Here is a 72,089-nt window from a genome sequence, read left to right as displayed (position 1 = left end):
CAGTGACCCTTATATGGAACATGGCAGATTCAAAGACTTATCCCCATAATAATTTCTTAACTTTTCCTTAAAAGCTTTTTTTGAAAGTAAATGTTATATACAAAGTGAGATTACAGAGACGAATAATGAATATTAATAGCATTAGAGGAGAAACATGAACGTGGGCCAACTGTTACTGCCAAACACTGTCAGTGACCCCTGTTATATGGGAACATTGGAGATTTCAGAGTTTCAGACTTTCTATTATTTCTTAACTTGCACTTATTTTAAATATACAAGCAATTGGAATCCACAAAAATGTTATTTTATATTTTCTGGTATTTAGCCTGACAGGTGTGTAGTCTCCGCAATCCCTGTCCTTCCCCCAACCCCAACTCTCCTATAATCTATTAAAATGACAAAACCAAGGCTATACCAGGTCCACCTAAGTGACCAATTTAGTATGATTTTCTTCATCTTATACCATTATTTTCCATAAATTTGTCCCCCCAGTGGGTGTGTGCATTCCACTCATCCTCTGACCCAGAAATGAAAAGTGAGAAATCCGTTATTAAACTGTCAGTTAGCTGTGCGGCCAAATGCCCAGATGTACTTCTGTGTATTTATCCTGAGTCGTCCTGTAGTCAGCCTGTTTCCCATTCCTCCCATAATGATATTTTCTATAGAAAACACAAAAACCAAGGCTATTCGCCAGGCACTAGCCAGAAGTCAAAACTCAAATAAGTGATTTCCTTCATTTCTGCCAATATTTCCCGCTTAAATGGCCCCTGTGTATCAATGCTCCAGCCACCTCTGAATCCCAGAAATAAAAGAAAGTAAGTTTACAGCCAATCATATTTTAATATGTTATTATGCCCTGATAAGTGTTGGCTGCCAAGTTCAGGCACCAGTTTTACATGCTGCTTAGATAGTGGACCCTCAGTAAGGAGTGTGGGGGTTCAGCTCATAATCTTTGAATAAGGAATATTAAATTCTATGCCAATGTAAGAAGTTCTCAATGAGTGAGCCCTACTCGTCACCCTTTTTGTAGCGTCACGTGCCGTCTGTGACTGTCTGCCCAGGTCTGTCATATACAAGAAGATATTCAGTATACTCCAATCAGGGGAAAAAAGTTGTATGTTTATTAGTGCCTCAAGCTAAAGCGATGTTCGAGCTTATCCAGCGCCTTTCGGAAGTGCTGCTGAAATATCTTTTGTATAAGCCATTGCCAAGGGGAATTTTTCAATTTATTGACAGAGAGGAATGGGAAGGGACAAACATTTTACCCAGCAAAAAGTTGCGTCAACAGAAGATTCCCAGCAGCCGCGCCCCCTGAACAATGAAAGCCTTAACAGAAACAGATGTGTTATTCCCCGGAGAGTACAGGAACACAAATCTAGAACTAGTGTTACAGGGAGCTGATATACAGCGCCAAATTAATTCCCCAACCTCATACAGGCTCAGGAGTTTTCCCCAAATTTTACTGGGATCAGGTACAGACAAAATGGTCTTTAGTCCACAAGTACATGCAGAGTGCCCGGGAAACGCTGCACAAATCATATAGGCAAGTGACCGCTCACGCGTCCCAAACTGTATGGGATCCCTCAGAGGATTGAAGAGTAAAAGAATTCAGAAGGAACATAACCAGGCCGTAAAATCTTCCTCTGATGCCCTTTCATTAATCTGGGATCCACCTGTATAGCTAGGTGCATTAAGGGGAAGGAAAGTCTAAAATAAATAATCTTGTGCCACGAAGCAGACGGGACTGCACATTGGATGGCACCAGAGGCCATAAGAGAGAAGGGCCAGCGCCTGGCGTACGACACCAAAGTATGTTGTACTTATAATACTTGTAACAACACGGAGCATCTACTTATCAGTGTTAATGGAACATAGAAGCTGTTATTTTCTCATGGAGAGAAAAGAGTTTTTCCTGAAATGTTGGGTTTCTTAACTTTTTGCACAATGTGTCTGCTTTAATATATTTGCTCATTTGCATTGTGACCCTGGTGTTATGTACAGTAACTGCTATTGTTTGTAATGGAGATGTATTGCTGTATACACGTTTATATATAATAAAGCATTTTTTTCCTTTTACATATATCATGGTGTGTTCATTTACTAAGGGGTGCATTGGGCTATTTTAGAAGTTGTATTCTGTTCTGTTTTGGCCGTAATTGAACTAAGGAGAATGGCGTGTACTTTTGCACCCATGATAATATATGTTTCTAAAAGAGAATTGTATAAGTGTAGCCTTTTTTACTTAGGTTTTATTAAACTAACCCAATTCTCTCCTTCTAATGCTCTTTGGTGTGTCTTTTTGCCAGTGTGACATCTGGTCGCTGGGATAACCGCCATCGAAATGGCCGAGGGAAAACCACGTAAGTGAATCACAACAATTGTGGCTACTTTATTTTATACATTGAGCAGTAGAGGTTCCATATCAGAATGGGAGGAATTTGGGGTGATTTGCCATTTCCAGCAAAAAAGAACTATAGATACTATAGAGTCTATAGATTAAAATAAATCAACTTCTAGCAGGCCTGGACTGGGAGTCAACATAGGACCTGCCATTCCAAGTACACAGAGGCCCAAACAGCCCCTACCAGCCCACTATATGGTAACTTTCTATGGAACCATACAGCAGCCCCTCTGGCATTTGCCAGAACCCACAGATTGCCAGTTCGGGCCTGACTTCTAGACATGTTTGATGGGCCTGATATATATGTTTTTCACTTTTAGCATACTCAGATCAATACCCAGTGGAGCACCTGATAAGAGAAGCCCAACCACCGAAGCTTCAATCAAGAAGATGGTGAGTCGGTCCCAGCTCATGTCACTGTACATTGTACCTGTACTTGCAGACATGGAACTCCCCACATTTTCTTATTAACACTTGGGATATTTGGCAACTCCTATATCCACTTAGCTGCTTCCACAGTCTGCCCTCACCATGCCCCTTATCTGTACAAATTTGGGATAATGGGGAGATTTCAGTCTCATCTCAGGGGGGATGTGTAGTATTTTGTTTAAATACCTCCTAAATATAAATAGAGGTTTTTCTACTGCAGACTTTAAATGTGGCCCATGAGATGCAGGCAGGGATATGTGTGTTTTCAGGGAAATATAGGTGGATGCAGATATGATATATTTTATGTATATAATCACAGGAGCATAACAGTATAACTATGGGCCCCACTTCTGTGAGATTACAGGCCATGTGCACTATGGTGCAGTCAGGAGAGGGTATGGGAAAATCACAGGACCTTACCTTGTCCCTCATAGCCTTATAGACATCTAGATTTGCCACTGATATCCTTTGTTATACCCTTGTTGACCAGTTCTGGGATAGTGGTGGGGAATCTTGGGTTGGGGAACACTTGTATGTATGTATGTATGTATAACTTTATTTGTAAAGCGCTAAGGAGCCGCAGTGCTGTACAGTGCGTAAAAAAAAATAAACAATAGATAGATATATAGATAGATAGACAGACAGAGTAATAGAGGACCATATAGATAGACAATAGATAGATAGAGTGATAGATAGATAGATAGATAGATAGATAGATAGATAAATAGACTGACAGATACATAGATGATAGATAGATAGAGGGATCAATAGATAAATAGATAGATAGACAATAGATAGATAGATAGATAGATAGATAGATAGATAGATGATAGATAGATAGATAGATAGATAGATAGATAGATAGATAGATAGATAGATGGGATATACAGATAGATAAATAGAGGGACAGATAGATAGATGATAGATAGAGGGAGAGTGAGAGGGGGGATAGATAATAGATAGATGATAGATATAAGAGATAGACAATAGATATATAGAGGGGCCGATAGATAGATAGATAGATAGATAGATAGATAGATAGATAGATAGATAGATAGATAGATAGATAGATAGATAGATAGAGAGTGTGAGAGAAAGATAGATAGATAGATAGATAGATAGATAGATAGATAGATAGATGATAGATAGATAGAGGGATAGATAATAGATAGATGATAGATAGATATACTGCAAAATATATGTATACTCTGGGGTATAGCTAATGGTTACTGGGTAAAAGCTTCTGGAATCTGGAAATAATGATCTGGGGATTTTTTTTGCTAGCTAAAATCTCTTTTTTTCCAGGTCCCAACGTTTTGTGTCCTTCTTGGAGTACTGCCTGAAGAAGGATCCTTCAGAGAGAGGGAGTGCTGAAGAACTCCTGCAGCACCCATTCATCATCCAACTGCCACCTAAGAAGATCGTCAGGGCTGAGATTGAAGAACATCTCCTGACTCTGCAGAACCTGCCGGCCAAGAAAAGTGAGGGAATCCATTATATTTGATACGACTGCACCATCACACAGTGTAACTCAACAGCTGCAAGAGTTGGTTTTATTATAATGGCACTGGGAATAATAAACATATTTTAAGGGGTACTTTAGGCTTAATATTATATTTTAGTTATAATGGTGACAATGGCGTTCCAAGACAATTTGGTCTTCCGGTCTTATTTTTTTGTTTATAAATCATATACAAGCTCTAATTAGTATTCATGACTCACAAATATGATTTTTCCCTATCCAGCTCTCTGGACCCTGAAACAGCTGCAGCGTGCTTGTGACTTCTGCACACAGACATCGGCAGAACAAGAAGCAGCTCTGCAAATGGCCCTGGAGGGCTTCTCCTGTTATTAATCTTGTGGCCCATAACATCAACAGCCCAGAATGAGTTTCCTGAATCACAGCCGAGGAAAAAGAAACATCCGCAGGGTAAGGTCCCCATTCAGTATCCCCGTACAATGGTTCTCAGCTGGTAGACAAAGAGCAATTTGATCCCCTGCTGCCTGGTGTGTGTCTACATTGGTAGGACCCAAATCCTCACTGTGCACAAGAGGTGGGTTTCGGCTACAAGATGCTCAAGTTTAGATTTCTTGGTCACAATCCTCCCCATGTGTGAAGCAAATAAACACACGGGGCAGTAGGGGCTGAATCAAGGTTTTCTGTGCTGATGGACATTAGCCCTCACTGCAGCAGCCACACAATAACACAACAGGGTAGAATGCGATTGAGAAGGCTCAGGCATTATTTCCTATTCCCATAGCCAGTGCATTTATTTCTAAAAGGCAGCATCAGCCTGGGAGAAAAACTCCCTAACATGTTGGAACCCCTAATGAATAAGGAGTGTGCATAAATGCCTCTGAATCAGAATTAATTATGATCTATTACTGACTGATATTTTTTTCTCATACAGATCCAGTGGTGCCTGCAGCTCCACCAGCAACATCTCCTTTCAAGCTGATGCAGTTCAGCAAGTGGTAACTTCAAGATTCCTGCAACTACACCAGCAGTGACTTTATCTCCTTCTGTAGGTCCATGATCATATTCTTTCAAGACTACCACATCTCCACCAGTGGTGTCTTTGCTTTAGTTTACAACACTCCACCCACACACATCACCACCTCATTAGTTCCATCCATCTTCCTTTTTTTGCAGATTACTACAACTCCAACATCTTGCCTTAAGCATCTACATTTCACATAACCATATCTCCAACATTCATATTGACCTCTACAGCTCCACTAGCAGCATTCACATTTTCAAACACCATAGCTCCACTATTAGGACCTTAGTTTTCTTTAGTATTCAATTACCACATCTCCACCCAAGGACTTTTCATTATATTTTAGCTCCACCACCAGCCCTTATCCCATATTTTACCTCTACCCGCAACCTCTGTCCTTGTGCTAACACACCTCCACCAATATCTTCTTTTATTTACATATCATCAAGAGTTTCTCCTCTTTAAAATATATTCTAATCCTTGCCCTTCTTCCTGCACCCCATTGGTTCTTCCATTCCACCAATACCAAGACATTTAGTCACCACCACACAGCACACACTAAAATTATGCCCCCTACACAGAGGCTTCTCTTCCCCACTTTTTCTTTTGCCTCCCCCTCTGCAATCTCCTAACACCAATTCCTCAGTGGTTTCTCCTGTTCAAATTCTTTCCTTTCTAAATTGTTTTCTTTCAAGCCTTCTACTCAACAACCACTCACATCTCCTACTCTACACCCTGACATAAACTCTTAGTACTGATACTGACATAAACTCTTAGTACAAGTTGATCCAGGGACTTTTCCGATTGCCCTTTGGGAGTCAGGAAGGAATTTTTCCCCCTCTGAGGCAAATTGGCTCTGGCTTCAGATGGGGTTTTTGCCTTCCTCTGGATCAACTACTAAATAGGAAGATCCCTTTTACACTAAAACTTGAACCTACTGGATGTGATTCCTTCCCAACTTAAATCAGTATGAATTAATCTAAAATGCATAAATATAACATCCAATTTATAAATAAATATGTTAATACACATTTCATTGGTGTTCTTGCATTTTTTATAGTTCTATAGTATTGCCAGGGAACATTACAGAGGAGGGAGACCTCTAGTGCAAGGGAAAAGGGTTACTGAAAAATGAAGCAGGAATCAAGAGGCAAGGGTGGGAGAAATTGGTGAAAGGAGATGCTAAGGATGAAGAAATATAAGAAGGGGATAAGCCGTGTCTGGACCCAGTCCTACTGAGCAGCACTGATGTCAGAGGTTTGGTCAATCAATCCCATACAAATGATATATAGTGTATATAAACATATCACTGGGATTAGTACATTATGAGACTGGGTTCAGAAGGTGCTGACTTATTAATATGTTATTTTGGGCCTAGCAGGGACTTGGATATACATGTCACTGCCATTAGTATATTTTGGGCCAAGGAGAAACTGACTCATTGAGTCTAGAAAGAGCTGACCCATAAACATGCCACTGTTATTAGATGACATTTGTCCCATGATAAAGTTGCCTTTGGTATTATTTGGGCAGAGGAAGGGCAGGTCTGTGTGATGTTTCATTGGGCATCAGTCCATCTGGTGATTGGTCTACTGATAACAGGTGGGATATTAATGGCCACTGGAAATTCAAGAAGCCCTGGGCCAAAGTAAGACGTATATAATTTACTCTATATTTTGAGTCATAGTGAATATTTTACCATAGTACCCTGATCCCCAGAGGTTCACTGCACATATCACTCCCTTTGGGAAAATGGGAAGAGGAGGGTCCATCCAAAGTCACCAGGAAGGTTTGTTCTGCTGAATTGGGGGGATGTAACTTTACCAATGACACGGCTGAGAGGCAGTACAGCCTGCCCTGATATTAATTCATGCAGTTTATGTTTAGTCCTAGATTTATTTGCCCTTTAAGAGACAGGGTGGGGGAGTAGACAGAGCAAGGGTTAAGTTTATGAAAGGGTACAGCCGTATCAAGCTTCTCAGTTCTGTTGGGCCCAGGCACAATACATGTTGATCCTGCTGCCTCCCTGCTGCATGGTGTTGCCCCCATGCTTTAGAATGAAGTAGTAGAATACCCATGCCCACTGACATACATGAGTAGGGGAAATAGGAGATGCTGCTCGTGGGAGTAGGTGCCACCAACAGGTTTTCACAGTCCATTGCACTGATTTAGGCTGAGTGCCAGCACAGTCCAGTCAGCTCGGAAGAGGCATTATACTTAGCTTGTGCTGTGCCAGGGACATTATCATACATGGGCCCTCAGAAGGTCCTGCCTGACCAATATCTAGGGTTGTCACCATTTTGGAAGAAAAAATCTGGCTGTACAGAAAGGGGAGGGACAATGAGGGGGTGGTTCGGGAGGGAATTATATATTTATGAGCAAATACATTGCTGGTTTAATTGTGTAACACTGGTCCCAGTCTTGGCTGCTATATTACTAGTTAGACTGGTGATATGCCAACCCCATTCATATCTGATTGAAACTCAGTCATATGTTTCTGGGCAGGTTTGAAATGGACCCTTGACTGAAGAAGCCACTGATCAGCTCCCTGCTCTTGTACAGTCCATTGGCCACACTAGTCCACCTCTCAAAGAATGAGCCAGGGAGCATATTTTGGGTATCAGATCTAAGCAGGAAAAAGAATCAAACAGCAAATCCAAACACAGGGTATAGATCTATATATTCAGTAGGACATGTGGCAGGGGGTTGGGATCTGATAATAAAACATCCCACAAATGGACACACATATAAACATCATACAAAATAGCTTATTTTTATTTATTTTTGTACAAAACAGAAAACTAATGACATTATTATGAATTCTACGCTGAATTATAAACACGGGGGCCTGGTTTCCATCTGTATATAACTGAGCAGATTTACGCCCGTAGCGGCTTCTGCACTAACTTTTTGTATTCATCGGTGGCTTTCTTCAGCTTCTCAAAATATTCATCCAACTTCCCCTGGAGTTTGCCCAGAATCTGCAGAAATGAAAGAGAGAGAACGGTTTAGTATCAGTCGATAAAACCCTTTTACTCACACCCGTGTGCAGAATAAATACCTAGATAAATGTTCTATTAGAGGCAATTCATTGTGTCTGGTGCAAATGGATATAAGAGGGATGACTTTACAGTGGATCAGTGATTGGAACAACTGGGGGCCCCAACAACTTGGCACTACCCAGTGACTTTACATTTTCTCCTCTTTAAAGAAAAGTTGAATATAAAAATGCTAGAGCTGTTTGAAGCCTGAACAGAAGTGATTAACAGAATTGGATTAACAGAAAATATGCAATATGCATCATAACAAATTAGACAGGTGCATACATTTGGGCACCCTAACAGAGATATTACATCAATACTTAGTTGAGCTCCTTTTGAAAATGTAACAACCTCTAGACGCCTCCTATAGCCTTTGATGAGTGTCTGGATTCTGGATGAATTTTTGACCATTTGTCCATACAAAATCTCTCCAGTTCAGTTCAATTTGATGGCTGCCCAGCATGGACAGTCTGCTTCAAAATCCATAGATTTTCCATGATATTCAAGTTGGGGAACAGTGATGACCATTCCAGAATATTGTACTTCTCGCTCTGCATAAATGTCTTTGTAGATTTCTGTGTGTTTAGGGTCATTGTCTTGTTGGAATATCCAACCCCTGCGTAACTTCAACTTTGTGACTGATGCAAATTAGCATTCGGATTCGGTTCGGCCGGGCAGACAGATTCGGCCAAATCCGAATCCTGATAAAAAAGGCCGAATGCTGGATTCGGTGCATCCCTACTTGGAATGCTGTGTTTTTCTTCCACCATGCAAAGGGCTTTCTGTTATGACCAAATAACAAATTGTTTGTCTCATCAGTCCAAAGCAAGTCTAAAATGACTTGTCTAAATGAGCTTTTGCATACAACGAGTGACTCCGTGACGTGAGAGCAGAAAGGGCTTCTTTCTCATCACCCTGCCATACAGATGTTATTTGTGCAAATTGCGCTGAATTGTATAATGATGTACAGATACACCATCTGCAGCAAGATGTTCTTGCAGGTTTTTGGAGGTGATCTTTGGGTTGTCTGTAACCATTCTCACAATCCTCTGCATATGCCACTCCTGTATTTTTCTTGGCCTGCCAGACCTGGGTTTTACAGCAACTGTGCCTGTGGCCTTTCATTTTCTGATTACATTCCTTACAGTTGAAACTGACAGTTTAAACCTCTGAGGTTTTTGTAGCCTTCCCCTAAACAATGATACTGAACAATCTTTGTTTTCAGATCTTTTGAGAGTTACTTGAGGATCCCATGCTGTCACTCTTCAGAGGAGAGTCAAATAGAAGCACAACTTGCAAATGGCCACCTTAAATACCTTTTCCCATGGACACACCTGCCTATGAAGTTCAAGGCTTAACGAGCTAATCCAACCAAGTTGGTGTTGCCAGTAGTCAGTATTGAGCAGGTACATGCATTCAAATTAGCAAAATAACAAGTATACCCAAATTTTTGCCCAGCCAGTTTTTCATATTTGATTTAATCTCATACAACTGAATACTGCTTCACTAAAAATCTTTGTTCAGAAAACACCCCAGTACTGGGAAAGGAAAGACATACCACTGTTATCTTTTTTGCTAAAAGTGGAGTAAATTATTATGCAGGCGGAGAGGGGTTCCCAAACTTTTTCATATGACTGTAAATCTGGGGCACTACAGAGATGATATATAATAGTGTGGAAATTCAACTTCAGATGGTAACAGAGTTCAAAATTAAATTGCTGAGGTTTTTCTCCAGGAGGTGGAGGTGGTAGATGCATTCTCCCTAATTTGGGCAGAGCCGGCCAAGCCGGCCGGGTTTCCTAGGGTGCCAGCCACCTCAAACCCTTCCTTGTGCGCCTGCTCCTTCACTCGCTGATGTCACGTGTGTACACACTCTTTTGCACGCTGATTTTAGAAGGGGGCACCAGAGAACACACATTGTGTACGGAAGAGGGCCTGGACTAGTGGTAAGTGGAAGGTTGAGGTATGTGACGGCACCCCCTTCACCTTTGCATCCTAGGCACATTCCTCTTCTGCCTACACCTTGGGAAATCTATTTACATATATTTTTCCTCCATTTCCCAGAATTATGAAAGTTGTACATAATACCTGTTCAACCAGGATGAAAGTCATTGCTGTTCTGCCCAGCTGTCCCAGGAGGCCTTGGTATCCACTTTTGAGATCAGCTGTGTGACCCTTAATTCTTCTGCAATGTATTGATGATCTTCTTCAGAACAAATATTTACATATGAACCCCCAGTGGCTTAGAAGCTGAAAGGAGAGTCCTAAGGAATATTTGCTACTCTGACTTTTTGACCTGAAGACCTTCTTTCTTGTGGATCTCACTTCAAGCTTTATCTATTGTGCCTCCTCATACTACGTTTCATAAAAGTAAAGTCATCCTCAGACCAGTCATAAAAACAGTGTTTATGTCTGTCTTGTGATGTAAAACGGGCGTGTTTTTTGACACTGGCAACCTAAATGATGAAATTCATGGACACACTTACTGGAGCCCTAAATGTCACATGCATAGGGGCACTTCCACTTCCCAGAAGCCCCTGCTGTACATTTAAGATGTACAGCTAGTGGCAGAACTGATTGCCACACAGCATACTAATTCTGTAGGCGCCCGGTATTCATGTCTGTTCCCCTTTTTGTAAATAGTTAAATGAGTGCGCTTATTTCCCTGTGGTTAGGGGAGGTAAGTGGAACCCTTCCCCTGGGTATACGGAAATCATCTTAGGACATCCTCCACTGGATCACTTCCCGCAGTCTGACCTATTCTGCTTTGTGCATTAACGGACAACCTTTAAAAACAGAACCTGTTTGTCAGTGCCTGATGGCTGGAGAAGAAGATTGTCAGCACTTGTACTATGATAATTACTTGTTCTCAGAAAAAGGGACTTTGTCAAAACTTCGCAAGCTTTCCCAATAACTACGAGATGAACTGTTTATAAGACTAGCAGCCCTTTTCTGGATCTTTTTAGTTCTGTGGCTAACGGCACACAGGGCAGAATCTCTGCTGGTGTGATTCATCTGGCTAATAAACACTCCACTCCTTTGTTCTGCTACCTTTTGACTCTAAAGGGGAACTATCGCGAAAATTAATATAAGCTTCATCATACTGAAGTAAGAAACTTTCTAAATACAATCAATTAAATATTCTGCATTGTTTCTGAAATAATCAAGTTTATATTCACTATCCCTCTCTCAGCATCTGTTTCTCTTCAGTCTGTCTTCATGCAGCAGTTGGGTGTCAGATATTCATTGACACTTAGATACACTATATCTTACAGGGGGGGGGCTCCCTTTCCTAGCAGATGTATTAGAGCTCACTCAAATAACTGATTCCAGCAAAACAAATTCTGCATATAGAGAGACGGGATTTATGGTGATTTTAAAGGGGCGATTCACCTTCAAACAAATAGTTGTTTTCAGATAGATCACCAGAAATAACTACTTTTTCCAATGACTTTCTTTTTTCTATGTCTGACAATTTTTCTAATATTGAAGTTTAAAGTGTCATTTTTCACCTTCTGAAGCAGCTCTGGGAGGGGGGGTCGCTGACCCTGTAAACTGTTCTAAATTGATACATTTAGTTGATACAGTTCTTATCTTTGTCCCTGCTGAGCAGAATCTCTGGGTTTCATTACAGGCAGCTGTTAGAATTGATACAATAGTTGCTAATACTCCAGAGATGCTGCTGAGAAATGGATCAACTAAATGTTGCAAAAAAACAGTTCAGAATCTGCACCTGAATTACTGAGCTGCCAGACTCAAACACCAGAGACACGAACATTCAACTTTAAACTTAGATTTTGGAAAAACAGTAAAAATAAATAATGGAAAGTAATTGAAAAAAGTCTTTATTTCTGGGGAACAATCTGAAAACAACTGAATTGAAAAAAGTGTTTGGAAGGTGGAAGAATGAGCTCTAATACATCTTCTAGGCAAAAGGACCCCCCTATATGATATATTGGATTAGAGACCTGCACGGGTCCATTTTTTTGGAGCCCATATCTGCAATCTGCAACCCGGACCCGCAACCCACATTCTTACCCACTTGGACCCGCTACCCGACCCTCAAGTTTCTTATCCGCGACCCACTGACCATCAAGAATCAGGAAGTGCTGTCATTGTAAACCGGAAGTGACATTATCGGAAGTAGGTGTGGTCAGAAAAAAAGAAGTAAAAAGCCCTATTGAGAAGACCAGCGACCCGCAAACCCGTAGAACCGGCGACCCGCGTTTATACCTGGAACTTCTACCCTCAACTTGCAGGGTACAGCAGGTTTTTGCGGGTACCCGACCCTCTGCTGGACTCTATATTGTATCATTCATCTGACACCCAACTCCTGAATGAAGAGAAACAGACGCTGAGAGAGGAATAGTTATGATAATCTTGATTATTTCAGAAACAGTACAGAATTTATAATTAAAGCTAATATTACATTTTCATTTTCACGAGCCTTCCTCTTTAATGGAAATCTCATGACACTGCTAGTACAGGCAGTTATCTGCTGAAATGTTCTAATATGAATTTGGGGTGCATGAAAGTCACAAGGAAGGGCACAGGCTTACTGGTGTGTCTCTTTTGGCAGAAGTACTGAAGAATTGGTGGAAAAAATGATCCATGTGTCATTAGTGTTTTGCTTTTATGTCCATAAAACAACGGTGGAGGAGGGTTTTTTTTTTTCCCCACTCTTACAAACAGGGGGTAAATTAAATGAATTTGTCACTGAGCTTCCCGCCTTTAAGCGTCATGAATTCCAGGTTTCTGCAGCTGAAAATGAATCTGCTACGGAAAAGTGATATGCGGGCCGACCTGAAACCCGCAGGTTGGTCAGGTTCGGGCTGAATCCTGCACAAAATCTTTGGGCAGGTCGAGCTCTTCTCCTGCTCTCTCCACCTGCAACCTAGAACTGCCGGCTTCTGGCGCCGGAATTTATAGACTTCCGGCTGCCCCTTTTGTGATGTCACTGCGGGGTGGGTCTATAAAAAGAGGCAGGACCGGGTCAGATGCGGTTCAGGAGGGGGCGGGTGCAGGTTGAGAAATTCTCGACCCGCACATCACTACTACTGAAGCCTTGGAAAAAAATGTGAGATTGGAAACCGGTTTAAGACAACACTCTGATCAAAGGGTTAAGCATATGGATGCAAGTAGGAAAACTGCCTTTTTGGAGGTGCTTCATGCATCAGTCACATAACCCTCTGACGACCAGTAATGCGGCACTGCTATTGCGAATTATCTGGAACAGAACTAAAATGTTACTTTATAAGTTTTGTAAAACACAAGCAACTCGTATCATAAACTTGATGTAGAAAGCTGCTGCTGTTATAGGAGGGTAAGGTCAACATCTCATGTACACTTGCTCCTGTAACAGTATAGGGCTTCTCTGTGCAATTATACAACTTCCCTCCATTAACCAGAATAAGCCATTTCACCTTTAATTGTGCTGCTTCTCTCCTGTATACACCAAAAAATGAAGAACGGGGTCGCACACTGTATACGAAAAAGATTTATTAACAGAAAAAACAAAAGGTTACAAAATGAAAACATTTGCCTTACGCGTTTCAACTGTTAAGGCAAAAAGATAGAAAAGGGGAAAAGGCAGCTTTTTCACTTATTTTTCTATCTTTGTGCCCCTGATGAACGCTCGAAACGCGTAGGGAAAATGTTTTATTTTGCAGCCTTTTGTTTTTTCTGTTAAACCTTTTTCATATAGAGTGTGCAATCCGCTTCTTCATTTTTTTTTTGTCTGTACTTATATTGGAGAATTGGTTGATCAGCACCTCGGGTCAAATTTCGGTGTGCGCCTTCTAACCCCTTTATATTCTCTCCTGTATACAAGCAGAATACTATGTCCACTCACAATGTATTAACCTTTACCAGCACTTAATCGGTTATGACTTATGCTACTCCTGTCGACCAATGGCATACGAGTGTTCGCAGAACGGAAGTGCCGGCACCAGTTAGATAGAAAATTGCATGACTTGATCATTTCAGAAGGGTATACAGGTATGGGACCTGTTATCCAGAATGCTCGGGACCTGGGGTTTTCCGGATAACAGGTCTTTCTTTAATTTTGGAACTTCATACCTTAAATCTACTAGAAAATCATGTAAACATTAAATAAACCCAATAGGCTGGTTTTGCTTCCAACAAGGATTAATTATATCTTAGTTGGGATCAAGTACAAGATAATGTTTTATTATTACAGAGAAAAAGGAAATCATTTTTAAAAATCTGGATAATTTGACTGTAATGAGTCTATGCGAGACGGCCTTTCCGTAATTAGGAGCTTTCTGCATAATGGGTTTCCGGATAACGGATCCCATACCTGTACAGTTTCTTGTTAATCTGTTTCTGGGTAATATTAGGGAAAATGATGTATGCTAAGATTATCATGTAATTCTCAAGCTAAAGGGAAGTTGTACACAAAGGGATGTAATTATTTTGCAGCTATCTTTGGTGGGAGGGACATTTTTTTTAAAAAAAAAAAAAAAAAATATAGAGAATATTTTTCTACACTTATGTACAATCATTCTTTCTATTAGACTCTTTAGCTTGGCATGTCTGTACGTTTATAATCATATTCCAGGAGTTTGTGGTCATTTGGAAAGTGGATAACTGATGCTTTTACAGAGATGAAACGTTCCAGTGCTACAAGAATAAAGATGAATAGCCCAACTCTCCTACCTATGAACAATCTCCAATGAATCCCAACGTGTACTCTGTGTGATCTGATAAACCGAAACGGTGATCGCGGCTTGTACATTTCACGTCAACTGTTTTGTAATCCTCTAAGGAAAACGCAGTCCTTTATATAATAAACTTCTAAATACGTACACGACATAGTGTTGCCTGGTGCCTTTCTACATCCTCTGTGTGTGTTTGTTCTCCAGAACAGAATACTTTGTGGGTATCGGCTACAACTATATCTGGTCTTTCTACAGTAGGTCCCCAATCTCCCCAGCTCATGTGAAGCAAAATTGCTGTGGAGAAATTCCCACTAGTGATGAGGGAAATTTTTCGTCTATAGACTCCAGTGGGTGAAATTGTGAATTGTCGCGCATCAAAAAAAAGTGCTGGTTTCCTCCAGTCCGGACTCCTCTCTGTCTGTGTTAGGCAGTGCTCTATCGAAGATGTTATCATCCCCCGGTCCACTAAATTGTGTGTGTGCCTTTATGTGACAACACACTCTTTGTGCCCAATCTTCAGTTGCACAACAAACACAGTTCAGCCTTCCCTAGGGCGCAAGTGCTTGTTTGATTAACACTAAGGGTCAGATTTATCAACGGTCACATTTTTTTTATGGTCAAAACTGTCAGATTTAACTGGAGAGTTATGCAAATTCGATTCATTTTTTGTTTAAATTTTAATTTGATTTTCGAATATTTATCATACTCTGGCCCTTTAAGACTATTTGCCACCTAAAAGCCCTGCTGAATTGCTGTTTAAGTCAATAGGAGAGGTCCAGGGATTAATTTGGAGATGTCTGCAGCCTTCCTTTCATAGAAAAATCTCAAATTGAGTCTGATCTAATTCAATTTGTTAAATTTGTTCAAGTTTTATTAATTAGATGTCATTAATACATTTCGACTAGTCCAATCTTTGGAAGTTTAAAAAAACTCACCTGAATTCAACATTTGACCTTTGATAAATGTATCTCTAAGGGTAGGACTTCACGAGCGATTTTGTCTCGATCCGGCGCGCTGCAACAAAACGCAGGCAGCTTGTCATATGCGACAAAAATAAGGTAAGTAATAGAATTGTCGCAGCGTTGATCCGACGCGACATAAGTGAGGGATCAACGCTGTGACACTATGCGACAATTCTATTACCTTATTTTTGTCGCATGCGATTTGTCGTAGAGTGTCTGATCGCGACAAGATCACTCGTGGAGTCCAACCCTTAATGACGCACTCTTGTACCCCCTCCTAGATTTCTAGCACAACTCCCCATAGATCTACTGTATAAATGACCCTTAATGTGTCCTGCCCTTTGTATAAAGCTACATACTGCCTTTCTGAAGAGAGAAGCAAATCTATTCCATGGGACAGTCTTACTGCTGAATGACAACCTCACTGGTGCTGGACATTGATGATATTAATCCCAAATAAACTTGTGAAATGTCTTAATTATGTATAATAAACTGGGGAGTGGATCCAAGAACCATTTTGCCCACTTTAATTCTTTTAGCAACCCAACTGATAACCTTGCACCATCTAGTGGATGAATCACATGGTTACTATAAAAGCTCACAACTGCTTTAATATCGTGAATATTGCACAAAGGTAACATTAACCATTGCTGTGTGAGTTATCAAACACATCTGCAAGGCAAATTCATGAATTGTGAATAGTACAAAGAAAAATATCATGGCCAAGTCTGGCAGAAGGATGGCTGCCTACACAAATGCAAAGATTTAACATTTTAGGATTTACAGGCACAAGCTTCAATGACTCTTTCTCACTTCTCTCACTCTCGGATAACACCACTTCCAGCCTACAATGAGGCCACTTCTGCTTTATTGCCAGTGGGTAACAGTTCCAGTTGCAGATAATCCAGTTATGGGATGGATTGGGTCACCGGACAGATTGAATGGTCCTTGTCATGTGTGGTGTACAGGTCTCAGTCATTAGATCCATACAGGTCTTTGGTGCCTGTGATGTTGATTTAATGTTCAAATAAAAAGTATTTGGCCTGGAAATTAAAGAGTTAATAAACATGTTTGATGCATCTTGTCTTACAGATATATATCTATATATTTAGTCATCTTCCTCTGTTTCCTTAGCCTAACATTTCTCAGCTCAAGTTATTAGGTGGGTATATCACATCTTTAATTCATGATTGGTAGACCAAGATCATCAATATGTGTAACTAAAGGAGTATAGATAGCCATACACCAACAGATCTGCAAGGTCTTTAAATGAGGAGACCTTTGGCCAATTTGACCACCCACAAATTGGACTGATCTGATCATTTGGCTCCTGGACCAACAACTGGATCATGCAGGGGCCTATGGTGATTTACTGGGAGAGAACAGTATCTTTCAGCTTTACATGGTGTGCCTGGAAAACAGGGCTGGACCTAGATGTAGCCAGTAGAAGAAGCTACCTAGAATGCAACCATATTAGTATACCCTTTGCATATGCAAAGGGTAGGGAAATCGCATTACTTTTTGTCACAAAACAATAAAAAAAGTTTCCCCCTTCCCATCCCCTAATTTGCATATGCTAATTAGGATTCCGATTCAGTTCAGTATACAGCTGAATCTTCCGCGAAGGATTCAGGGGTTCAGCCAAATACAAAATAGTGGATTCAGTGCATCCCTAATTAATATCATTACCATTGGATCAGGATCAAAACACAGGACCATGTGCATGTGAGAAATTACAATTCCTACCACTCCCTGACAGCTGAACTACTAGGTTATTTGGTTAACTCAGTACCTCACTTACCTGCATCATAGAAGGTGTCCAGAACAGCAGTTTCCCCAAAGTCCAGCTCCCCAAAGTTGACGATACTGAGATGCGCCCCTTCTCCCTCACAGGCTCGACGCAGGCAATGCAGCGCCCCAGACTCCGGGCTGCCCCCCATGGCTGACTTTGGGCTGTCATTCAGTACATAGACCACACGCAGCGACCTCTGCTTGCTCAACCACTGGGTGCCTTCACATATCAACCCCGCAGAGGGCTCTGAAATAGGGCAAGTGGGGACTGGGAGCTCAGCCGCTCCTACCTGCTCCCTTTCACTGGGTGCTTGCACGGTCACATAGGGGTTGGTGGCCTCCATGCTGATTGGTGTCGTTATGAGATGGGTCCCTCTTTACATACAAACAATATCCCTCTATGCAAAATGGTGACTGGGAAGTTGATATGAGGAGAGTGAGTGCATTACGTGCCTATGCCTTTAAGAGGCAAACATCACCCACACTGGGCACCACAGTTGCATGAAGCAGCCAGTTTACTGCTGTGTAAGAACAAGGGTTTAATGGAATTTGCTGGAGCTGTGAGGGGAAATGGAGAAGTAACTCTTGTGCTAGAGAGGCTGAGATCTAGTCCGGGAAGAGCAGCAGCAGCTGGGACACAAGAAGTAGAGTCAGTTGTTACACTTCAGATGTCCCATAGTCCCATAGTTCTGGGCTCCCAGCAGCAGCAACAACAGACTGTTTGTGGGATGTGTCAGTGAGGTAAATATAAAGCTTGGCGCTACTGCATAAATAATTTTAGGACATTCTCAGCCAAAGTCTATCTGAGTTATGGGATCTGACCCCTAAGCACATGGAATTGAGCTTTGCCTCCTATGTTCCTCACTACAAGTGTCATCAAACCTCCGTCCTGCCCACATTTTGGGCAGATTTATAAAAATGTGAGGTTACAACGCACCACAGAAAAATCATCCATGTTTTATTCATTCCTATGGGATTTTTAGAATCTTATTTATTAATGGGTTCACCTCTTCATACATAAATATGCTTTTAAAAATCCCATAGGAATGAATAGAAAGTGAGTGCGTTTTATTGAGTTCTAAATTCCCACTTAGAAGGGGTGAACATAAAGGGGCAGATTTATCTAATTTAATCTAATAATCCCATCTCGCACCTCCGTGCTGGCCCCTCATCACTCCACCCTCTGTCGTTGCACCTGTGATCTCCCACTAGTTCGTCCACATCCACTTTAATATATCCATGCATCTACCTTTGATAAAGAGAAAAATTGCCAGCGCAGGGTTTGCGCACTGTTTGGTCTCACTACTCAGTCACTCATTGCTGGGGGACTTGATTTTAAATGCACCACATACTACTACAAATGTATAATGAGGGGCCTTGTCGTGGCACGTGAGTTTACATATTTTGGCCAAATTGTGGTACTTACATCTCATTTTTTGTAATAGGCAAACCATGCGCTGACAACTTTTCTCTTTATCTTTGTGTATAAATATTGGATTTTATTGTTTATAGCAGCTGCTCAACTCCAGATTGTGGGTTGGACTGAGCGCTGGCACATTGCAGCTGGTCAGCGCCACAGAGTGGGTTAGACTGAGTTCTGGCGATTACTTTCTGTGTTTCATCGACCTTTGATATAATAAAAGTATAGGAAAGACGAGCACTGAGGAATAAGGGTGCAAGGCTGAAGAATGGGGGGTCAAGACTGAGGAAGGAGATTGTTAAAGTAGAAAAGCTGAGACGTGAAGGCTGAGTAACGTGATGGAGGATGTCCTAAGATGATTTCCGTATACCCAGGGGAAGGGTTCCACTTACCTCCCCTAACCACAGGGAAATAAGCGCACTCATTTAACTATTTACAAAAAGGGGAACAGACATGAATACCGGGCGCCTACAGAATTAGTATGCTGTGTGGCAATCAGTTCTGCCACTAGCTGTACATCTTAAATGTACAGCAGGGGCTTCTGGGAAGTGGAAGTGCCCCTATGCATGTGACATTTAGGGCTCCAGTAAGTGTGTCCATGAATTTCATCATTTAGGTTGCCAGTGTCAAAAAACACGCCCGTTTTACATCACAAGACAGACATAAACACTGTTTTTATGACTGGTCTGAGGATGACTTTACTTTTATGAAACGTAGTATGAGGAGGCGCAATAGATAAAGCTTGAAGTGAGATCCACAAGAAAGAAGGTCTTCAGGTCAAAAAGTCAGAGTAGCAAATATTCCTTAGGACTCTCCTTTCAGCTTCTAAGCCACTGGGGGTTCATATGTAAATATTTGTTCTGAAGAAGATCATCAATACATTGCAGAAGAATTAAGGGTCACACAGCTGATCTCAAAAGTGGATACCAAGGCCTCCTGGGACAGCTGGGCAGAACAGCAATGACTTTCATCCTGGTTGAACAGGTCTTATGTACAACTTTCATAATTCTGGGAAATGGAGGAAAAATATATGTAAATAGATTTCCCAAGGTGTAGGCAGAAGAGGAATGTGCCTAGGATGCAAAGGTGAAGGGGGTGCCGTCACATACCTCAACCTTCCACTTACCACTAGTCCAGGCCCTCTTCCGCACACAATGTGTGTTCTCTGGTGCCCCCTTCTAAAATCAGCGTGCAAAAGAGTGTGTACACACGTGACATCAGCGAGTGAAGGAGCAGGCGCACAAGGAAGGGTTTGAGGTGGCTGGCACCCTAGGAAACCCGGCCGGCTTGGCCGGCTCTGCCCAAATTAGGGAGAATGCATCTACCACCTCCACCTCCTGGAGAAAAACCTCAGCAATTTAATTTTGAACTCTGTTACCATCTGAAGTTGAATTTCCACACTATTATATATCATCTCTGTAGTGCCCCAGATTTACAGTCATATGAAAAAGTTTGGGAACCCCTCTCCGCCTGCATAATAATTTACTCCACTTTTAGCAAAAAAGATAACAGTGGTATGTCTTTCCTTTCCCAGTACTGGGGTGTTTTCTGAACAAAGATTTTTAGTGAAGCAGTATTCAGTTGTATGAGATTAAATCAAATATGAAAAACTGGCTGGGCAAAAATTTGGGTATACTTGTTATTTTGCTAATTTGAATGCATGTACCTGCTCAATACTGACTACTGGCAACACCAACTTGGTTGGATTAGCTCGTTAAGCCTTGAACTTCATAGGCAGGTGTGTCCATGGGAAAAGGTATTTAAGGTGGCCATTTGCAAGTTGTGCTTCTATTTGACTCTCCTCTGAAGAGTGACAGCATGGGATCCTCAAGTAACTCTCAAAAGATCTGAAAACAAAGATTGTTCAGTATCATTGTTTAGGGGAAGGCTACAAAAACCTCAGAGGTTTAAACTGTCAGTTTCAACTGTAAGGAATGTAATCAGAAAATGAAAGGCCACAGGCACAGTTGCTGTAAAACCCAGGTCTGGCAGGCCAAGAAAAATACAGGAGTGGCATATGCAGAGGATTGTGAGAATGGTTACAGACAACCCAAAGATCACCTCCAAAAACCTGCAAGAACATCTTGCTGCAGATGGTGTATCTGTACATCATTATACAATTCAGCGCAATTTGCACAAATAACATCTGTATGGCAGGGTGATGAGAAAGAAGCCCTTTCTGCTCTCACGTCACGGAGTCACTCGTTGTATGCAAAAGCTCATTTAGACAAGTCATTTTAGACTTGCTTTGGACTGATGAGACAAACAATTTGTTATTTGGTCATAACAGAAAGCCCTTTGCATGGTGGAAGAAAAACACAGCATTCCAAGTAGGGATGCACCGAATCCAGCATTCGGCCTTTTTTATCAGGATTCGGATTTGGCCGAATCTGTCTGCCCGGCCGAACCGAATCCGAATGCTAATTTGCATCAGTCACAAAGTTGAAGTTACGCAGGGGTTGGATATTCCAACAAGACAATGACCCTAAACACACAGAAATCTACAAAGACATTTATGCAGAGCGAGAAGTACAATATTCTGGAATGGTCATCACTGTTCCCCAACTTGAATATCATGGAAAATCTATGGATTTTGAAGCAGACTGTCCATGCTGGGCAGCCATCAAATTGAACTGAACTGGAGAGATTTTGTATGGACAAATGGTCAAAAATTCATCCAGAATCCAGACACTCATCAAAGGCTATAGGAGGCGTCTAGAGGTTGTTACATTTTCAAAAGGAGCTCAACTAAGTATTGATGTAATATCTCTGTTAGGGTGCCCAAATGTATGCACCTGTCTAATTTTGTTATGATGCATATTGCATATTTTCTGTTAATCCAATTCTGTTAATCACTTCTGTTCAGGCTTTAAACAGCTCTAGCATTTTTATATTCAACTTTTCTTTAAAGAGGAGAAAATGTAAAGTCACTGGGTAGTGCCAAGTTGTTGGGGCCCCCAGTTGTTCCAATCACTGATCCACTGTAGAGTCATCCCTCTTATATCCATTTGCACCAGACACAATGAATTGCCTCTAATAGAACATTTATCTAGGTATTTATTCTGCACACGGGTGTGAGTAAAAGGGTTTTATCGACTGATACTAAACCGTTCTCTCTCTTTCATTTCTGCAGATTCTGGGCAAACTCCAGGGGAAGTTGGATGAATATTTTGAGAAGCTGAAGAAAGCCACCGATGAATACAAAAAGTTAGTGCAGAAGCCGCTACGGGCACAGATGGAAACCAGGCCCCCGTGTTTATAATTCAGCGTAGAATTCATAATAATGTCATTAGTTTTCTGTTTTGTACAAAAATAAATAAAAATAAGCTATTTTGTATGATGTTTATATGTGTGTCCATTTGTGGGATGTTTTATTATCAGATCCCAACCCCCTGCCACATGTCCTACTGAATATATAGATCTATACCCTGTGTTTGGATTTGCTGTTTGATTCTTTTTCCTGCTTAGATCTGATACCCAAAATATGCTCCCTGGCTCATTCTTTGAGAGGTGGACTAGTGTGGCCAATGGACTGTACAAGAGCAGGGAGCTGATCAGTGGCTTCTTCAGTCAAGGGTCCATTTCAAACCTGCCCAGATACATATGACTGAGTTTCAATCAGATATGAATGGGGTTGGCATATCACCAGTCTAACTAGTAATATAGCAGCCAAGACTGGGACCAGTGTTACACAATTAAACCAGCAATGTATTTGCTCATAAATATATAATTCCCTCCCGAACCACCCCCTCATTGTCCCTCCCCTTTCTGTACAGCCAGATTTTTTCTTCCAAAATGGTGACAACCCTAGATATTGGTCAGGCAGGACCTTCTGAGGGCCCATGTATGATAATGTCCCTGGCACAGCACAAGCCCAGTATAATGTCTCTTCCGAGCTGACTGGACTGTGCTGGCACTCAGCCTAAATCAGTGCAATGGACTGTGAAAACCTGTTGGTGGCAGCTACTCCCACGAGCAGCGTCTCCTATTTCCCCTACTCATGTATGTCAGTGGGCATGGGTATTCTACTACTTCATTCTAAAGCATGGGGGCAACACCATGCAGCAGGGAGGCAGCAGGATCAACATGTATTGTGCCTGGGCCCAACAGAACTGAGAAGCTTGATACGGCTGTACCCTTTCATAAACTTAACCCTTGCTCTGTCTACTCCCCCACCCTGTCTCTTAAAGGGCAAATAAATCTAGGACTAAACATAAACTGCATGAATTAATATCAGGGCAGGCTGTACTGCCTCTCAGCCGTGTCATTGGTAAAGTTACATCCCCCCAATTCAGCAGAACAAACCTTCCTGGTGACATTGGATGGAACCTCCTCTTCCCATTTTCCCAAAGGGAGTGATATGTGCAGTGAACCTCTGGGGATCAGGGTACTATGGTAAAATATTCACTATGACTCAAAATATAGAGTAAATTACATATGTCTTACTTTGGCCCAGGGCTTCTTGAATTTCCAGTGGCCATTAATATCCCACCTGTTATCAGTAGACCAATCACCAGATGGACTGATGCCCAATGAAACATCACACAGACCTGCCCGTCCTCTGCCCAAATAATACCAAAGGCAACTTTATCATGGGACAAATGTCATCTAATGACAGTGGCATGTTTATGGGTCAGCTCTTTCTAGACTCAATGAGTCAGTTTCTCCTTGGCTAAAAATATACTAATGGCAGTGACATGTATATCCAAGTCCCTGCTAGGCCCAAAATAACATATTAATAAGTCAGCACCTTCTGAACCCAGTCTCATAATGTACTAATCCCAGTGATATGTTTATATACACTATATATCATTTGTATGGGATTGATTGACCAAACCTCTGACAACAGTGCAGCTCAGTAGGACTGGGTCCAGACACGGCTTATCCCCTTCTTATATTTCTTCATCCTTAGCATCTCCTTTCACCAATTTCTCCCACCCTTGCCTCTTGATTCCTGCTTCATTTTTCAGTGACCCTTTTCCCTTGCACTAGAGGTCTCCCTCCTCTGTAATGTTCCCTGGCAATACTATAGAACTATAAAAATGCAAGAACACCAATGAAATGTGTATTAACATATTTATTTATAAATTGGATGTTATATTTATGCATTTTAGATTAATTCATACTAATTTAAGTTGGGAAGGAATCACATTCAGTAGGTTCAAGTTTTAGTGTAAAAGGGATCTTTCTATTTAGTAGTTGATCCAGAGGAAGGCAAAAACCCCATCTGAAGCCAGAGCCAATTTTCCTCAGAGGGGGAAAAATTCCTTCCTGACTCCCAAAGGGCAATCGGAAAAGTCCCTGGATCAACTTGTACTAAGAGTTTATGTCAGTATCAGTACTAAGAGTTTATGTCAGGGTGTAGAGTAGGAAATGTGAGTGGTTGTTGAGTAGAAGGCTTGAAAGAAAACAATTTAGAAAGGAAAGAATTTGAACAGGAGAAACCACTGAGGAATTGGTGTTAGGAGATTGCAGAGGGGGAGGCAAAAGAAAAAGTGGGGAAGAGAAGCCTCTGTGTAGGGGGCATAATTTTAGTGTGTGCTGTGTGGTGGTGACTAAATGTCTTGGTATTGGTGGAATGGAAGAACCAATGGCGTGCAGGAAGAAGGGCAAGGATTAGAATATATTTTAAAGAGGAGAAACTCTTGATGATATGTAAATAAAAGAAGATATTGGTGGAGGTGTGTTAGCACAAGGACAGAGGTTGCGGGTAGAGGTAAAATATGGGATAAGGGCTGGTGGTGGAGCTAAAATATAATGAAAAGTCCTTGGGTGGAGATGTGGTAATTGAATACTAAAGAAAACTAAGGTCCTAATAGCGGAGCTATGGTGTTTGAAAATGTGAATGCTGCTAGTGGAGCTGTAGAGGTCAATATGAATGTTGGAGATATGGTTATGTGAAATGTAGATGCTTAAGGCAAGATGGATGGAACTAATGAGGTGGTGATGTGTGTGGGTGGAGTGTTGTAAACTAAAGCAAAGACACCACTGGTGGAGATGTGGTAGTCTTGAAAGAATATGATCATGGACCTACAGAAGGAGATAAAGTCACTGCTGGTGTAGTTGCAGGAATCTTGAAGTTACCACTTGCTGAACTGCATCAGCTTGAAAGGAGATGTTGCTGGTGGAGCTGCAGGCACCACTGGATCTGTATGAGAAAAAAATATCAGTCAGTAATAGATCATAATTAATTCTGATTCAGAGGCATTTATGCACACGCCTTATTCATTAGGGGTTCCAACATGTTAGGGAGTTTTTCTCCCAGGCTGATGCTCCTTTTAGAAATAAATGCACTGGCTATGGGAATAGGAAATAATGCCTGAGCCTTCTCAATCGCATTCTACCCTGTTGTGTTATTGTGTGGCTGCTGCAGTGAGGCTAATGTCCATCAGCACAGAAAACCTTGATTCAGCCCCTACTGCCCCGTGTGTTTATTTGCTTCACACATGGGGAGGATTGTGACCAAGAAATCTAAACTTGAGCATCTTGTAGCCGAAACCCACCTCTTGTGCACAGTGAGGATTTGGGTCCTACCAATGTAGACACACACCAGGCAGCAGGGGATCAAATTGCTCTTTGTCTACCAGCTGAGAACCATTGTACGGGGATACTGAATGGGGACCTTACCCTGCGGATGTTTCTTTTTCCTCGGCTGTGATTCAGGAAACTCATTCTGGGCTGTTGATGTTATGGGCCACAAGATTAATAACAGGAGAAGCCCTCCAGGGCCATTTGCAGAGCTGCTTCTTGTTCTGCCGATGTCTGTGTGCAGAAGTCACAAGCACGCTGCAGCTGTTTCAGGGTCCAGAGAGCTGGATAGGGAAAAATCATATTTGTGAGTCATGAATACTAATTAGAGCTTGTATATGATTTATAAACAAAAAAATAAAGACCGAAGACCAAATTGTCTTGGAACGCCATTGTCACCATTATACTAAAATATAATATTAAGCTAAAGTACCCCTTAAAATATGTTTATTATTCCCAGTGCCATTATAATAAAACCAACTCTTGCAGCTGTTGAGTTACACTGTGTGATGGTGCAGTCGTATCAAATATAATGGATTCCCTCACCTTTCTTGGCCGGCAGATTCTGCAGAGTCAGGAGATGTTCTTCAATCTCAGCCCTGACGATCTTCTTAGGTGGCAGTTGGATGATGAATGGGTGCTGCAGGAGTTCTTCAGCACTCCCTCTCTCTGAAGGATCTTTCTTCAGGCAGTACTCCAAGAAGGACACAAAACGTTGGGACCTGGAAAAAAAGAGATTTTAGCTAGCAAAAAAAATCCCCAGATCATTATTTCCAGATTCCAGAAGCTTTTACCCAGTAACCATTAGCTATACCCCAGAGTATACATATATTTTGCAGTATATCTATCTATCTATCATCTATCTATCTACAGTATACCTATCCCTCTATCTATCATCTATCTATCTACAGTATACCTATCCCTCTATCTAATTATATATCTATCATCTATCTATTATCTATCCCTCTATCTATCTATCTATCTATCTATTATCTATCTATCTATCTATTGTCTATCTATCTATTTATCTATTGATCTCTCTATCTATCTATCATCTATGTATCTGTCAGTCTATTTATCTATCTGTCTATCCCCTCTATCTATCTATCTATCTATCTATCTATCTATCTATCTATCTATCTATCTATCTATCTATCACTCTATCTATCTATCGTCTATCTATATGGTCCTCTATTACTCTGTCTGTCTATCTATCTATATATCTATCTATTGTTTATTTTTTTTTCGCACTGTACAGCACTGCGGCTCCTTAGCGCTTTACAAATAAAGTTATACATACATACATACATACAAGTGTTCCCCAACCCAAGATTCCCCACCACTATCCCAGAACTGGTCAACAAGGGTATAACAAAGGATATCAGTGGCAAATCTAGATGTCTATAAGGCTATGAGGGACAAGGTAAGGTCCTGTGATTTTCCCATACCCTCTCCTGACTGCACCATAGTGCACATGGCCTGTAATCTCACAGAAGTGGGGCCCATAGTTTTACTGTTATGCCCCTGTGATTATATACATAAAATATATCATATCTGCATCCACCTATATTTCCCTGAAAACACACATATCCCTGCCTGCCTGCATCTCATGGGCCACATTTAAAGTCTGCAGTAGAAAAACCTCTATTTATATTTAGGAGGTATTTAAACAAAATACTACACATCCCCCCTGAGATGAGACTGAAATCTCCCCATTATCCCAAATTTGTACAGATAAGGGGCATGGTGAGGGCAGACTGTGGAAGCAGCTAAGTGGATATAGGAGTTGCCAAATATCCCAAGTGTTAATAAGAAAATGTGGGGAGTTCCATGTCTGCAAGTACAGGTACAATGTACAGTGACATGAGCTGGGACCGACTCACCATCTACTTGATTGAAGCTTCGGTGGTTGGGCTTCTCTTATCAGGTGCTCCACCGGGTATTGATCTGAGTACGCTAAAAGTGAAAAACATATATATCAGGCCCATCAAACATGTCTAGAAGTCAGGCCCGGACTGGCAATCTGTGGTTCTGGCAAATGCCAGAGGGGCTGCTGTATGGTTCCATAGAAAGTTACCATATAGTGGGCTGGTAGGGGCTGTTTGGGCCTCTGTGTACTTGGAATGGCAGGTCCTATGTTGACTCCCAGTCCAGGCCTGCTAGAAGTTATTTATTTAATCTATAGACTCTATAGTATCTATAGTTCTTTTTTGCTGGAAATGGCAAATCACCCCAAATTCCTCCCATTCTGATATGGAACCTCTACTGCTCAATGTATAAAATAAAGTAGCCACAATTGTTGTGATTCACTTACGTGGTTTTCCCTCGGCCATTTCGATGGCGGTTATCCCAGCGACCAGATGTCACACTGCAAAAGACACACCAAAGAGCATTAGAAGGAGAGAATTGGGTTAGTGGGTGTTTAATAAAACCTAAGTAAAAAGGCTACACTTATACAATTCTCTTTTAGAAACATATATTATTATGGGTGCAAAAGTACACGCCATTCTCCTTAGTTCAATTACGGCCAAAACAGAACAGAATACAACTTCTAAAATAGCCCAATGCACCCCTTAGTAAATGAACACACCATGGTATATGTAAAAGGAAAAAAATGCTTTATTATATATAAACGTGTATACAGCAATACATCTCCATTACAAACAATAGCAGTTACTGTACATAACACCAGGGTCACAATGCAAATGAGCAAATATATTAAAGCAGACACATTGTGCAAAAAGTTAAGAAACCCAACATTTCAGGAAAAACTCTTTTCTCTCCATGAGAAAATAACAGCTTCCATGTTCCATTAACACTGATAAGTAGATGCTCCGTGTTGTTACAAGTATTATAAGTACAACATACTTTGGTGTCGTACGCCAGGCGCTGGCCCTTCTTCTTATGGCCTCTGGTGCCATCCAATGTGCAGTCCCGTCTGCTTCGTGGCACAATCCAGTCTGCGGGTCCAGGTCCCAGCTGTTTCCAAAGTCGACTGAAATGACAGATAGAATCTATTAATGGAAAATAACTTGTTTAACCACAATAAGATAGAAACCCGAATTATGAAACCCCCTGACTCCATATTCACAGAAGCTCCCCACCATCCATTACTCTTATAAGTGTAAGTTTTACTCACTGATCTTGACTTCGGCCGTCTCTGTGAGCATGATGTTCAGGCTCTTGATGTCTCTATGAACGGCCCGGTTCTTGTGGATGTGGTGCAGCCCCTGGGGAGATTGAGATGTAGGTTATAAGACCATAACAGACACAAGACTAAACATTCCCAACAAAGAGATTGGATATATAATTTATACAATTAAAGAAAAGTAAATCTGGCCTTACCTTTAAAACCTCCTTACAGACATAGCCAATCCAGGTCTCCTTCAGGGATTGGCCATTGGTCTTGCTGATGAGGTTGTTGAGAGAGCCTCCACCACAGTATTCAAGAACAATCTGCAATATATAGAAATTATTTAAGGTCATGCATTCTATCACTTCCAGTGGAGATTGAGAGGAATGAACACGATACAGTAAATCATTTCTTACTTCCAAGAGCTCCGATGAGCACTCCGTGAGTGGAGCCCTGTAGTAAGCTCCATAGTAAGAGGCGATGTTCTTGTGGCCTCCGAACTGCTGGAGAAACTTCAGCTCCCTGCAGACTGACTCTTCATCCTGGAGTGGAGAAATCCCTTTAGCTCACATAGGCAACTACACAAATAGGATTCATATATAGTGATTGGAATAATAAAGATACAGTACTCGGCTGATGTTGGCGATCTTCACCGCTACCACGCCTCTACGATGGTGTCGTCCCTGTAATACAGACAGAAAGGTTGACTTATATACAAGTAGGAAAGAGAGGGTCTAATGCAGCCCCCAAACCAGAAGCTTGATATGTCTGCCTAAATCATTGTGTGATTGTGTGTAGTGATCACAATCTTGTTCAGTTCCCCTACTCTCTAGGAATTGGTTGGTAACTTACCTTGTAGACATCTCCAGTGCCGCCCACTCCAAGAAGCACATCCTTGGTCAGCCGACCATCAGGAGGCTGGAAAATAAAATAGAAAAAGAAGGATTTCATTGATAACATAATATTCCCCAGGGTACAAAACATGTCTCACTTCCGGCAGTAGCGGCAAGTGTTTTACCCTCCTTTCTACTCACCTTATAAATCTCGGAGAGGGTACTGGATTCGGCCTGTGGCTGAAGGAGAAGAGAAAGATTCTATTACTTTCTATACTTTATCTGTATCTGTTCTCTATACAGCAAAACCCTAAATTCAGCTAAAACAGTAGCAGTTGACTTACCTTCCTCCAGGGGGCGCAGAAAGGCATTGCGTCCACGTCTTTTAGCTCTTAAAAGAGCTGTTGGGTTATGAAGAAGATTTCAGCTGACGTCAAAGGAAGATGTTTTTTTCCAAACGCCAAAAATCAGATGGAATATCGCTGAATATCTCTATAAAACAATCGCTGTGAAATCACTCGGAAAATCACTCTGCAAATCGCTTCGAAAACGCTATGAAAACGCTTCGTCGCTCGGAAATTTCACTGTGTGGGGACACAGAAAGAAAGAAGAGATTGTGAGCTCACATGCACCAGACTATACATATCAGGATTCACTACCTTATATAAGTATTCACACCCTTAACCAATTCTCCCAATTCTGTACCAAAAACAAACCCTAAACTTAAATATATTGTTTATCTGTTTATTTTTATTTTTATTCTGACCATAAATTCTGACATCTGATATCCATTGGCAAAAAACTAAATTCAGCATCAGCTTTCCTTTTGCATCAACAGCATTATAGCAAAGTTCCCTTTAAATTAAATGAAATTAAACAGGTTGCAGCATTTCCCTGTATTGGCACCGTCCCATTCTTCCCTCTATTATAACATGAGGCCCAGTCCCTGCTGTAATGCAGCCTCTCAACATCATGATATCACAGTAAAAGGACTAGTACAGGCTGCAGGTCTGACAAGGAATGCTGGGATTTGTACTATAGGCTACAGGTCTGACAAGGGATGCTGGGATTTGTACTATAGGCTGCGGGTCTGACAAGGGATGCTGGGATTTGTACTATAGGCTACAGGTCTGACAAGGGATGCTGGATTTGTATTAGGCTGCAGGTCTGACAAGGGATGCTGGGATTTGTTACAGGTCTGACAAGGGATGCTGGGATTTGTACTATAAGGTCTGGATCTGAGGATGGGATGCTGGGATTTGTACTATAGGCTACAGGTCTGACAAGGATGCTGGGATTTGAAGGATTTGTAGGCTGCAGGTCTGACAAGGGATGAGGCTACAGGTCTGACAAGGGATGCTGGGATTTGTATAGGCTACAGGTCTGACAAGGGATGCTGGATTTGTAGGACTAGGCTGCAGGTCTGACATGCACTGCAGGTCTGACAAGGGATGCTGGGATTTGTACTATAGGCTACAGGTCTGACAAGGGATGCTGGGTACTAGGCTACAGGTCTGACAAGGGATGCTGGGATTTGTAGGTCAGTAACATTTAGAAGACTACAGGCTGCAGGTCTGACAAGGGATGCTGGGATTTGTACTATAGGCTACAGGTCTGACAAGGGATGCTGGGATTTGTTCTATAGGCTACAGGTCTGACAAGGGATGCTGGGATTTGTACTATAGGCTACAGGTCTGACAAGGGATGCTGGGATTTGTAGGTCAATAAACATTTAGAAGACTACAGGCTGCAGGTCTGACAAGGGATGCTGGGATTTGTACTATAGGCTACAGGTCTGACAAGGGATGCTGGGATTTGTACTATAGGCTACAGGTCTGACAAGGGATGCTGGGATTTGTACTATAGGCTGCAGGTCTGACAAGGGATGCTGGGATTTGTATTAAAGGCTACAGGTCTGACAAGGGATGCTGGGATTTGTACTATAGGCTACAGGTCTGACAAGGGATGCTGGGATTTGTACCTATAGGCTACAGGTTCTGACAAGGGATGCTGGGATTTGTACTATAGGCTGCAGGTCTGACAAGGGATGCTGGGATTTGTACTATAGGCTACAGGTCTGACAAGGGATGCTGGGATTTGTACTATGAGGCTACAGGTCTGACAAGGGATGCTGGGATTTGTAGGGTCAGTAACCAGTTAGAAAGACTACAGGCTGCAGGTCTGACAAGGGATGCTGGGATTTGTACTATAGGCTGCAGGTCTGACAAGGGATGCAGGCTACAGGTCTGACAAGGATGCTGGGATTTGTACTATAGGCTACAGGTCTGACAAGGATGCTGGGATTTGTACTATAGGCTACAGGTCTGACAAGGGATGCTGGGATTTGTACTATAGGCTACAGGTCTGACAAGGGATGCTGGGATTTGTACTATAGGCTACAGGTCTGACAAGGGATGCTGGGATTTGTACTATAGGCTACAGGTCTGACAAGGGATGCTGGAGATTTGTACTATAGGCTACAGGTCTGACAAGGGATGCTGGGATTTGTACTATAGGCTACAGGTCTGACAAGGGATGCTGGGATTTGTACTATAGGCTACAGGTCTGACAAGGGATGCTGGGATTTGTACTATAGGCTACAGGTCTGACAAGGGATGCTGGGATTTGTTCTACATGACAAGGATGCTGGATTTGTACTATAGGCTGACAAGGGATGCTGGGATTTGTACTATAGACCAGGACAAGGATGCGGGGCATTTGTATTAAGGTAAGCTGACAAGGGGATGCTGGATTTGTACTATAGGCTACAGGTCTGGACAAGGGATGCTGGGATTTGTACTATTAGGCTACAGGTCTGACAAGGATGCTGGGATTTGTTCTATAGGCTACAGGTCTGACAAGGGATGCTGGGGATTTGTACTATAGGCTACAGGTCTGACAAGGGATGCTGGGATTTGTAGGTCAATAACATTTAGAAGACTACAGGCTGCAGGTCTGACAAGGGATGCTGGGATTTGTACTATAGGGCTACAGGTCTTGACAAGGGATGCTGGGGATTTGTACTATAGGCTGCAGGTCTGACAAGGGATGCTGGGATTTGTATTAAAGGCTACAGGTCTGACAAGTGATGCTGGGATTTGTACTATAGGCTACAGGTCTGACAAGGGATGCTGGGATTTGTACTATAGGCTACAGGTCTGACAAGGGATGCTGGGATTTGTACTATAGGCTGCAGGTCTGACAAGGGATGCTGGGATTTGTATTAAAGGCTACAGGTCTGACAAGGGATGCTGGGATTTGTACTATAGGCTACAGGTCTGACAAGGGATGCTGGGATTTGTAGGTCAGTAACAGTTAGAAGACTACAGGCTGCAGGTCTGACAAGGGATGCTGGGATTTGTACTATAGGCTGCAGGTCTGACAAGGGATGCTGGGATTTGTACTATAGGCTACAGGTCTGACAAGGGATGCTGGGATTTGTTCTATAGGCTACAGGTCTGACAAGGGATGCTGGGATTTGTACTATAGGCTACAGGTCTGACAAGGGATGCTGGGATTTGTAGGTCAATAACATTTAGAAGACTACAGGCTGCAGGTCTGACAAGGGATGCTGGGATTTGTACTATAGGCTACAGGTCTGATAAGGGATGCTGGGAGTTGTACTATAGGCTGCAGGTCTGACAAGGGATGCTGGGATTTGTATTAAAGGCTACAGGTCTGACAAGGGATGCTGGGATTTGTACTATAGGCTACAGGTCTGACAAGGGATGCTGGGATTTGTACTATAGGCTACAGGTCTGACAAGGGATGCTGGGATTTGTACTATAGGCTGCAGGTCTGACAAGGGATGCTGGGATTTGTATTAAAGGCTACAGGTCTGACAAGGGATGCTGGGATTTGTACTATAGGCTACAGGTCTGACAAGGGATGCTGGGATTTGTTCAGTAACAGTTAGAAGACTACAGGCTGCAGGTCTGACAAGGGATGCTGGGATTTGTACTATAGGCTGCAGGTCTGACAAGGGATGCTGGGATTTGTACTATAGGCTACAGGTCTGACAAGGGATGCTGGGATTTGTACTATAGGCTACAGGTCTGACAAGGATGCTGGGATTTGGTCAGTAACATTTAGAAGACTACAGGCTGCAGGTCTGACAAGGATGCTGGGCTATAGGCTACAGGTCTGACAAGGGATGCTGGGAGGCTACAGGTCTGACAAGGGATGCTGGATTTGTACTATAGGCTACAGGTCTGACAAGGGATGCTGGGATTTGTATAACAGTTAGAAGGCTGCAGGTCTGACAAGGGATGCTGGGATTTGTACTATAGGCTGCAGGTCTGACAAGGATGGGCTACAGGTCTGACAAGGGATGCTGGATTTGTACTATAGGCTACAGGTCTGACAAGGGATGCTTCTGACAAGGGATGCTGGGATTTGTACTATAGGCTACAGGTCTGACAAGGGATGCTGGGATTTGTACTATAGGCTACAGGTCTGACAAGGGATGCTACAGGCTGCAGGTCTGACAAGGATGCTGGGATTTGTACTATAGGCTACAGGTCTGACAAGGATGCTGGGATTTGTACTATAGGCTACAGGTCTGACAAGGGATGCTGGGATTTGTACTACAGGTCTGACAAGGAAGGGTCTGACAAGGGATGCTGGGATTTGTACTATAGGCTGCAGGTCTGACAAGGATGCTGGGATTTGTTCTAGGCTGCAGGTCTGACAAGGGATGCTGGGATTTGTACTATAGGCTGCAGGTCTGACAAGGGATGCTGGGATTTGAACCTATAGGCTGCAGGTCTGACAAGGGATGCTGGGATTTGTACTATAGGCTACAGGTCTGACAAGGGATGCTGGGATATAGGCTACAGGTCTGACAAGGGATGCTGGGATTTGTACAAGGTCTGACCTGTCTAGTAGGAGGTCTATGCACAGGTCTGACAAGGGATGCTGGGATTTGTACTATAGGCTACAGGTCTGACAAGGGATGCTGGATTTGTACTATAGGCTACAGGTCTGACAAGGGATGCTGGGATTTGTACTATAGGCTACAGGTCTGACAAGGGATGCTGGATTTGAGGCTACAGGTCTGACAAGGGATGCTGGGATTTGTACTATAGGCTGCAGGTCTTGACAAGGGATGCCTGGGATTGTACTTAGGCTACAGGTCTGACAAGGGATAGGTGGGATTTGTAGGTTCAGTAACAGTTAGAAGACTACAGGCTGCAGGTTCTGACAAGGGCATGTGCTGGGATATTGTACCTATAGGTTGCAGGTCTGACAAGGGATGCTGGGATTGTACTCATGCTACAGGTCTGAACAAGGGAGCTGGGATTGGGACTATGGTACAGGTCCTGACAAGGGATGCTGGATTGTACTTAGGCCAGGTCTGACAAGGGATGCTGGGATTTGTATTAAGGCTACAGGTCTGACAAGGGATGCTGGGATTTTACTATAGGCTACAGGTCTGACAAGGGATTGCTGGGATTTGTACTATAGGCTACAGGTCTGACAAGGGATGCTGGGATTTGTACTATAGGCTACAGGTTCTGACAAGGGAATGCTGGGATTTGTAGGTCAGTAACAGTTAGAAGGACTACAGCTGGCAGGTCTGACAAGGGATGCTGGGATTTGAAGTCAGTAACATTTAGAAGACTACAGGTGCAAGTCTGACAAGGGATGCCTGGGATTTGTACTATAGGCCTACAGGTCTGACAAGGGATGCTGGGATTTGTACTATAGGCTACAGGTCTGACAAGGGATGCTGGGATTTGTACTATATTCTGCAGGTCTGACAAGGGATGCTGGGATTTGTACTATAGGCTACAGGTCTGACAAGGGATGCTGGGATTTGTACTATAGGCTACAGGTCTGACAAGGGATGCTGGGATTTGTTCTATAGGCTGCAGGTCTGACAAGGGATGCTGGGATTTGTTCTATAGGCTGCAGGTCTGACAAGGGAAGTTGTGGCTCCAAAATTTTTCCTTAAAAGCTTTTTAAGAAGTCAGTTTTATATACAAAGTAAGAAGCAAAGAGAAATATGGATATTAACAGTATTGGAGGAGAAACACCAAGTGGCCAACTGTCACTCCAAACAGTTGATGATCCCTGTTATATGGGAACATTGGGGATTTCAGACTTTTGCCCTTAATATTTGCTTAACTTTTACTGACAAGTTTTTTTAATAAGTAAATTGTATATACAAAGTGAGATACAGAGAGAAATATGAATATTAATAGCATTAGAGGAGAAACCTGAACAGCAAGTGGCCAACTGTCACTCCAAACACTGTCAGTGACCCCTGTTATATGGGAACATGGCAGATTTCAGACTTATCCCCATAATAATTTCTTAACTTTCCCTTAAAAGCTTTTTTAAGAAGTAAATGTTATATACAAAGTGAGATACAGAGAGAAATATGAATATTAATAGCATTAGAGGAGAAACATGAACGTGGCCAACTGTTACTCCAAACACTGTCAGTGACCCCTGTTATATGGGAACATTGGAGATTTCAGAGTTTCAGACTTTTTATTATTTCTTAACTTGCACTTATTTTAAATATAAAGCAATTGGAATCCCAAATGTTATTTTATATTTTCTGTATTTAGCCTGACAGGTGTGTAGTCTCCCTGCATCCCTGTTCCTTCCCCCAACCCCAACTCTCCTATAATCTATTAAAATGACAAAACCAAGGCTAATATCCCAGGTGCCACCTAGTGACTCAATTTAGTAGTGATTTTCTTCATTTATATCATTATTTTCCATAAATTGTCCCCCCAGTGTGTGTGTGCATCCACTCACCTCTGATCCCAGAAATGAAAGTGAGAAATCCGTTATTTAACTGTCAGTTAGCTGTGCGGCCAAATGCCAGGATGTACTTCTGTGTATTTATCCTGAGTCGTCTGTAGTCTGCCTGTTTCCCCATTCCTCCCATAATGATATTTTCTATTAGAATATACACAAAACCAAGGCTAATTTCCCAGGCACTAGCCAGAGTCACACTCAAATAGTGATTTCCTTCATTTCTGCCAATATTTCCCTTAATGCCCCTGTGTATCAATGCTCCAGCCACCTCTGATCCCAGAAATAAAAAAGTTAGTTTACAGCCAATCATATTTTATGTTTATATCCTGATAGTGATTGGCTGCAAGTTCAGCACCAGTTTACATGCTGCTTAGATAAGTGGGACCTCAGTAAGGAGATGTGGGGGTTCAGCTCATGAATCTTTGATAAGGAATATTAATTCTAATGGCCAATGTAAGAAGTCTCAATGAGTGAGCCCTACTCTCACCGCTTTTTGTAGCGTCACGTGCCGTCTGTGACTGTCTGCCCAGGTCTGATTCATATACAAGAAGATATTTCAGTAGTACTCCAATCATGGGGAAAAAAGTGTAGTTTTATTAGTGCCTCAAGCTAAGCGATGTTTCGAGCTTATCCAGCCCTTCGGAGTGCTGCTGAAATATCTTCTTGTATAAGCCATTGCCAAGGGGATTTTCATTTATTGACAGGAGAGGAATGGAAGGGACAAACATTTTACCAGCAAAAGTTGCGTCAACAAAATTCCCAGCAGCCCCTGAATCAATGAAAGCCTTAACAGAAACAGATGTGTTATTCCAGGACAGAGTAACAGGAACACAAATCCTAGAACTAGTGTTACAGGGAGCTGATATACAGCCCAAATTAATCTCCCCAACCTCATACAGGCTCAGGAGTTTTCCCAATTTTACTGGGCAGGTACAGACAAAATGGTCTTTAGTACCACAGTACATGCAGATGCCCTGGGAACGCCTGCAAAATCATTAGGCAAGTGACAGCTCAGCGGTCCCAAACTGTATGGGATCCTCAGAGGATTGAAGAGTAAAAGATTCAGAAGGAACATAACCAGGCTGTAAAATCTTCTCCTGATGCCTTTTCATTAATCTGGGATCCACCTGTATAGCTAGGTGCATTAAAGGGGAACTAAAGTCTAAAATAGAATAATGCTAAAAAATGCTGTATTTTGTATACTAAACATAAACATGAACTTAATGCACCAGAAGCCTAATTAAACAAATGATTTATGTTTTCAAGGTTGGCAGCAGGGGGTCACTAGCTTGTAATTTTGTTATACATTTTTGCAAGACATGTCGATCGGGCAGGTTTAAAAATCCCATCGGATTGCGGCCCAATATGTTCGTAGGTGCGGTCCTGCGATCCGACTGCCCGTCTCTGCAGCACTATGATCCGATTGTTGGGCCGACGATTGGATCAGAGCAATATCGTCCACCTCAAAGTGGGCATGTCATGGAGCGATCCGCTCCTTTGGCGACATCGCCAAACAAGCAGATCTCTCTGTGTACGGCCAGCTAGGATAGGAATTAGCTGGTGCTTATATAAAATGAACGGAATCCATCTACTTCCGTAATCTATTTCCTGCATCCAATAAAGTTAATTGAAAAAAAAAGAAGCCTTCGTGTTAAAGGTGCAGTGACGTCTATGTGACGTTTCATCGTTACTTCCGGCGTCAGTGTGTTACGCACATACATCGCGCACCGGTTCCCTACGCACGCGGCTGTACAGACTGCGTTTTCTCTCTGGCTGCCGCTTTACCGACTTGAAGCACTGAGGTAGCTGACATCAGAAGAGTAACGCTTCCTACGCGACAGAATTAGCCAACTCGTACCGGCGGAGCTCGCTCTCACACTGCGCTATGCCAAAGAATAAAGGTAGGGGAGAGACCGTACCGGCGCCAATAGGCCTGGCTGATACGACAGGGCTTGGCAGTGGATAAAAGCATCCAGTGCGCTGCTGTCTATTACTAGTGATAAGCGCTAGTGCTAAGTAGACCTGGGCGGCGCAATCCATTAACACACGTTTGAAGACTGAATTCGAATTCATTTCAGCTGAGCCCAATCTGTTTCTAATGACTGGCCCTGTGGCCTTTCGCTCCCTTGAACTGTGTGTTTAGAACAACCTAAATGAGCTTGGAACTCAACGGATATCTAAACCTTGGCAAGGAATTCTGCTAGAAACCTTCCAGCTTATATTGTGGGATTCTGTGTTTGCCCAATTGGACCACAGCCCTTTAAGGTTATGGTCACACTGAGATTCGGTGAAATTTAGTCGCCAAGCAACTAATCGGCTCATTTTTGTGGCGACTGATCTTCCCGAACTCCTTCCGCCTGCTACATTGAAAAATTGCCTCCCGCTGGCACTCGCGGTGCTTCGCCTCACGAGGAAACTTCGAAAAACGAAGTATCGTGAGTGCCATGCCTTGCTCGTTTTTTTTATTGTAGCCGTCGGAAGACGGGGGAAGCAGTTTAGGGAGATTAGTCGCCCCAAAAATGAGGCGATAAGTCTCCCTGACTCTCCCTGAATGGGCGGCTAAATCTCCCCCCGAATCTCACAGTGTGACCTTACCCTAACAGGGCTCCTAGTATCTCAGTCTTGTTTTCTGCTGATTCACTGCACAGGCTGCCATTTTTTTTTGTCTGACCGACTCGCCATATACTGTGTACATATAGTGAATAAAGTACCCCCTCTTGTAAAATATAAGGATATTATAAGTTACCGAGGAGTTTCATGACCATATAAAAGCACGAGGCCGTAGGCCGAGTGTTTTTAAACAGGTCATGGAACTCCGAGGGAACTTCTAATATCCTCATTTTGCAACTGGGGTACTTTATTTATTACAATACACATGTTTCAGTGAGTCATGTGATAGAAATGACATCAGAATGCACCGTTTATAACTGATGACATCAGAACTCAGTGTTTATAAGGATATCATTTACAAGATATTCATGGCTTTTGTGTATTATAAGATAATACTTTATAATAAATCACATGACAGTGTTGAATTCGTGGTTCAGATTAAAGGGGTTGTTCACCTTTAACAATAATAACGAAGACCAATTGAAAAGTTAGTTTGAATTGGCCATTCTATAACATACTTAAAGTTAACTTAAATATGAACTACCCCTTTAATACATTCTGCTGTAAAAGTGACCCTGTTGCATCACCTGCTACTGTTTCGACTTTGAATCTGCTGTGGCTCGGGTGCTCAAAAGATGGCTTGTTAAAACGCACCTGTCCCAAAAAAAAAAAATGTTTCTCCAATGGAGGTGTGGGTTTGAGTCTGCACTGCTTTTGGGGAGGGGAAACAATAGTGGGTTTGTTTTTTAAAAAAATAAAAGCTCCGTGCTTGCACTAGAGTGTTCGCATGAGGAGGGAGCTCCCATTGTGTGGCTGCTATTCTCAATGCCACAGATTTTTATATGATTAATGTACAATGTACGTGCATTTGACCTCGCACATATGCACATGATGAGCCTGCTGAGCAAACCACTGCATGAGCGTCCTTTAAGGGATTCGGTCATTATTTTTATAGTTTTTATTTCTAAATTACACTGTTTACTCTGTAAATAATTCACTCTACCTTGTAAAATGTCATTCTTAACCCAACAAGTGTAATTTTTTAGTTGTAATATTGGTGTGTAGGCGCCATCTCTGGTCGTTGTGCCTGGTTATGTGCTTTCAGAAAGAGCCAGCACTTCAGGATTTTCAGGATGCAACTGCTTTCAGGCAGAGAATTGGATTTCAGTGCAGAAGCCTGCTTGAGTAGCACTATTAACTGAAAAATACATGGTTTCCCATGATAGTATCCCTTTAAAGAAGGTGCAATATTTTGGTTTCTTTGCTTTGAGGCAAAAACTGTATAGCCAAAGAGTTAAAGGAGTGGTTTACCTTTCCATTAACTTTGTGTGTCTTTTAGAATGGCCAATTCTAAGCAACTTTTCAATTCGACTTAATTTTTTCTTATTTATAGTTTTTGAATTATTTGACTTTTTCTTCTGACTCTTCCCAGCTTTAAAATGGGGGTCACTGACCCATCTAAAAAAAAATGCTCTCTAAAGCTATAAATCTATTGCTACTTTTTATTACTCCATTTTCTATTCAGGCATCTCCTATTCATATTCCAGTCTCTTATTCAAATCAGTGTGTGGTTGCTAGGGTAATTGGCACCTTAGCAACCAGACTGCTGAAATTGCAATCTGGAGTGCAGCTGAATAAAAAAACTAAACTCAAAACTTCAAACAGTAAAAAATGAACCAATTGCAAAGTGTCTCAGAATATCACTCTGTACATCATACTAAAATGTAACTTAAAGGTGAACCCCTTTTATTGCAAGCTGGCAATCCACTTTGATCAGATAAACTGCAAATTATAGCACTTATTTATAGTCCTTTTTCTTAATTATGTGGCTTCTCTGCACTTTTTATTTCATGCCACACTAAGATCAAATGAATAGCATTAGCCACTTCCTTGTACAGGTATGGGATCCGTTATCCGGAAACACGTTATCCAGAACGCTCCAAATTACGTAATGCCTGCCTACCATAGATCTAGTATAGGTAAATCTAAAACAACTGGACTGGCTGAGTACTCATTGAAGACGTTTCACTACTCATCTGAGCAGCTTCTTCTTCAGTGGGTTGAACTGAAGAAGCTGCTCGGACGAGTAGTGAAACGCCTTCAATGAGTACTCAGCCAGTCCAGTTGTTGTAGATTTACCTATATTAGTTATACCATGACCTGGATGAATGAAAATAGTCCTATGTCTACCATAGACTCCATTATAATGAAATAATCCAAATTTTTAAAAATTTCCCTTTTCTCTGTAATAATAAAACAATAGCTTGTACTTGATCCCAACTGAGATATAATTAATCCTTATTGGAAGCAAAACTAGTCTATTGGGTTTATTTAAAGTTTACATGATTTTCAAGTAGACTTAAGGTATGAAGATCCAAATTATGGAAAGATCCGTTACCTGGAAAACATCAGTGCCCAAGCATTCTGGATAACAGGTCCCATACCAGTATCTGCTCTGAGCCATACATTTTTCACATTTTTGGAAATTGAGATGAATGTGCCATATTTTATATTGTGAATTTATTGCACCAGCCTAAAGTTTCAGCTTGTCAATAGCAGCAATGATCCAGGACTTCAAACTTGTCACAGGGGGTCACCATCTTGGAAAGTGTCTGTGACACTCACATGCTCAGTGGGCTCTGAGCAGCTGTTGAGAAGCTAAGCTTAGGGGTCGTCGCTAATTATCAAGCTGAAAATGAAGTTTGACTATAATATAAGCTGATGCTACAGGGCTGATTATTAAATTCTGATGCTAATTGCACTGGTTTCTTTGCTGCCATGTGGTAATTATTTATATTAATTACTAATCAGCCTTATACTGTGACATTTATATTCTATGTGTACTGTATATTGTGAGTGGGTCTCTATTCTCAGTAAGTGACAGCAGCACAGAGCATGTGCAGTGAATCAGCAGAAAAGAAGACGGGGGGAGCTACTGGGGCATCTTTGGAGACATGGATCTTTACTGCCTTGGGCTTGTACAGAAGCACAAAATATCATGTACAACATTTCTACCTACTTATTTAGTTCTCATTTAAACCTCCAGGGAACATTTCCCCATTTTAGACTGCTTAATTACTTTATATTTGAAATTGGAGATATCTGCAATGCCTTCAGTCCTCTTTGCATATTCTAACTTGCTATGTTGGTTAAGGAGAGTTTAGTGTATACACACAGCGGATCCTCCACTTTGCTCCATCTGTGTTTTGAATGCAGGCAGAAGAAAGTGGATCTGTTGTAATGTATCCCTTCCTGTAGCTGTATTGATTGCCCTTTGTCTGCTGGGGGCACATTATCCTTCTGCTGACTGTACTTTTCATTTGTACTTCAGCCAGTTGAAGGAACATGCTACCTGTCCTGTGTGTCCCACTTTCACAGATGTCGGAACACTTTCCTTTTGTTATTCATAGAAGCTATACATTTACAATGGTACAATTCTAATTGTATACTGTGTAGTGCATTTAGCATTTCTGTGGCAGGCTGAGGACCATACGATGTATGGCTGCATGGAGCTTGAGCCTCCAGTTTGACAGCAGTAGCCTCTTGTCAGGTTTAGTTTGGCATCATAAAAACTATAGCACAGACATGGAACACTAAGTGCAGTGGGATTTCTGTACCACTCGCACTTTTACATACTGATTGAATGGGTTTTCTATTTATTTCAAGGTAAGGGAGGCAAAAACAGAAGGCGAGGTAAGAATGAGAATGAATCGGAAAAGCGAGAGCTGGTCTTCAAAGAAGATGGACAAGGTGAGTGGAATTTTATGTGCAGCTCCACCCCCCCCCGTGCCACCTTAATAGAAACGCCCTTTACTAGGGATGCACCGAATCCACTTCGTGAAAGATTCGTCCAAACCCCCCGAATCCTTCGTGAAAGATTCGGCATATGCAAATTAGGGGTGGGAAGGGGAAAACATTTTTAACTTTTGTGACAGTCATAGAATTTCCCTCCCCAACCCTAATTTGCATATGCAAATTCAAATTTGGCCGGGCAGAAGGATTCGGCCGAATCCTAATCCTGCTTAAAGGTCGAAACCTGAACCGAATCCTGGATTTGGTGCATCCCTACCTTTTACATTTTTAAATAGCAGTTTTCGTCTAGGGCTGAAACCCGCAGCCTGAAATCAGCCCCTGACTGCTAGCCGAATCTTCTCTGTTCACATCCGGAATCCTTGTCTGCTCTGGCGCAAACGCACGTGGCGGATTTTGGCAAAGAAATGCAAGAATAAAATATTTTATTTTCCTTCTTTCAGAATATGCTCAAGTAATCAAGATGTTGGCAAATGGCAGACTAGAAGCCATGTGTTTTGATGGAGTGAAAAGGTTATGTCACATAAGAGGAAAACTACGAAAAAATTTAAGTGGTCTTTTTATTTTTAAAGAACTAAAGCTTAACTAAAGAAGTAGGGCAGAAATATTGCCCATTATGTATTGGGGTTCTTTTCCAGCCCAAGGCAACCACAGCCCTTCAGCAGTAAAGATCTGTGTCTCCAAAGATGCCCCAGTAGCTCCCCATCTTCTTTTCTGTTGATTCACTGCACATGCTCTGCTGCTGTCACTTACTGAGTTTAGGGACTGACTCAAAATATACAGCACACATAGAATAGAAATGTCACAATATAAGGCTGATTAGTTAATCAGATTATTGGTACCTGGCAGCTCCAAAACAAGCACAATTAACATCAAAATGTAATAATCAGCCCAGTAGCACCATATTACGACAGGCATATTCCATTTACTACTTAATGATTTGCTGTAAGCTTAGCTTCTCATCAGCTGTTCAGAGCCCACTGAGCATGTGCGTGTCACAGATAATCCAAGATGAGAAGCTCCTGTGACAACTTCAAAGGCCTGGATCATTGCTATATAGAGATGCTGAACCTTTAAGCTGGTTCAGTATAAAACATATGGCATTTCTAGCCATATTCATTTTTAGGATGTAGTCCTTTAGTTTTTTTATTTGTTTCAAAAACAAAAACATGTTTGGGAAAGATGAATTAAATTTGAATGACTACATAGGGAAGTGTTAATGTAGGATTTTGTTGCAGTTTGATTCTCAACAAAACCACATCGCTTGGCAATAGACCACTATTTTCTTTGTTCTTAGTATTGTCTTGGTAATGCAATGAATAGCTGTTACAGAATGATGCGGCATTGGATCACAAAGAAAAGTGTAGAGTGCTCTGTAGTTTCCTCAATTTGAATTTTTTTAGGGAGCTTTTGTGAATAGGCTCTATGAAGACCTTCTGTGCTATTCACATGCACTGTCTTCCTTTTGGTTGGAAGCGTTGTTAAAGGGGACCCGTCACCCAAAAAAAATATTCAAAATCCTATTTTATCACATTAGTCAAGCAAAATTAACTTTAATTACACTATATAAATTATTTGAATAATTTTTTCCTTCAGTCTGGGAATTACAATGACAGCACTTCCTGATTCTTGATGGTCAGCGGGTCCGGGTTGCGGATAAGGCACTTGCGTTTAAGAATGCGCGTTGCGGATTTCGGGTACGGGTTCCAAAAAATGGACCCGCGCAATACTCTATCACAGAGAAATAGGTTTTTGGCTAACGGGATCTGTGGGCCCCCATGTGAAAGCTAGAAAGAAGCAGAAAAAGAAGGCAAATAAATAAACCATAAAACATTAATGACTAATTGAAAAGTTACTAAGAATTGGCAATTCTATAACATATTAAAGTAAACTTAAATGTGAACTATGCCTTTAAGGCATACTTGGCAGCCCGTGTCAACTTTGTCTGAAGAGCAGAAAATTTTACATTTTAAAGGACAAGCAACACTAATTATTTTTAAAAGCCATTGAAGCCCCCTTCAGTAATACCTCCATACTGCACAATGTTAATTATTTGCTTAGTCAAAAATACCTTGATAAATGTCTGTTTACGGTTGTGCCGTCAGCTACATCCTACGTGCGCACACCACCTGTCACTGGACCGAAAGTCACTTGCTGTGGTGCTAACAATGATTTTCAGCCGACCTGTTATTCCTCAGTCTGGTTTGTTTCTGTAAATTTTGCAAAAAGCACCCTGGTCAGCCATAAATCACAGAAGACCCCTATCATCTTGCACTTGTCTTCACTACTCACAGTGCTTACAGTAATAAATCACAAAGGCAATGAGATACGTCTGCCTACAAAGCCCCTCTTCCCAACTTGTATGCGAGGAGCATGAACATAGAAGAAGAACAATTATAAAACAGGCTGAAACTGGTGCAGCAAGTAACTTCCGGTCATAGAAGAAGTTGGATAAGGGATTTTGAGCAGGCACGCAGGATGTAGCTGAGGTTAGAGTCCTGTGTGGAACCAATTTGTTAAACCCGACCCGCATACTTACCAGCTCGACCCGCAAGTACCTTATCAGCAACCTGATCCGCGACCCGCTGACCATCAAGAAACAGGAAGTTCTGTCATTGTAAACCGGAAGTGACATCATTAGAAGTAGGCGTGATCAGAAAAAAAATATTTTTGTGAAGACCTGGAAACCCGGAGAACCACCGACCCATGTCTATACCCGCTTCTACCTGCAACCCGCAGGGTACCGCAGGTTTTTGCTGGTAACAAGCGGTTACCCGACCCGCTGCAGGACTCTAGCTGAGGGCATGTTGTCATATCAACCTATTTCAGAAGACACTGAACAACCAGAAGCAGTTATTTATCATGGTATATTGAATTAAGTATTTAAAAGTTACATTTCTGCAGTAAAGATTTATTATTGAAGGGATTTTTTTAATGTTGGCATTACTTGGTTTTACAATCTGCATAGTCTTCTGCCCGAGGCAGGTTTTACTGTAATCCAGTGGCAGGAAAGAGCGTGACTGAAAATATCACACACTGATTTTACTGCATTTTACACATATTTGCCTGTATTAAAATTCACAAATAAAATTCCAACTTCTCACATACAAAGAATTTGCAGTTCTTTTTCATTCACAAATCCACACTTTTTACACAGTTTTTACTGGGGACTTTTCAGGTAAAAGGAGGGTGAATATGGAATATCTATTAGGTCAGGGGTATTATATGCAGGCTTTAATTTTTATTTGTTTAATAAAAAAAATGATGTTACTGGTCCTTTTTACACAATGCTTGTTAAAATTCTAATTACTGGTCTCTCATGGAAAAAGTATAAAAACTATTGCTGCTCTCTGATTGCTACACTGTGTAATCCTACAATCCCCTTTAGTTTGTTGTTCTTCTTCCCCTGGGTTTATTTAGCTGTCTTTTAACTAGGGATGCACTGAATCCACTATTTTGGATTCGGCTGAACCCCTGAATCCTTTGCGAAAGATGCAAATTAGGATTTGGTTCAGCGATGCAGAAGGATTTGCTGAATCCTGCTGCAGAAGGCTGAATCCTGGCCGAATCCCAAACCGAATCCTGAATTCGGTGCATCCCTACTTTTAACATACCAAATCACTTCTTTATCTGAGCCCAGTCGGGTGCCTTGTGTATAATTACTATGATTTTTGCCAAATAGATTCTCCTGGTATCCCAGCAAGTGCCAATGCACACCAGCTCTTCCGTGGGTTTAGCTTTGTTGCCATTTCATCTGAGGACGAAAGCCAAGCTATGCAAGCAGTTGGGGTACATGCTATTGTTCCAGTAAGTACTTTTTATCATATGAGTGTACATACATTTGTAGCTTTCAGTAATGCAGTTACACATTCAGTTTTTTATAGGTATATAGGACCAGCACCTACCTTATATGTGATATGTATGTACATTTATTATTACTAACTATAGTGAAACACAGTTCACCAGAACCAACACAAGCATGCTTTGTTTTTGCATTTCTACGTGCAGAATGAGATAAAGGTGCCAATAAAAAAAAGCTCAGAGTAGACTGAATCGTTCTTCTTCAGCCATTCTTCATACTATTTTCTTGGTTTTTTAAATTCCAGTGAATCAAGTGAAATGTCACAAAATAAACTAATATGTAATTTGGCAACTTTTGCTTTCAAATAAATATTTAAATACACACACACACACACACCCATTATTATTATTATTATCCAAATTACTGAAAAGCCTTCTCCTAGAGACTCCATTTTAATCAAATAATCCAAATTTTCAAAGATGATTCCCTTTTTCTCTGTAATAATAAAACAGGATTAATAATATCTTAGTTTGGATCAAAGTACTAAGGCAAAACCAGCCTATTGGGTTTATTTAACGTTTCCATGATACTTAAGGCATGAAGATCCAAGAACCATTCATCTAAGGCATTAATGATCCGTTATCTAGAAAACCCCTAGGTCCCAAGCATTATGGATAACCGGTCCCATACCTGTATTTTATATATTTATGTCTCTCCCACAGACAAGAAAGTACCTTGCCGCAATTCTCTTTTGTTCTTTCCATTCATCTTTAGTCTTAATTTGCATTTAAGGTTTAAAATCTTTAACTTTCGATGAATGCTGCCTAACATGAATGTGAACTAATGTAAACTTATTTCTAGCTTCATAGGAACAGCATCCAGTTCACAGATGGCTATGAGCTAAAGGAAGATATTGGCGTGGGTTCCTATTCTATTTGAAAAAGGTGTATTCACAAGGTTTCCAACATGGAGTATGCAGTAAAGGTAGGTATTATATCACAATAGTTGCTACAATACTACCTTGCTAACACCACTTTTACAGCATATTCAGTCTTATAGAAAGGTTTTTGGTAATTAGGTATGATGTCTTCCAAAGAAGCATGTCTGTGTAGCATAGTGTCACCTCAAGTTTAATCATCTCCAGTCTGGGGGACCGGTGGCAGCATTTTGAGTTTTTGTTAAACTGTAAATCTGTTTTTAGGGTATCAAATATACAAAAACAATAAAAATAGAGCTTCAATGAGCTTATCTTTCTGAGATTTTTTGCCTCGGAAAGTGATTAACAATGTGCTGGAAGCCTCCACCAAAATGACGGTGTTCTAGGTTGAGGGGACAACCACCAAGTGAGGTAGGTCAAGTTGCCATTTCCTTTGAGAGGCTTTTTTTTGTAGTTGTGTATTGTACCAAAGAAAAAACACACTGGTGTATATGACCCTATTCATTTTATTTTCCCTTTTATTCTGCCTAAACCTCCATGCAGTTAAAAAAAAGTGGTTCACCTTTAATTTAACTTTTAGTATGTTATAAATTGGCCAGTTCTAAGCAATTTTTAAATTGGTCTCCATTATTTATTTTTTACAGTTTGTTAAATGTTTGCCTTTTCCTTCTGATGCTTTCCAGTTTTCTAAAGGGGGTCACTGACATCTAAAAATGAATGCTCTGTAAGGCTACAAATTTATTGTTACTGCTACTTTTTATTACTCATCTTTCTATTCGGACAATCTCATATTCATATTCCAGTCTCTTATTCAAATTACCCTACCAACTAGGTTACTGAAATTGCAAACTGGGGAGCGGCTGAACAAAAAGCTAAATAACTCAAAAACCACAAATGATAAAAACAAAAACCAACTGCAAATTGTCTCAGAACATTACTCTGCGTCATACTAAAAGTTAACTCAAAGGTGAATAACCCCTTTAATGCATGGCAGTTTATCTGTGCGTTGCATGATCATTACAGGTCTAGTTAGACCATCCACTTCTGAGTTACACGTGATTTCTGGACTCTTGTTTTGTCTTTTTAATCAAACCCTTGTTTACTATTTTGAACTGTAATTTCACTTTATTGCACAGACATAAACCAAATCATTGAATTATAACTGTCCCTGCTATAACTCATATTATGTCTGAATCCGAGAAGTTCAACTATATTGTTATTTTTATAAAACTATTAGAGAGGTTTTGGAAACTGTTTTAATTGTCTTCGTAAACATTTCTTTTCATTATTTAGATTATTGACAAGAGCAAGAGAGACCCCACTGAGGAAATAGAAATACTGTTGCGATATGGGCAGCATCCTAATATCATTACATTAAAAGATGTAAGTATGATTTGGCTTTTCTTCTTGGCTCAACTTTATTTCTTTCTTTTTGGGTTTGAGCTCCAGTTCAATCAAAATGAAAAATATATACAGGTATGGGATCCGTTATCCAGAAACCCATTATTCAGAAAGCTCCAAATTACGGAAAGGCTGTCTCCCATAGACTCCATTTTATCCAAATAATTCCAATTTTTTAAAATGATTTCCTTTTTCTCTGTAATAATAAAACATTATCTTGTACTTGATCCCAACTAAGATATAATTAATCCTTAATGGAAGCAAAACCAGCCTATTGGGTTTATTTAAAGTTCAAATAATTTTCTAGTAGAATGTAGATATGAAGATCCAAATTACGTAAAGATACCTTATGCGGAAAACCCCAGGTCCTGAGCATTCTGGATAACAGGTCCTATACCTGTACGTATGTGTACTTGCAAGATGTTGAGCATAACTGTAACCAGGCTAAATTCTTCCACTTCTAGAGTTAGTGAATTTAAAGGAGAACTATATCCTTAAAAAAGCATAATAATTTATGTACGGAACTCTACCATCCCAGTTGCGCAGTTGAACCTGCATATGGAAAATGTCATTTGGAGCATCATGCCTTAAAGCTAGTAAAATACATTTAAAGGGATACTGTCATAAGAAAAAAAAAATTTTTCAAAATAAATCAGTTAATAGTGCTGCTCCATCAGAATTTTGCACTGAAATCCGTTTCTCAAAAAAGAGCAAACAGATTTTTTTATATTCAATTTTGAAATCTGACATGGGGCTAGACATATTGTCAATTTCCCAGCTGCCCCAAGTCATGTGACTTGTGCTCTGATAAACTTCAATCACTCTTTACTGCTGTACTGCAAGTTGGAGTGATATCATTCTCCTCCCTTTTCCGCCCAGCAGCCAAACAAAAGAACAATGGGAAAGTAACCCGATAGCAGCTCCCTAACACAAGATAACAACTGCCTGGTAGATCTAAGAACAACACTCAATAGTAAAAACCCATGTCCCACTGAGACACATTCAGTTACATTGAGAAAGAAAAACAGCAGCCTGCCAGAAAGCATTTCTCTCCTAAAGTGCAGGCACAAGTCACATGACCAGGGGTAGCTGGGAAATTGACAAAATGTCTAGCCCCATGTCAGATTTCAAAATTGAATATAAAAATCTGTTTGCTCTTTTGAGAAATGGATTTCAGTGCAGAATTCTGCTTGAGTAGTGCTATTAACTGATGCGTTTTGAAAAAAACATGTTTTCCGATGACAGGATCCCTTTAAAAATCATAATGCATGTATTTCATTAAATAAAACACTTTTGATTTCATTAGACAACACTGTTTTGTCTGTTGTGCTCTTTTTAAATAGGGGTTTAAATTGACTATTAGCGTAATGTACTGATCGACTTATTTTTATGTTGCAGGTGTATGATGATGGAAAATATGTGTATTTAGTAACGGAACTAATGAAGGGAGGGGAACTTTTAGATAAAATACTGCGGCAAAAGTTCTTCTCTGAGCGAGAGGCAAGTGCAGTGCTACACACGATAACCAAAACCGTAGAATACCTCCACTCCCAGTGGGTACGTTTTCTCCTTCAGCTTATCATGAAATATGCATTCAAATATATTTTATGTGTTTCCACTTAAACATCAAGCCATTAGGATTAAGTACACTTTACAAAGATAGCAGCTTAAGAGTTGTTCTGATATGCATATTAAATTATAAATACATATTAAATAAGTATCAAACAGTTAGTATATAGATTAATTGGAACCCTACACTGGTATTAGCCTCCTGTACCGATATGCAGCTCATTTTGGCAAACATATCGAAATCGGCTGCATGTGCCTGCACACGGTAGCAGACAGGAGAGGATGCTAATGCCAGTGTAGGGGGGCCGATTCTCAGCCTGTGTATTCCAGCAGGTCGATTTTCAGCCGTTTGGCATTAGCCTTTACCAATAGTAACGACACTAATCTTATCTGCAGTTACACAATATCTGGGTTAGAAAAAGCTGTTTATAGTGGACAGCCCCAATTTACTTTACAATTTATCCTGCATGATGCTCAGATTGCAGACTTCTAGAGGCACATTTAATAAGGGTAAGGACACACAGGCAGATTTGGGGAGATTAGTCGCCCCATCGACAAATCGCCTCTTCTTCATGGGACAATCTCCCTGAACTGCCTTCCCGCCGGCTATAATGAAAAATCGCCAGCAGGATGGCACTTGCTGCACTTCGTTTTCCAAAGACGCCCGAAGTTTCCTCGTGAGGCAACTTTAGACGACTTCGGAAAACAAAGGGCCGCGAGTGCCATCTCGCTGGCGATTTTTCATTATAGCCAGCGGGAAGGTAGGTGAAGGCAGTTCGGGGAGCAGCATTGGGCTGTTTCTTCACTGGACTCTCTATGCTTTAAATGCAGGATCTATGTATGACTATACTGAACTATGATAGGCTTTATGTAAGATTTAGGGCACTGTACATTGTTTAATGTATTACATATTCTTCACAATTCTTTTCATGTTCATACATTTTAGGTCGTCCACCGGGATCTCAAGCCAAGCAATATTCTTTGTGTGGATGAGTCTGGGAACCCTGAGTCTATTAGAATTTGTGACTTTGGCTTTGCAAAGCAACTCAGGGCAGAAAATGGTTTGCTTATGACTCCATGCTATACTGCAAATTTTGTGGCTCCTGAGGTAAGTCATCTTGTCCTCACAGTTAGTGTAACTAGGAAGAAGTTCTCTAATCTGAGTCGATTGAATTGTTGTAATTTCCACTGCACTGCGTTCTGCGCATATGCCCATCAAGTCATAGAGAAAAAAAGGGATAGAGATGATCCATTTTCTCAGTAAAGTCTGCGTGTGTGTGTGTGTGTGTGTGTGTGTGTTTTCAACCTGATCTAACTATGTAACTACATGAGAGCCTCAATGTCCATGTCTAGCATCTTGTCTGCATGGTTACATAGAATGCTTTCAGGCATGAAAAGAGAAATGAAAAGCATCTTATCACAAAATCTGTCACTAAACAGGCCAAGTTGTATTCCATGGATTGCTTTATAAAATCTTTCATTGCTTCAAATATGTTCACAGAGAGCTCCCCCTTTTGGGGCAAGTAATGAACAGGTGCTTAGAGCCTTCATTGGCGCTGATGTTTAATCACACCTGCATGAAATGTCTACATAATTCACACCTTATCCATGAAATCTGGTTGTTTGCTGAACACAATGGGGGAAATCCACGAAAGTGGTGATATTGAGACAATAAAAGTGGAAATGAAAGTGTCTGATTCCCCACCAAATTCACAAATCTGAACTTGTCTTTTAAACAGACCGTTTTCAGATTTTGTCTTTTGCACAACATTTTAACAACATTTGTTTCTGAATTTGTCTATAGAGGGGAGAGAGGGTTTATTTTACCTAGAAAAATGATACATCGTTGTTTTCAGGATAACATGGGCTTTTTAAATCTGCCTACATGTTTGTGTGATTCCAATTCTGTAACAAGATATTAGGATCTAAATACAAAAAATGCTATTTTTCATAATATAGGGATTTGTGACAGAATTTTGTTTTATCTTAGGCCAAGTGTCTGCTGCTTAAACGAAAAAATTACTTGGGAGGCTTTACTTTTCCTTTAGATAATATGTTCACTCAGATTGCTAATATTGCCTCATTTATTGAGCTAAAACTAGTATATTAACACAAGTGTGAGTTAAAAAACTTTTTACATATCAGTAATGTCGATCAGGCAGGGTTAAAAATCGTGGCCGCATCTATTCGTTGATGCGGTCCCTCGATCAGACCGTCCATTTGGCTTTCTTTCTGATCCGATCATTGGGCCCTATGGCCCACGAACGGATCAGCCCGATATCGCCCACTTCAATGTGGGCATATCAAGGAGAGATCCGCTGTTTTGGCAACATCACCAAAAGAGAGGATCTCCCTGTGTATGGCCACCTTTAGAATTGATCTGACACATGGGGAAGAGTTATACTTAACTTCACTCCATTTTGAAAATGTCGTTTAAAATGACGTTTTTGCGCCATTTTTATGTCATTTGAAAGGCAAATTCATAAAAGTGCCTGTAAATTGTCTTTCTTTCACTAAAATATGAAAAGTGTCTATTGAGTCAGAATTTAGGCGGATTTCTGTTTGTGAATATGGAGAAAGTATTTTACACCAATTTACCACCACTTTTATTCCAAAAATGGGCTCTCTACACTTTGCGAATTCCCCCCATTGAATTGCAAATAAATACCAAGAATAATGCTGAGCTAGGCTTGATTTTATATTTGTCTCTATTTTTGTCCTTTATAGGTTTTAAAGCGTCAAGGCTACGATGCGGCATGTGATATATGGAGTCTGGGTGTGCTGCTTTATACAATGCTGACGGGGTAAGTGAACAAGACGCTAAAACCTTTTAAATCAGGGGAATATATGTAAATGGGTTATAAAACAAGTGCAATAACTTCCCAGTTCAGTTACTTGCTCTAGGGCCTGGTAAAAGCACTTTTTTGTGATTACCGCTATTGTCATGTTGTATATTTTCTTCATATTTCAGATACACTCCTTTTGCAAATGGACCAGATGACACACCAGAAGAAATCCTAGCAAGAATAGGAAGCGGAAAGTTCGCTCTAAGTGGTGGTTATTGGAATTCTGTTTCAGATATTGCCAAGGTCAGTTTGTGTACAGATCAGTTTACTCAACATTCCTTAGCTGCTGCAGTCTGTTGCAACATACACAACAATGTCCCAGACTAAAGGTGGCCATAGACGTAACAATTATGATCTTTCTTGGAAAAGATCTTTCCAAGAAACATTGTTTGTTTCAATACACACGTGTAGAGCTGAATCGTCAGATATACAGGTAGAAACAATAGAATTCTACCTGTATCTAATGATTCAGCACTAACAATGGCCAATGTTTGGGTGCCTTCAAAGTAGAGTCCTGCAGCGGGTCGGGTACATGCAGATTACCTACAAAAAAAGCGGGTACCCTGTGGAACAAGGGTAAACTTTTCAGATGCAGGTTGGGTTGCAGGTCTCTTCCTGCTGCTTTTTCTCCACTCATCTCCCCCTCCCATCTGACTTCCGGCACAGCTCTCTTACATCACAGGGCGCACTTCTGTCCCTCTCCCTCTCGACTATTGGCCATGTTTGATGATCTCACTTCCAGTTTGCAGCAACATCAGTTCCGGTTTGATGGTGGTCGGCAGATTGCGGATAAGGCAGTTGCGGGCCCGGGTCGGGTATCGGTTCAAAGTGGCTAAATATGTGGGTCGCAGTTCGGGTTGCGGACTGCGGATTTAGGTCCGGGTCTTAGAAATTGGTTCCATGCAGAACTCTACTTCAAAGGCACCCAATCAAAATTTTCCATCCAGCCCGATCGACGAGCCGACCGATATCCAATTCTTCTGCCGATACACCTTACATGCACCGTATATCATACGAAAAATTGTTTCATACGATATTATCTGTGCGTCTGTGGCCACCTTAAGTCACAGCTTTAAAGGGGAAGGAAACCTAGTCGGCGCAAACCCCCCACCCCCCCTCCCGTTTGTTGCCCACCCTCCCTCCTCCCCCCTGGCCTACCCGTCCCACTGGGCAAATGCCCCTAACATATTACTTACCCTTCTGCGCAGGTCCAGTCCAGGGAGTTCACAGACGACATCTTCTTCCACGCGATCTTCTTCCTGCTGTGAACGGCGTTTTGGCGCATGCGCAGTAGGATCATTTCGCCGGTACGGATCTACTGCGCATGCGCCAAAAGTCACCCGCATGCGCAGTAGATCGTACCGGCGAAATGATCCTACTGCGCATGCGCCGTTCAAAGCAGGAAGAAGATCGCGTGGAAGAAGATGTCGTCGGTGAACTCCCTGGACTGGACCTGCGCAGAAGGGTAAGTAACAAGTAAGGGGCATTTGCCCAGTGGGACAGGTAGGCCGGGGGGGAGGAGGGAGGGTGGGCAACAAACGGGAGGGGGGGTGGGGGGTTTGCGCCGACTAGGTTTCCTTCCCCTTTAAGAAACTGCCATTGCCACTAAGAATAATGAGGTACGCAGTGATATCTAGTGCCTTTAGGATAATCTCTTCCATGTTATAAAAGTGGTTTCATTGCAGTGCCATTCACCCGAGCAACATTAATGGGCAGATTTATCAGAGGTCGAATTTATGTGAATTTTTTGTTTACTCTAATAAATTTGAATATACTCACAACTCGAACGGGAGGTTTTTTTAGAAAAAAATTCTTAAGTATTATATTTCCTTGAAAAGTCCTGACCCGAAAATCAAATTCAAATCGAGTTTCCCCCCTGAAAAAAACTTGAATGTTAGAAAGGCAATGAACATATTGAAATGGTTTAACGGGCCTCTGCCATTTACTTGACTTGGCAGGTTTTAGGTGGCTAATATTCAAATTAGAACTGTTTCCATGGTCGGGGTGTGATAAATCTCATATTCAAATTTACATTCAAATTGGGGGATTAAAATTCTAATGTGTGAATTTTAAAACCAACAAAACAAATGTTCAAATTGTAATTTACTATTCGACCCTTAATAAATCTGCCCCTAATAGTAAATGGGGACAGATTTTTTTCTGCATCCTCATGGGATACAGCTAAATAGGGATTGTTTTATTTAAATGAATGCGAACTATAGCTGGACAGCCACAACTTGGTGTTATGTTAATGTAGGGGCACTCCGATTTTATAACATAATTTTAGTTGGCATTTAGCAATGCTGATCTTAATTTAACCCACAGCCAGCCTCACCGGACCACTAAATTGTCTATACTGTTCTGCAGATACCCCTTAAACATTCAGCATTGATTTTGTAAAGGGATACTGTGGTGGAAAAAACAGATTTTTTTTGTTTATATTTAATTTTGAAATCTGACATGGGTCTAGACATATTGTCAGTTTCCCAGCTGCTCCCAGTCATGTGACCTGTGCTCTGATAAACTTCAGTCACTCTTTACTGCTGTACTGCAAGTTAGAGTGATATCACCCCCTCCCTCCCCCCCCCAGCAGCCTAACAACAGAACAATGGGAGGGTAACCAGATAACCGCTCCCTAACACAAGATAATAGCTGCCTGGTAGATCTAAGAACAGCACTCTATAGTAAAATCCAGGTCCCACTGCGACACATTCAGTAACATTGAGTAGGAGAAACAACAGGCTGCCAGAAAGCAGTTCCATCCTAAAGAGCTGGCTCTTTCTGAAAGCACATGATCAGGCAAAATGACCTGAGATGGCGCCTACACACCAATATTACAACTAAAAAAATACACTTTCAGGAATGAAATTTTATATTGTAGAGTGAATTATTTGCAGTGTAAACAGTGTAAGTTAGAAATAAAAACTACACCATAAAAATCATGACCAAATCCCTTTAAAGGGCATGTAAAGTCTAAAATAGAATAAGGCTAGAAATGCTGTATTTTGTATACTAAATATAAACATGAACTTACTGCACCACAAACCTAATCAAACAAATAAATAATTTATGCTTTCAAAGTTGGCTACAGGGGGTCACCATCTTGTAACTTTGTTAAACATCTTTGCAAGACTAAGACTGTGCACATGCTCAGTGTGGTCTGGGCTGCTTAGGGATCGTCATAAACAAAGCTGCTTGAGTTCTGCATGGCTGGGAAGTAAGGCGGGGGCTCCCCCTGCTGTTCATAAGTATGATTGTTTCCCTGCTCAGCAGTTAGGGACCATCTGACAATTCCTATCCACAGCAGTAAATGGAGGGAGAATTTCACTGCATACAGTCAGGTTTCTTATAAAAACGGTACACATTTTTTATTAAAGTATATTGGAGATAGGTTTATTTTTCATTAATGAAAGTAAAAATGGGATTTTATTTTTTTGCCTTTACATGCCCTTTAAGCTTACAGTTAATAAAAACCCTGCTGAAGTCTAACCTAGGAATTATACTATTGGAATTCTGTTGTTAATGATCTTACAGTGTGACTGCTTTTTCTCCTTCTAAATCTATGGGTCCTCCCGGTAGAATCTATGGGTCCCCCCTCTCCCCAGGTCCGGTGCCTTGGGGTTATCCTAGATTCTGCCCTGTCATTCACTCCTCATATCCAGTCACTTATTAAATCATGTCACTTCCACCTAAGGAACATATCCAAAATACGATCATTTATCACCCAAGACGCTGCCAAAATTCTTATTCACTCTCTCATCATATCGCGTCTAGACTACTGCAACTCTCTTTTAATTGGCCTCCCCCTCCAGAGACTGTCACCTCTCCAGTCCATAATGAACACTGCTGCGAGGCTCATACACCTCAGCAACCGCTCCTCCTCTGCCTCGCCATTCTGTCAATCCCTGCACTGGCTTCCGTTACCTTTCAGAATCAATCACCACATACAACACCACATTTCTCACCCACTTACTTCGATCTTACCCACTCCCACACCTTGTGTATTACTCCCTTCCCTTTAGACTGTATGCCTGTAGTTGTATAATCACATTTACTTTACAGTGCTACGCAATATGTTGGCGCTATATAAATACATGTTAATAATAATTGTTAATAATAATAATTGTTGTGATGAAAACTCCCTTCTCTACCTCTGTGGCTGCTTCCCATTTTATTAATGACAACAGTCTAGAAATGGAGCAACCTATTTGCTTTTCAAATGAATGGCAATCAGCTGCAGGCAGAAAATAGAGTTTTAAACACTGTGCCCCCCCCCCAATGTGTGTGAAGTGGTCCTAATACCCTGGAGATTCCATGATGAAGGATAGAGGTGCTTTTGTTGTTAATTTTTGTAGATTCCTAGAAAGACGGCTGAATATATTTTTTATATCCTATCCACAGGACCTGGTTTCAAAGATGCTTCACGTGGATCCACAACAAAGATTAACTGCAGCCCAAGTACTGAAGCACCCCTGGATAGTACACTGTGACCAGCTGCCTCAGTTCCAGCTGAACAGACAAGATGCTCCACACCTAGTAAAGGTAATGTCGTGTTTTTTTCCTTATGCTAGACAAGCCTTCTGATTCACAGGCTAATTAATATTATGTTTCATGCACCGAAATGCTTGCATTTGTTTCCGGTTGCTTCCTTTAGTTCCATTTTTAATCCAACGGCAGCTGCACAAGTACATAGAATGAATTCATTAAAGAAACAATAACGCCAAAAAATGCGCGTTTTAAAAGAATGACTATCATGTAATGTTGCCTTGAACTGGTAAAACTGGTGTGTTTGCTTCAGAAAAACTATTATAGTTTATATAAACAAACTGCTGTGCAGTTATGGGGGCAACTGTTCAAGCACATGATATGCAGTGGATCACAGATAAGTTCTGAGGAATCTCATTGTATACTTCAAGGTGTATCTGTTATCTATTGAGTATCCTGTGCCTTTTTCAGCTTTGAATGGCTGCCCCCTGGCTATACAGCAGTTTGTTTATATAAATTGCAGCGAACACGCCAGTTGTATGAGTGCAGCGCAATCCATACATTATATATTTTCCTTACTTTAATACATAATTTTTTTGGTGTTACTGTTCTTTTAAGTTATACTGTTGCACTTTAGCCAGTTCAGTATCCGTATGGCAATATGAACCAAATTAAATCACAAAATAATACTGATCAGAATTTAATTCCATTTTAACAGATTTCGCCATGTTTGGTGGAAGCAGAATTGCGTATTTATAAAGTATAAAAATCTGTCTCACTGATATCAATGAAAAGTGAAACGAGTTTTCAGCCTCCTATTTAACAGGTTTTGCTAAATGTTTTCAGGTTTTTTTTTCTAAATAAATGGTCAACACAAATGTAGAAATCCATAAATATTGAAATTGTTGTGGTTTTTCCAGTTAGTGCAACAAAAACAACTTACCAGCAATGGATGTCAAGTGAGGGAGGAAGTGGGGAAGTCAGATGTGAGGTGGGCAGGCAGAAGAAAAGTTGCAGGGAGAGTGCGGCAGTGACAACTGCTCTCTCATTAAGTTATAAACGTTGTGTTCTGACATAGAAACGCGCCGTTTAAAAGGTTATAAATTACAGTGTGGCCCAATAAGGAATTAGCTGGTCTGTAGATTATATATATATATGTGTGTGTGTGTGTGTGTGTGTGTGTGTGTGTGTGTGTGTGTGTGTGTGTGTGTGTATATATATGTGTGTATGTGTGTATGTGTGTATGTATGTATGTATGTATATATGTATATATGTATATATGTATATATGTATATATGTATATATGTATATATGTATATATACACACACATACATATATACATATGTATATATATATACACACACATACATATATACATATGTATATATATATATACACACACATACATATATACATATGCATATATATATATATATACACACACATACATATATACATATGTATATATATATATATATACACACACATACATATATACATATGTATATATATATATATATACACACACATACATATATACATATGTATATATATATATATATACACACACATACATATATACATATGTATATATATATATATATATATATATATATATACACACACATACATATATACATATGTATATATATATATATATATACACACATGCACATTTTGTGTATCTTTCTAAAAATACAGCAGTACACTTTAACATGATTATATTTCTTCACCTGTCCTCACACCTTTGTGTTTTGTCTCCATTCTTGTTGTTTAATGCAGGGAGCCATGGCAGCAACTTATTCTGCTTTGAACCTTAATCCACTGTCGCCCGTACTGGAACCTGTTGGTCGTTCTACTCTGGCTCAGAGGAGAGGAATAAAGAAGATTACCTCCACGGCCCTGTGAAAGTCAAGTCATCTAGTAGGAGCGACCTGGAGCTGAAGATTCGCAGCACAACAAAAAGCCATCAGTGATAGCACATATCAAAAAGCCACTCGGGCAGCACATGCTCCCGGTCCCTGCCGGCTCTCGTAATCAATGCTGCTGCTTTTGTCTGTTCTCAGTAGTTCAGTGATGGAAAAAAAAAACACATCTTACAATGCCGGGGACTTTGATTTAGGCTTTTCACCTCTGCAACTGAAGAAGACACTGAAAATGAAACAAAAGGAAGACAAATCTCAACGCTGAACAGAAGTATTCATAGTCCTCCAACATAACGGGTTCTAGGTTCACTTTTTATTTGAGCACTTGCATACTCTCAGCTCTTTGCTCCTTAAAATGATGTATACAACATGCCACTCCGCCTTCTGCACTTTCACACAACATATTCAAGTGAAATTTCTACATCTGCCTTTTCGATCATCTTTTGCCTTGTCTTAATAGAGAATATGATCTAGTCCTGGAATGATGTGGACAAAAGAAAAAAAAACTACAACTGTGGAATTTCTCATGAATGTATCACAACCAAGATCAGCAACAAGAACGGACCCCCCCGCATGTAACTGTGGGACGACCGCCGGAATAGCTTTCAAACTGCAATAAATTCAAGCATTATGCCTCCAGCAAGCAGTAATAGGTGTATATCTGACTTTAATCTATATTTTTTTTTGGGTGGGATTATAGCTCGTTGGGTGACCTTCTAATTTGACAATTTGCTTTTATTTTTTAAGTTTTTGGATTTAAAATGATGCACACACTATATATATATATATATATATATATATATATATATATATATATATATATATATATATATATATAGTTCAGTAATCCACTTTTAAATCAGCCGTGCATTACAAGGGTTTCAGAGCACTTTAGTTCCCTTCACGGTGCAAGCTTTAATGCTGTCCTTGCATGACACTCCACTGGATCACTTCCCGCAGTCTGACCTATTCTGCTTTGTGCATTAACGGACAACCTTTAAAAACAGAACCTGTTTGTCAGTGCCTGATGGCTGGAGAAGAAGATTGTCAGCACTTGTACTATGATAATTACTTGTTCTCAGAAAAAGGGACTTTGTCAAAACTTCGCAAGCTTTCCCAATAACTACGAGATGAACTGTTTATAAGACTAGCAGCCCTTTTCTGGATCTTTTTAGTTCTGTGGCTAACGGCACACAGGGCAGAATCTCTGCTGGTGTGATTCATCTGGCTAATAAACACTCCACTCCTTTGTTCTGCTACCTTTTGACTCTAAAGGGGAACTATCGCGAAAATTAATATAAGCTTCATCATACTGAAGTAAGAAACTTTCTAAATACAATCAATTAAATATTCTGCATTGTTTCTGAAATAATCAAGTTTATATTCACTATCCCTCTCTCAGCATCTGTTTCTCTTCAGTCTGTCTTCATGCAGCAGTTGGGTGTCAGATATTCATTGACACTTAGATACACTATATCTTACAGGGGGGGGGCTCCCTTTCCTAGCAGATGTATTAGAGCTCACTCAAATAACTGATTCCAGCAAAACAAATTCTGCATATAGAGAGACGGGATTTATGGTGATTTTAAAGGGGCGATTCACCTTCAAACAAATAGTTGTTTTCAGATAGATCACCAGAAATAACTACTTTTTCCAATGACTTTCTTTTTTCTATGTCTGACAATTTTTCTAATATTGAAGTTTAAAGTGTCATTTTTCACCTTCTGAAGCAGCTCTGGGAGGGGGGGTCGCTGACCCTGTAAACTGTTCTAAATTGATACATTTAGTTGATACAGTTCTTATCTTTGTCCCTGCTGAGCAGAATCTCTGGGTTTCATTACAGGCAGCTGTTAGAATTGATACAATAGTTGCTAATACTCCAGAGATGCTGCTGAGAAATGGATCAACTAAATGTTGCAAAAAAACAGTTCAGAATCTGCACCTGAATTACTGAGCTGCCAGACTCAAACACCAGAGACACGAACATTCAACTTTAAACTTAGATTTTGGAAAAACAGTAAAAATAAATAATGGAAAGTAATTGAAAAAAGTCTTTATTTCTGGGGAACAATCTGAAAACAACTGAATTGAAAAAAGTGTTTGGAAGGTGGAAGAATGAGCTCTAATACATCTTCTAGGCAAAAGGACCCCCCTATATGATATATTGGATTAGAGACCTGCACGGGTCCATTTTTTTGGAGCCCATACCTGCAATCTGCAACCCGGACCCGCAACCCACATTCTTACCCACTTGGACCCGCTACCCGACCCTCAAGTTTCTTATCCGCGACCCACTGACCATCAAGAATCAGGAAGTGCTGTCATTGTAAACCGGAAGTGACATTATCGGAAGTAGGTGTGGTCAGAAAAAAAGAAGTAAAAAGCCCTATTGAGAAGACCAGCGACCCGCAAACCCGTAGAACCGGCGACCCGCGTTTATACCTGGAACTTCTACCCTCAACTTGCAGGGTACAGCAGGTTTTTGCGGGTACCCGACCCTCTGCTGGACTCTATATTGTATCATTCATCTGACACCCAACTCCTGAATGAAGAGAAACAGACGCTGAGAGAGGAATAGTTATGATAATCTTGATTATTTCAGAAACAGTACAGAATTTATAATTAAAGCTAATATTACATTTTCATTTTCACGAGCCTTCCTCTTTAATGGAAATCTCATGACACTGCTAGTACAGGCAGTTATCTGCTGAAATGTTCTAATATGAATTTGGGGTGCATGAAAGTCACAAGGAAGGGCACAGGCTTACTGGTGTGTCTCTTTTGGCAGAAGTACTGAAGAATTGGTGGAAAAAATGATCCATGTGTCATTAGTGTTTTGCTTTTATGTCCATAAAACAACGGTGGAGGAGGGTTTTTTTTTTTCCCCACTCTTACAAACAGGGGGTAAATTAAATGAATTTGTCACTGAGCTTCCCGCCTTTAAGCGTCATGAATTCCAGGTTTCTGCAGCTGAAAATGAATCTGCTACGGAAAAGTGATATGCGGGCCGACCTGAAACCCGCAGGTTGGTCAGGTTCGGGCTGAATCCTGCACAAAATCTTTGGGCAGGTCGAGCTCTTCTCCTGCTCTCTCCACCTGCAACCTAGAACTGCCGGCTTCTGGCGCCGGAATTTATAGACTTCCGGCTGCCCCTTTTGTGATGTCACTGCGGGGTGGGTCTATAAAAAGAGGCAGGACCGGGTCAGATGCGGTTCAGGAGGGGGCGGGTGCAGGTTGAGAAATTCTCGACCCGCACATCACTACTACTGAAGCCTTGGAAAAAAATGTGAGATTGGAAACCGGTTTAAGACAACACTCTGATCAAAGGGTTAAGCATATGGATGCAAGTAGGAAAACTGCCTTTTTGGAGGTGCTTCATGCATCAGTCACATAACCCTCTGACGACCAGTAATGCGGCACTGCTATTGCGAATTATCTGGAACAGAACTAAAATGTTACTTTATAAGTTTTGTAAAACACAAGCAACTCGTATCATAAACTTGATGTAGAAAGCTGCTGCTGTTATAGGAGGGTAAGGTCAACATCTCATGTACACTTGCTCCTGTAACAGTATAGGGCTTCTCTGTGCAATTATACAACTTCCCTCCATTAACCAGAATAAGCCATTTCACCTTTAATTGTGCTGCTTCTCTCCTGTATACACCAAAAAATGAAGAACGGGGTCGCACACTGTATACGAAAAAGATTTATTAACAGAAAAAACAAAAGGTTACAAAATGAAAACATTTGCCTTACGCGTTTCAACTGTTAAGGCAAAAAGATAGAAAAGGGGAAAAGGCAGCTTTTTCACTTATTTTTCTATCTTTGTGCCCCTGATGAACGCTCGAAACGCGTAGGGAAAATGTTTTATTTTGCAGCCTTTTGTTTTTTCTGTTAAACCTTTTTCATATAGAGTGTGCAATCCGCTTCTTCATTTTTTTTTGTCTGTACTTATATTGGAGAATTGGTTGATCAGCACCTCGGGTCAAATTTCGGTGTGCGCCTTCTAACCCCTTTATATTCTCTCCTGTATACAAGCAGAATACTATGTCCACTCACAATGTATTAACCTTTACCAGCACTTAATCGGTTATGACTTATGCTACTCCTGTCGACCAATGGCATACGAGTGTTCGCAGAACGGAAGTGCCGGCACCAGTTAGATAGAAAATTGCATGACTTGATCATTTCAGAAGGGTATACAGGTATGGGACCTGTTATCCAGAATGCTCGGGACCTGGGGTTTTCCGGATAACAGGTCTTTCTTTAATTTTGGAACTTCATACCTTAAATCTACTAGAAAATCATGTAAACATTAAATAAACCCAATAGGCTGGTTTTGCTTCCAACAAGGATTAATTATATCTTAGTTGGGATCAAGTACAAGATAATGTTTTATTATTACAGAGAAAAAGGAAATCATTTTTAAAAATCTGGATAATTTGACTGTAATGAGTCTATGCGAGACGGCCTTTCCGTAATTAGGAGCTTTCTGCATAATGGGTTTCCGGATAACGGATCCCATACCTGTACAGTTTCTTGTTAATCTGTTTCTGGGTAATATTAGGGAAAATGATGTATGCTAAGATTATCATGTAATTCTCAAGCTAAAGGGAAGTTGTACACAAAGGGATGTAATTATTTTGCAGCTATCTTTGGTGGGAGGGACATTTTTTTAAAAAAAAAAAAAAAAAAATATAGAGAATATTTTTCTACACTTATGTACAATCATTCTTTCTATTAGACTCTTTAGCTTGGCATGTCTGTACGTTTATAATCATATTCCAGGAGTTTGTGGTCATTTGGAAAGTGGATAACTGATGCTTTTACAGAGATGAAACGTTCCAGTGCTACAAGAATAAAGATGAATAGCCCAACTCTCCTACCTATGAACAATCTCCAATGAATCCCAACGTGTACTCTGTGTGATCTGATAAACCGAAACGGTGATCGCGGCTTGTACATTTCACGTCAACTGTTTTGTAATCCTCTAAGGAAAACGCAGTCCTTTATATAATAAACTTCTAAATACGTACACGACATAGTGTTGCCTGGTGCCTTTCTACATCCTCTGTGTGTGTTTGTTCTCCAGAACAGAATACTTTGTGGGTATCGGCTACAACTATATCTGGTCTTTCTACAGTAGGTCCCCAATCTCCCCAGCTCATGTGAAGCAAAATTGCTGTGGAGAAATTCCCACTAGTGATGAGGGAAATTTTTCGTCTATAGACTCCAGTGGGTGAAATTGTGAATTGTCGCGCATCAAAAAAAAGTGCTGGTTTCCTCCAGTCCGGACTCCTCTCTGTCTGTGTTAGGCAGTGCTCTATCGAAGATGTTATCATCCCCCGGTCCACTAAATTGTGTGTGTGCCTTTATGTGACAACACACTCTTTGTGCCCAATCTTCAGTTGCACAACAAACACAGTTCAGCCTTCCCTAGGGCGCAAGTGCTTGTTTGATTAACACTAAGGGTCAGATTTATCAACGGTCACATTTTTTTTATGGTCAAAACTGTCAGATTTAACTGGAGAGTTATGCAAATTCGATTCATTTTTTGTTTAAATTTTAATTTGATTTTCGAATATTTATCATACTCTGGCCCTTTAAGACTATTTGCCACCTAAAAGCCCTGCTGAATTGCTGTTTAAGTCAATAGGAGAGGTCCAGGGATTAATTTGGAGATGTCTGCAGCCTTCCTTTCATAGAAAAATCTCAAATTGAGTCTGATCTAATTCAATTTGTTAAATTTGTTCAAGTTTTATTAATTAGATGTCATTAATACATTTCGACTAGTCCAATCTTTGGAAGTTTAAAAAAACTCACCTGAATTCAACATTTGACCTTTGATAAATGTATCTCTAAGGGTAGGACTTCACGAGCGATTTTGTCTCGATCCGGCGCGCTGCAACAAAACGCAGGCAGCTTGTCATATGCGACAAAAATAAGGTAAGTAATAGAATTGTCGCAGCGTTGATCCGACGCGACATAAGTGAGGGATCAACGCTGTGACACTATGCGACAATTCTATTACCTTATTTTTGTCGCATGCGATTTGTCGTAGAGTGTCTGATCGCGACAAGATCACTCGTGGAGTCCAACCCTTAATGACGCACTCTTGTACCCCCTCCTAGATTTCTAGCACAACTCCCCATAGATCTACTGTATAAATGACCCTTAATGTGTCCTGCCCTTTGTATAAAGCTACATACTGCCTTTCTGAAGAGAGAAGCAAATCTATTCCATGGGACAGTCTTACTGCTGAATGACAACCTCACTGGTGCTGGACATTGATGATATTAATCCCAAATAAACTTGTGAAATGTCTTAATTATGTATAATAAACTGGGGAGTGGATCCAAGAACCATTTTGCCCACTTTAATTCTTTTAGCAACCCAACTGATAACCTTGCACCATCTAGTGGATGAATCACATGGTTACTATAAAAGCTCACAACTGCTTTAATATCGTGAATATTGCACAAAGGTAACATTAACCATTGCTGTGTGAGTTATCAAACACATCTGCAAGGCAAATTCATGAATTGTGAATAGTACAAAGAAAAATATCATGGCCAAGTCTGGCAGAAGGATGGCTGCCTACACAAATGCAAAGATTTAACATTTTAGGATTTACAGGCACAAGCTTCAATGACTCTTTCTCACTTCTCTCACTCTCGGATAACACCACTTCCAGCCTACAATGAGGCCACTTCTGCTTTATTGCCAGTGGGTAACAGTTCCAGTTGCAGATAATCCAGTTATGGGATGGATTGGGTCACCGGACAGATTGAATGGTCCTTGTCATGTGTGGTGTACAGGTCTCAGTCATTAGATCCATACAGGTCTTTGGTGCCTGTGATGTTGATTTAATGTTCAAATAAAAAGTATTTGGCCTGGAAATTAAAGAGTTAATAAACATGTTTGATGCATCTTGTCTTACAGATATATATCTATATATTTAGTCATCTTCCTCTGTTTCCTTAGCCTAACATTTCTCAGCTCAAGTTATTAGGTGGGTATATCACATCTTTAATTCATGATTGGTAGACCAAGATCATCAATATGTGTAACTAAAGGAGTATAGATAGCCATACACCAACAGATCTGCAAGGTCTTTAAATGAGGAGACCTTTGGCCAATTTGACCACCCACAAATTGGACTGATCTGATCATTTGGCTCCTGGACCAACAACTGGATCATGCAGGGGCCTATGGTGATTTACTGGGAGAGAACAGTATCTTTCAGCTTTACATGGTGTGCCTGGAAAACAGGGCTGGACCTAGATGTAGCCAGTAGAAGAAGCTACCTAGAATGCAACCATATTAGTATACCCTTTGCATATGCAAAGGGTAGGGAAATCGCATTACTTTTTGTCACAAAACAATAAAAAAAGTTTCCCCCTTCCCATCCCCTAATTTGCATATGCTAATTAGGATTCCGATTCAGTTCAGTATACAGCTGAATCTTCCGCGAAGGATTCAGGGGTTCAGCCAAATACAAAATAGTGGATTCAGTGCATCCCTAATTAATATCATTACCATTGGATCAGGATCAAAACACAGGACCATGTGCATGTGAGAAATTACAATTCCTACCACTCCCTGACAGCTGAACTACTAGGTTATTTGGTTAACTCAGTACCTCACTTACCTGCATCATAGAAGGTGTCCAGAACAGCAGTTTCCCCAAAGTCCAGCTCCCCAAAGTTGACGATACTGAGATGCGCCCCTTCTCCCTCACAGGCTCGACGCAGGCAATGCAGCGCCCCAGACTCCGGGCTGCCCCCCATGGCTGACTTTGGGCTGTCATTCAGTACATAGACCACACGCAGCGACCTCTGCTTGCTCAACCACTGGGTGCCTTCACATATCAACCCCGCAGAGGGCTCTGAAATAGGGCAAGTGGGGACTGGGAGCTCAGCCGCTCCTACCTGCTCCCTTTCACTGGGTGCTTGCACGGTCACATAGGGGTTGGTGGCCTCCATGCTGATTGGTGTCGTTATGAGATGGGTCCCTCTTTACATACAAACAATATCCCTCTATGCAAAATGGTGACTGGGAAGTTGATATGAGGAGAGTGAGTGCATTACGTGCCTATGCCTTTAAGAGGCAAACATCACCCACACTGGGCACCACAGTTGCATGAAGCAGCCAGTTTACTGCTGTGTAAGAACAAGGGTTTAATGGAATTTGCTGGAGCTGTGAGGGGAAATGGAGAAGTAACTCTTGTGCTAGAGAGGCTGAGATCTAGTCCGGGAAGAGCAGCAGCAGCTGGGACACAAGAAGTAGAGTCAGTTGTTACACTTCAGATGTCCCATAGTCCCATAGTTCTGGGCTCCCAGCAGCAGCAGCAACAGACTGTTTGTGGGATGTGTCAGTGAGGTAAATATAAAGCTTGGCGCTACTGCATAAATAATTTTAGGACATTCTCAGCCAAAGTCTATCTGAGTTATGGGATCTGACCCCTAAGCACATGGAATTGAGCTTTGCCTCCTATGTTCCTCACTACAAGTGTCATCAAACCTCCGTCCTGCCCACATTTTGGGCAGATTTATAAAAATGTGAGGTTACAACGCACCACAGAAAAATCATCCATGTTTTATTCATTCCTATGGGATTTTTAGAATCTTATTTATTAATGGGTTCACCTCTTCATACATAAATATGCTTTTAAAAATCCCATAGGAATGAATAGAAAGTGAGTGCGTTTTATTGAGTTCTAAATTCCCACTTAGAAGGGGTGAACATAAAGGGGCAGATTTATCTAATTTAATCTAATAATCCCATCTCGCACCTCCGTGCTGGCCCCTCATCACTCCACCCTCTGTCGTTGCACCTGTGATCTCCCACTAGTTCGTCCACATCCACTTTAATATATCCATGCATCTACCTTTGATAAAGAGAAAAATTGCCAGCGCAGGGTTTGCGCACTGTTTGGTCTCACTACTCAGTCACTCATTGCTGGGGGACTTGATTTTAAATGCACCACATACTACTACAAACGTATAATGAGGGGCCTTGTCGTGGCACGTGAGTTTACATATTTTGGCCAAATTGTGGTACTTACATCTCATTTTTTGTAATAGGCAAACCATGCGCTGACAACTTTTCTCTTTATCTTTGTGTATAAATATTGGATTTTATTGTTTATAGCAGCTGCTCAACTCCAGATTGTGGGTTGGACTGAGCGCTGGCACATTGCAGCTGGTCAGCGCCACAGAGTGGGTTAGACTGAGTTCTGGCGATTACTTTCTGTGTTTCATCGACCTTTGATATAATAAAAGTATAGGAAAGACGAGCACTGAGGAATAAGGGTGCAAGGCTGAAGAATGGGGGGTCAAGACTGAGGAAGGAGATTGTTAAAGTAGAAAAGCTGAGACGTGAAGGCTGAGTAACGTGATGGAGGATGTCCTAAGATGATTTCCGTATACCCAGGGGAAGGGTTCCACTTACCTCCCCTAACCACAGGGAAATAAGCGCACTCATTTAACTATTTACAAAAAGGGGAACAGACATGAATACCGGGCGCCTACAGAATTAGTATGCTGTGTGGCAATCAGTTCTGCCACTAGCTGTACATCTTAAATGTACAGCAGGGGCTTCTGGGAAGTGGAAGTGCCCCTATGCATGTGACATTTAGGGCTCCAGTAAGTGTGTCCATGAATTTCATCATTTAGGTTGCCAGTGTCAAAAAACACGCCCGTTTTACATCACAAGACAGACATAAACACTGTTTTTATGACTGGTCTGAGGATGACTTTACTTTTATGAAACGTAGTATGAGGAGGCACAATAGATAAAGCTTGAAGTGAGATCCACAAGAAAGAAGGTCTTCAGGTCAAAAGTCAGAGTAGCAAATATTCCTTAGGACTCTCCTTTCAGCTTCTAAGCCACTGGGGGTTCATATGTAAATATTTGTTCTGAAGAAGATCATCAATACATTGCAGAAGAATTAAGGGTCACACAGCTGATCTCAAAAGTGGATACCAAGGCCTCCTGGGACAGCTGGGCAGAACAGCAATGACTTTCATCCTGGTTGAACAGGTCTTATGTACAACTTTCATAATTCTGGGAAATGGAGGAAAAATATATGTAAATAGATTTCCCAAGGTGTAGGCAGAAGAGGAATGTGCCTAGGATGCAAAGGTGAAGGGGGTGCCGTCACATACCTCAACCTTCCACTTACCACTAGTCCAGGCCCTCTTCCGCACACAATGTGTGTTCTCTGGTGCCCCCTTCTAAAATCAGCGTGCAAAAGAGTGTGTACACACGTGACATCAGCGAGTGAAGGAGCAGGCGCACAAGGAAGGGTTTGAGGTGGCTGGCACCCTAGGAAACCCGGCCGGCTTGGCCGGCTCTGCCCAAATTAGGGAGAATGCATCTACCACCTCCACCTCCTGGAGAAAAACCTCAGCAATTTAATTTTGAACTCTGTTACCATCTGAAGTTGAATTTCCACACTATTATATATCATCTCTGTAGTGCCCCAGATTTACAGTCATATGAAAAAGTTTGGGAACCCCTCTCCGCCTGCATAATAATTTACTCCACTTTTAGCAAAAAAGATAACAGTGGTATGTCTTTCCTTTCCCAGTACTGGGGTGTTTTCTGAACAAAGATTTTTAGTGAAGCAGTATTCAGTTGTATGAGATTAAATCAAATATGAAAAACTGGCTGGGCAAAAATTTGGGTATACTTGTTATTTTGCTAATTTGAATGCATGTACCTGCTCAATACTGACTACTGGCAACACCAACTTGGTTGGATTAGCTCGTTAAGCCTTGAACTTCATAGGCAGGTGTGTCCATGGGAAAAGGTATTTAAGGTGGCCATTTGCAAGTTGTGCTTCTATTTGACTCTCCTCTGAAGAGTGACAGCATGGGATCCTCAAGTAACTCTCAAAAGATCTGAAAACAAAGATTGTTCAGTATCATTGTTTAGGGGAAGGCTACAAAAACCTCAGAGGTTTAAACTGTCAGTTTCAACTGTAAGGAATGTAATCAGAAAATGAAAGGCCACAGGCACAGTTGCTGTAAAACCCAGGTCTGGCAGGCCAAGAAAAATACAGGAGTGGCATATGCAGAGGATTGTGAGAATGGTTACAGACAACCCAAAGATCACCTCCAAAAACCTGCAAGAACATCTTGCTGCAGATGGTGTATCTGTACATCATTATACAATTCAGCGCAATTTGCACAAATAACATCTGTATGGCAGGGTGATGAGAAAGAAGCCCTTTCTGCTCTCACGTCACGGAGTCACTCGTTGTATGCAAAAGCTCATTTAGACAAGTCATTTTAGACTTGCTTTGGACTGATGAGACAAACAATTTGTTATTTGGTCATAACAGAAAGCCCTTTGCATGGTGGAAGAAAAACACAGCATTCCAAGTAGGGATGCACCGAATCCAGCATTCGGCCTTTTTTATCAGGATTCGGATTTGGCCGAATCTGTCTGCCCGGCCGAACCGAATCCGAATGCTAATTTGCATCAGTCACAAAGTTGAAGTTACGCAGGGGTTGGATATTCCAACAAGACAATGACCCTAAACACACAGAAATCTACAAAGACATTTATGCAGAGCGAGAAGTACAATATTCTGGAATGGTCATCACTGTTCCCCAACTTGAATATCATGGAAAATCTATGGATTTTGAAGCAGACTGTCCATGCTGGGCAGCCATCAAATTGAACTGAACTGGAGAGATTTTGTATGGACAAATGGTCAAAAATTCATCCAGAATCCAGACACTCATCAAAGGCTATAGGAGGCGTCTAGAGGTTGTTACATTTTCAAAAGGAGCTCAACTAAGTATTGATGTAATATCTCTGTTAGGGTGCCCAAATGTATGCACCTGTCTAATTTTGTTATGATGCATATTGCATATTTTCTGTTAATCCAATTCTGTTAATCACTTCTGTTCAGGCTTTAAACAGCTCTAGCATTTTTATATTCAACTTTTCTTTAAAGAGGAGAAAATGTAAAGTCACTGGGTAGTGCCAAGTTGTTGGGGCCCCCAGTTGTTCCAATCACTGATCCACTGTAGAGTCATCCCTCTTATATCCATTTGCACCAGACACAATGAATTGCCTCTAATAGAACATTTATCTAGGTATTTATTCTGCACACGGGTGTGAGTAAAAGGGTTTTATCGACTGATACTAAACCGTTCTCTCTCTTTCATTTCTGCAGATTCTGGGCAAACTCCA

General features: G+C 41.1%; 4 protein-coding genes and 1 pseudogene across 9 annotated transcripts; 2 read left to right on the top strand and 3 right to left on the bottom strand.

The window, feature by feature from the left end:
- The first annotated feature begins 1,755 nt into the window (after positions 1 to 1,755).
- Positions 1,756 to 6,362, top strand: LOC108700942 (serine/threonine-protein kinase 3-like). Its single transcript, XM_041584737.1, has 5 exons — positions 1,756 to 1,816; positions 2,722 to 2,794; positions 4,136 to 4,311; positions 4,576 to 4,760; positions 5,242 to 6,362. The coding sequence occupies exons 1-4, from the start codon at positions 1,756 to 1,758 to the stop codon at positions 4,683 to 4,685; spliced, it is 420 nt and encodes a 139-aa protein (XP_041440671.1). The 3' UTR covers positions 4,686 to 4,760; positions 5,242 to 6,362.
- Positions 6,363 to 14,847: 8,485 nt separating this feature from the next.
- On the bottom strand, positions 14,848 to 18,723 carry LOC121400616 (mitogen-activated protein kinase kinase kinase 15-like). Its single transcript, XM_041584042.1, has 2 exons — positions 17,816 to 18,723; positions 14,848 to 17,057 (listed from the first exon to the last, which is right to left on the bottom strand). The coding sequence occupies exons 1-2, from the start codon at positions 18,147 to 18,149 to the stop codon at positions 17,038 to 17,040; spliced, it is 354 nt and encodes a 117-aa protein (XP_041439976.1). The 5' UTR covers positions 18,150 to 18,723; the 3' UTR covers positions 14,848 to 17,037.
- A 5,564-nt stretch (positions 18,724 to 24,287) lies between these two features.
- Positions 24,288 to 28,098, bottom strand: LOC121400615 (serine/threonine-protein kinase 3-like). Its single transcript, XM_041584041.1, has 5 exons — positions 28,068 to 28,098; positions 27,637 to 27,709; positions 26,300 to 26,475; positions 25,853 to 26,037; positions 24,288 to 25,373 (listed from the first exon to the last, which is right to left on the bottom strand). The coding sequence occupies exons 1-4, from the start codon at positions 28,084 to 28,086 to the stop codon at positions 25,928 to 25,930; spliced, it is 378 nt and encodes a 125-aa protein (XP_041439975.1). The 5' UTR covers positions 28,087 to 28,098; the 3' UTR covers positions 24,288 to 25,373; positions 25,853 to 25,927.
- Positions 28,099 to 43,323: 15,225 nt separating this feature from the next.
- On the bottom strand, positions 43,324 to 68,214 carry LOC121400614 (mitogen-activated protein kinase kinase kinase 15-like). Of its 6 annotated transcripts, XR_005965852.1 has the most exons (3): positions 45,453 to 45,510; positions 44,985 to 45,123; positions 43,324 to 44,700 (listed from the first exon to the last, which is right to left on the bottom strand). XR_005965852.1 is itself a non-coding variant. In XM_041584039.1 (2 exons), exons 1-2 carry the CDS (start codon positions 67,862 to 67,864, stop codon positions 44,648 to 44,650), a joined length of 387 nt encoding a protein of 128 aa, XP_041439973.1. In that variant the 5' UTR covers positions 67,865 to 68,214; the 3' UTR covers positions 43,324 to 44,647. The 6 variants fall into 6 exon arrangements, 2 of the variants coding, with proteins under 2 accessions (XP_041439973.1, XP_041439974.1); XR_005965854.1 differs by lacking the exons at positions 44,985 to 45,123; positions 45,453 to 45,510 and adding an exon at positions 59,700 to 59,787; XR_005965853.1 differs by lacking the exon at positions 44,985 to 45,123.
- LOC121400613 lies at positions 45,645 to 61,138 on the top strand (annotated as a pseudogene).
- Positions 68,215 to 72,089: the final 3,875 nt, after the last annotated feature.

This window comes from Xenopus laevis, chromosome 2S, assembly GCF_017654675.1.
Source record: "Xenopus laevis strain J_2021 chromosome 2S, Xenopus_laevis_v10.1, whole genome shotgun sequence".
Classification (NCBI taxonomy): Eukaryota; Metazoa; Chordata; class Amphibia; order Anura; family Pipidae; genus Xenopus; species Xenopus laevis.
This window is presented reverse-complemented; position numbering and strand designations above follow the sequence as displayed.

Excerpts from the sequence above, each read along its gene's own strand:
- LOC108700942 (XM_041584737.1), top strand. The coding sequence starts at position 1,756 with ATGGCACCAGAGGCCATAAGAGAGAAGGGCCAGCGCCTGGCGTACGAC. Across the intron at positions 1,817-2,721 it reads GTACGACACCAAAGTATGTT|CATACTCAGATCAATACCCA; the intron begins GTACTTATAATA and ends TTTCACTTTTAG. Across the intron at positions 4,312-4,575 it reads GAACCTGCCGGCCAAGAAAA|CTCTCTGGACCCTGAAACAG; the intron begins GTGAGGGAATCC and ends TTCCCTATCCAG.
- LOC121400616 (XM_041584042.1), bottom strand. The coding sequence starts at position 18,149 with ATGGAGGCCACCAACCCCTATGTGACCGTGCAAGCACCCAGTGAAAGG. Across the intron at positions 17,058-17,815 it reads GGACACCTTCTATGATGCAG|GCCAAATACTTTTTATTTGA; the intron begins GTAAGTGAGGTA and ends TTTAATTTCCAG.
- LOC121400615 (XM_041584041.1), bottom strand. Across the intron at positions 26,476-27,636 it reads AAGCTTCAATCAAGTAGATG|GTCCCAACGTTTTGTGTCCT; the intron begins GTGAGTCGGTCC and ends CTTTTTTTCCAG. Across the intron at positions 26,038-26,299 it reads GAATCTGCCGGCCAAGAAAG|CTCTCTGGACCCTGAAACAG; the intron begins GTGAGGGAATCC and ends TTCCCTATCCAG.
- LOC121400614 (XM_041584039.1), bottom strand. The coding sequence starts at position 67,864 with ATGGAGGCCACCAACCCCTATGTGACCGTGCAAGCACCCAGTGAAAGG. Across the intron at positions 44,701-67,530 it reads GGACACCTTCTATGATGCAG|CTTTCACATGGGGGCCCACA; the intron begins GTAAGTGAGGTA and ends GCTTCTTTCTAG.